The following is a 68,797-nucleotide window of genomic DNA, read 5'->3' on the forward strand; positions in this document are numbered from 1 at the left end:
ATTTTCGTAATGATACTTTATTCCTCTGTTTTAGTCATTTTTCTTCTCTTGCTCTCTGAGGCAGAGAGTTGTCGTAAGGGAGATGGCACCATGTTGCAGAAAAATCTCAGGCCTTGAAATTAGGCAGAGTGGATTTGAATACTGGCTTCACCGCTCCCCCAGACAACCCCAGGCAAATGTCCACACCTCAGGATTCTCCACTGCGGAATAGAGGTAGTAACAGATGTGCCTCATAGGAACGTGAGGAGCAGATGAGATCGTTAATTAGCACAAAGTCTCCTATGTATCCAGGTTTAATCATTATTTGAGAAACAGAACAGACTGGAGAATGGAATGCCCACGTATTACATTGTTTTCAGGGGGCAGCATAAAGAGAAGGTCATGTACTTTGAAGTCAGGCTGACTTAGATACCGTATGAGCTGTGTGGCCCTAGCAAGTGTCTGTGTACCGCTAAGCCTCAGTCTTCCTCATCTGTAAAATGGGCACTCTAATGCACCATAGAAATTGATAGCTTTGAATGATCATATATGTAACAGTCCCCAACATAAATCTTGGCACATAGACCCACAATAAATACTAGCTCTACTTCTCTAAACACATAAAGGTGGGTTTGGACACTCATGAGCCACCACACCAGAAATTCTTCCAGTGGGGTTGCAGGATTGTATTTCAACAATAATCTGTGTGAAGGGCTACACTTAGTATATGAGTGTTTAGGAAGATTCAAATATAACACGAGTCAAATTTGTAAAGCCCCTCCACTTACCCATGGCTTGTTTTCCTTTGTTTATTCGGTGCTACAATAAATAACATATTGACCACGTACTGTGCGCTAGATCTGCCCTGGGCGCTGAGGATACAACTAGCGATGAGACAGTCAATGTCTCTGACATCGTGGAACTTAGGACTCTGGTGGAAGTCAGGCAAGAAAAAAGGAATGATGTTGAGCACGTTGGGGGACATTGGAGCAGGCTAAGGGACCAGAGGGGGTGGGCTGGGGCTAGATTCAATCCCTTAAGGTGGTCAGGGAAGACTCTCCTGAGGAGGCTTTAGAGCAGACCTGAGTAAAGCGAAGTAAGCAGGTGATGATCAGGGGGAAGAGCATTCCAGAAGAGGGAACAGCAAATGCAAAGGCCCAGAGGTGGGGAATCAGGCAGTAAGTCTGCCGCTGAGTGAGTGGGGGGAGACGGGACATAGATGAAGTCAAAGTAGTCAGGGCCCAGATCGTGTGGGGTCCTGTGGTCCCTGTTGGAGACGCCCCCCCCTTTCGACAGATGGGCCACCTTTCAGCTCAGGTGGACGCGAGTGGGCGTGACCGAGCACCAATGGTGCAGGGGAGGCAGGATCCCTACGGAAGTAAAGTCTGTGAGTAGGTGACAAGAGACATCATCTCGGGAACACCTGCAGGGTGGCCCTTACAGGGGTCAGAGAAGGTGACCTTCCGTCACAGGATAGAAGGCGGAGCTCTCTGGTACTGAGGAGGACAGGCTTGTGGATTTGGCAATGAGTTGAGAGAACTTTCTCCTTATTTCCCGATTGTTTCTTTTTCTTTTTTTCCTTTGTTCTTTCTTTTCGTTGTTGTTGTTTTTTGTTTTGTTAGAGAGATAAGAAAGTCATCAGTGACGAGTGAGGAGCTGAAGGCAGGAGAGAGAAGACACAAGAGGGCCTCAGGGGGAGTGGGACTGGGGGCACCAGGGAGATGCAGCGCCGAACGGCTACCGCACAGTGTGGAGGACGCACTTGGGCCACAAAAGGGTCTGTATTTCCTTCTGAGCCCATCCATTGCTGGGCACAGGTGAGAAACGGACGGTGAGCTGAGTTTAAGCAGAGTTGGGACTTTCCGGGTGAGTCAATGGAGAGAGAAGGAAGCATAGGAGGTGAGCGTGGACATAAGGGAGTCATTGTAGGGGAGACCGGGGCTCTAAGCTGGAGAAGGAGGGAAATGAGGCCACAGAGGGGAGGCCAGACTATCTGAACATGGAAGGTCTGTGGGTTAGGGAACCGGGAGGAGTATTTTGAGAACCCTCCAGTTTCAGATGTGGTTTCAGAAGAACTCAAAATATTCTAGGTAATTCCTCACATAACAAATACTTACTGAAGGCCTACCATAGTTTTTAAAACTACCTACAACTTATTGAACACTTGTTCAATAGTTGAACATCGTGCCAAGTGTTGTTCATTTATCGCATCTCATTTAATTCTCAGGACAATCCAGTAAGGTCAGTACTCTTACTATCCCCATTGTACAGATGAGGAGACTGAGGCTCACAGAGATCTAGTAAGTTACACAAGAACGCCCAGCTGGTAAGTAACAGAGAGCTCTGTATGATACAAAGCTCTACCATGTGCCAGATACTGTGTTGGGTTTATGTAATCATGACATTCAACGTCAGGTACTTCTACTTGATCTCATCTCGAAGACAGAGCACCTGGCCTCAACTGCCTAAGGGTAGCAGCTGGGAGTGGAGGTGGAGGAATCTGGAATTCTTCCCTTGTGTACAGCCTGGTGTCAGTGAAGGAGTCTGCTTTCCTTAGCCAAGGGCAAGACGTGCTGCTTGAGCTCAGCCAACCAGACTCTTTCCCAGGGACTTTGGTTCTGATCAAAGAAAGCTCTGTTTGAGAAAGGGGAGAAAAGGATGGAGCTAATTCATTCTGACTACCTCAACACTCACAGCATCTCCAGTCTCTGTCCTTCCCTAACCTGGCTCTCCAGCTTCCTGTCACTTCCGTGAGTTAGCCACCAGCCTGCCGACAAGCTCCTTTTCTGCTGAAGTTAGCTAGAATTATTCCCGAAACTTGCAATGAAAGACCTGCAGTGGCCTATCGGGGAAAAAAGACAAGGTAGTATAAAGCTAGAGTGAGTGACTCGTTCCTGAGACTAATGTGCACTGAGCAGGCCCAGGACTAGGGCAAGGCAAGTGAGGCACCAAGATGCCAACTTAAGGAGATGTCCCCTTCAGGCTGTATAAGTGCAGGGCTCGCTCTAATAGATGACCCTCTCTTTCCGTCCCCCAAAAGTGAATGCCCTAAGGACCAAAGATTAATTCTCTTTTACATAAGAGTAGGAAATGACCTGGAAGTATTTCAGGTCAGCAGGTAGCTTTCTGCTCCATGTGATCATTCGGGGACCCTGGCACCCTCTGTGTTGTGGCATTGTCATCCCCCTGCACGTTATCATCAGGACAAGGTCAAGGCTGGGTCCGCCATGGAGAAGGATGAAGAGCGGGGGGAGGAGGCAGGCCCATTGACTAAAGGCCTTGCCTGAAGTTTCACTTCCACTGGCAAGAACTCAGGTATCTGGCTGTTCTTTTTTTTTTTTTTTTTTAAAGATTTTACTTATTCATTTGAGAGAGAGAGCACAAGCAGGGGGAGTGGCAGAGGGAGAAGACTCCCTGCTCAGCCTCAATTCCCAGGATCTGGAGATCATGACCTGAGCCCCAGGCATATACTTAACCCTCTGAGCCACCCAGGGGCCCCTACCTGGCCTTTCTTAACTGCGAGTGGGAGTAGGCAGTACAGCTCAGCCATGTTACTATGGAAGCCAGGGAGAGGGAGTCTGGCAGACAGCTGGTCGGCCACAACAGTCCCTGACCACATGAAGACCATGTCTCAGTAATAATCAAGGCTGCTGGGTATAAGCACCATAGGGGCTCAGGGAGGGGGAGCTGTTGATAGGCTGGAAAAAACGGGGAAGGCAGGAAGGAGTAGAATATTCCTCAGGAGATTAGTTATAGGAGTTAGCTTTCCCTAGAGCCCGGGAAAGGTAAGGTGAACATTGCTTGCCACCTTGCGATGGGGCGGGAAGAAGAGCGGTAGACAGAGGATGGGATTTGGAGTAAGCAAAAGCTGGATCTGACTTCTAGCTCTTGCACTGACCTCGGGTACATCCTTAACCATGCCACACCTTCAACTCCTCCTTTGTAAAAGGACTGAGATGACAGCGTCATCAACAACAACAGTAACAAACAATAACAGTATGGTCACTAACAAAGTCGCCATGAGGAGCCCACGAAACAATGGTCTATACAAGGCTCTGATATCCAGCAAACGCGTAGACCAGGGGTGGGCAAATTATGGCTCTGGCCACCAGCTAGAACTCAGTCATACTCATCTGTTTATCTGTTGCCTGTGCAGAGTGGAGTAGTTGTCAGAGAGACCATATGGCTGAGTATTTACTAGATGGACTTTTGGGGAAAGTTTGCTGAGGACCTCAGCGTTGGTGGTGGAGCAGGGTTGCCTTGATGTTAGCTATTACTGACCTTCAACTTCTGTGAGCACCAGTTTGTTCACCAGCAAAATAAGACTAACAAAAGTCATCTCTGATGTTTCAGGGATCGAATAAACCAACACAAGTAGGACTGCTTTGTAGTTTGCAAGGTGCCCTATGAATGGTGGTCGTTATTTAATCTTTTCTGGGTAGTATCATTCTCACGCAGCCTCTGCGGAGCATCTGTAAAATGGACAACAAAATCCATACTTCTCGGGATTGTTGTAAGGATCTGTGAGACAAAATGCTGAAACCATAAACTTCAGACTCAAACCAGCACAGTGGGGCGTTTTGCTCTGCGGGCTACTAGCTGTGCGATCTCTGGCCCACTGGGAGCCTCAGTTTTCTTATCCCAAACAAAGGGATCTGCATAATACTTACATTGGAGCTGCTGTGAGTATCTAGGGAGATAGCATGAGTGAGGCCTTGGCTCCGGCCTTGCTCTGATCCCGGTGACAAATGCCACCTCCCACGGGATTCCACTGACAGTACAGCTGAGCCTCAGCCCTCTGCCTCTACTCAGCGCCCACGGTCAGCCCCGGGTGCCGGTATAATTAGCTCCATCTCGGTGGTGAGCAGCCACTGCTGCTCACAGCCTCTGACACGACTGTCACCTCCCACTCAGTTATCCCCACTGTTGAGTGTGCATTACATGCCCGCTGGGCATGGGGCTGAGTGCCACCGGAGAACAGCTCAGCCCTCAAAATCTCCGAGTTGTCACAAGGAACCCAAGCCTTTTCCTTCACTCCCGGTCTGTGCCAAAAGAAAAGTTTGAGGGAGAAAAGGCCGCCTCTTGGATCCGCTGCAAAATCCCGCTCCTTCTGACCCCACAGCACGCGGAGTGGGTGGCGAGGTTGGGTGGGAAGGAAGCTTGTTTCTTTAAGAGGCCTCCGCCAGTGGGGCGGGGACATGCCGGCGCTTCCCCCCCGCCGGCAGTTGGGCCCGCCTTCCTTTGAGTGACAGGCAATCAACCCAATTGAAGAAAGAGGATTCAGCGTGACGGCGAAGCGGAGCAATAGGAACCCGGGTCGGCTTGCGGGGGCGGGGTCCCGGGAAGGCGGGGCGGGCGGAGGCTGGAGGAGCCGCGGAGGCGAGACCCGGGCGCGGGAGCTGGGCCTAGGTCGGCGCCCTGGTGAGTGAAGGGGGCGCCGGGCGCCGGGGCGTGGCGGGCCGCGGAGAGGGCCCTGGCCGGAGGGATGCGGGGAGGAGGGGAGGAAGGGCCGGGCCGGGAAGGGGGCCGGAGGCTGCGGCCTGCATTTGCCCCAGGGGTTGAGGGGCTAGAGGGCGGGCCCCGGCTGCACTGCGCGGGTTCGTCAGGGGGTCGCGGCCCTGCTGGGCGCCGGTTCCCCACCAGGAGTGGCGTCGGGTGGGGAAGAGGGCGGGCCGGGCCTGGAGGAGCCAAGGGAGAAGGGTGGGAGGATGGAGCCTGCGGGCGCGACGAGCAGATGGGGGAGGGACGGGGTGGGAGAGCGCTCGCTGGGAGCCCGGGGAGTGTTTGCGGCTGGGTGGCCCTCGGCCGCGGCCGGGGAGTCTCTCTTGACATCGCCGCCGCCGACGCACACGCTGCCCATCACCCCGCCCGGTGGAGCCGGCCGCTCTGTGGCCCCCAGTCCGTCTACTTCTCATCTCCGCCGCTCCCCTTCCGTTCAGGCGTCTGTCGCCTCCTACCTGGGCGGTTGCATTGTCCTACCTGATGTGCCCCCACGCTCTCCCGCCTCTCTGCTGTGGGCCTCGCACCGTGGCCAGTGGGGTTTTCAAAATGCACATCAGATCCCGACACTCCGCTGCTTAAAACTGGCCAGCCGCCAGGGTCAGCCCGAGATCCTCGCCCAAGCCCTGGAGATCTAGAACCTCCAGCCTCTCCCTCCTGCTCAGTACTCTTCACACTCTCCTTTCCCTGTTCCTTACGCATCCCAAGCCCTAGCTTTCCTCCGGGTCTTTACACTTAGCCTTCTTCTGCGTCGCTCCCTCTTCCCCGCCCATTTTAGTCCAGTAAACTCATCTTCATGCTTCAGATCTGCACTCAGGTGTCACCCTGACTCCTCCTCCAGGTGAATTCCCCACTTTTGTCACCCTGGGTACTTCTTCACCACACTTGAACAACTGCAGTTTTACTTTTATTTGTGAAAGTATTAGAATGTCTGTCCATCCCACCAGATAATAAGGCCTAGAAGATAGTGCCTAGTTTTGCTCCTTTTATCTCGAGCCTCTTGCACAGGACCAGGCACGGTAAACATTTATTAAAGAAGGGGATGGAGGTCTTGGCTTTGACAGGAGGAAGGGGGTGTGAATCGTGGTCGCTGATAGCCTGCCAGTGGGGGAAGGAAACCAACGTGGGAATACTTTCTGTGTGCCAAGTTCTATGCAGAACAATGCCTTGTGTCCAATAGAAGTAGAATGCCCTATGGGTAGTTTAAATTTTTTAGTAGCCGCATTAAAAACTTAAAAGGAAGCAGGTGAAATCAATTTTTGGAACACATTTTACTTAACCTATTATATTCCAAAATAATATTATTTTGACATGTGATCGGTATAAAGACCCTATTAATGGGATAGTTCCCATTTTTGTGGGTGCCCTAAGTCCTTGAAGTCTGGCGTATGTTTTCTACCTATAGCCGGTCTGATTTAGTTTGTGGTAACCACATGCCCCGTGCTCAGTGGCTACACAGGACACAGGTCTGGGGCTGCCCTCTTGGGCTGTGCAGTTCTAGAAGCTTTGTATACTTGTGGCATTTAATCCCCTTTAGAGTCTTTTGGGGTAGTTCTTATTGCCTGCATTTTACTAATAAAAATAAGGAAGCTCTTAAAAGTTATATTGCCTGCTGGTGATCACGCTAGCATTTGTGAGTGGAGGAGGGGACATTAGGACTAGGACCCCATGTGTTCATCTGGAGTCTGGTCTCTCTATACCCTATGCTGCCTCTAGGAGGCGCCAAGGAAGTTTGGGAGTGCAGGAAGTGGGGACTAAACTTGAGAACAGTGGCACCTGTGGCTATACTGCACATTCTGTCTGGTTTCGTGTGGAGTAATATGTCTGGACACATCAGTACCACCTGTCTAGGTGGCTCAGGAACAAGCATATTTAATGCGTCTGGAGGAAAACCCTGCAAGGCAAGTCCTTCTTTGACCCAGTTGCTATACCTCTCAGCACAGTCTACGCGGTGGTCCTGGGAGCTGGGGAGAGAAATACGCACAGCCTGCAGCGTCGTGGTGGTGCTGGGAGCAGCACGTTCGAGTTAACACTCTGGCTGCTCAGTTCCACGATTGCTCACCGAGTGAGGTTCCCCTTACTGCGAGGCCAGCACTGTTCTACTTAGGGTGACTGGGGAGTGTAAGTCACAGCCCTCATTTTCAGGATGCTTACCATGGAAGGACAAGACCAGATCATAGGGTGATTAGGTGACGCCCAAGACAACCACATGGTGTGACGAAGACCCAGAATCAGTGGTCAGTAGAGCCTGCAAAGTTGTTGTCGAGGCCAAGCTGTGAAATGTGTTTGGAAGCGTTGAATTTGAGCTCCTTTAGGTGGGGTGGGAGCTTTGCAGTTTGCCTCAGTGCCTGCATAGATGCTCCTTGGCTTATTTACTTCTCTGCCTGGTTGCTTAAGGCATTTGACTTTGTCACCCCACTAGGCATGGTGGTTTAATGTGAGTCACCAGGAAAGATTGGTTGAGCGCCTGTTATGTGGCTGGCTTTGTAGTGGCCATGGCTCTGAAACTGATTAAAAAGTCTCCAAGGTGCTGCTTCTGGAAGAAAATAATAATAATGATAATAATAATTATTATTATTATAGAAGAACACCATCACCAGTGGTGCTTTGCCTCCTTGATCGCCTTCACATATGCTCTCATTTGTCATCAGTTTCCTGCAGCCGGAGGGTAGGTTTATACGCTAGGAAATGTGGTTACAGTGTTTTTGCAACTTCTTCAAGTTCACACAGCTGGAATTCTGCTTACTCTGTGTCAGAAATCACGCTGAACATAGATTATCTCACTTAATATTCATAACCACTTGAGAGAGGAGGGTTGATTTGAATCCCCATTTTACAGAAACAGAAATTGTTAGAGCTGAGATCCAAATCCAGGTCTGGCCCACTCCAGAACACAAGCTCCTAACCATTAAGTGACACTGGCTCACCAGAAGGTCAAGGTGGGAAGAGACCTCCAAAACATCTAGTCTAACCCCCTCATTAGATCAGGACAAGAGGGCCGGAGTGGATTGTGGTCATGGTAAATCCGGGCAGTCAGGTCCCTTGTGCTATAGAGTGGGAACTAACCCAGACATGGGGAACCAAGACCTTCTTTTGTCCCTAACTGGTGGTTTGGCCTTGCCAGCTTCTCTGGACCTCAGTTCTCTTATTTATAAAGTGAGAGGGCTTGGCCTGATTTTACAGTGAGAACAATGCTGTGTTGTTATGCTTGGTATTGAAAGAGTTGGGCCCACAGCCCGGGACTTCAGCCATGACCCAGGACTCTTCTGGGCTCACCACACCCCCTCCCTACGCAAGCTCTGCCACCCCATTGCAACCATTGTGGTCTGTTGAAGGGGAACAGTTCCTTAAAGTTCATCAGTATTTTCTGTCTCATTGTCTGTTTCACTTCCAAAAACCAAGGCAAGTAGTCTGTAAACCCTGAGCCCTTCTAAATCTGCCGGCTACTATAGTTAGGGATTTGTAAAGTTCTAGGCAACGGACAGTCCTCTGTAGTGTTTTTATTCTTGTTGAAAGGCAGTAGGTCTCAGGACATCCTGGAGGGTATTTTTATTTATTTTTATTTTATTTAATTAATTAATTTATTTATTTTTAGAGAGGTAGTTGGGGAGGGGCAGAAGGAGAAGGAGAGGGAATCTTTTTTTTTTTTTTAAAGATTTTATTTATTTATTTGACATAAAGAGAGAGATCACAAGTAGGCAGAGGCAGGCAGAGAGAGAGGGGGAAGCAGGCTCCCTATCGATGCGGGGCTCGATCCCAGGACCCTAGATCATGACCTGAGTCGAAGGCAGAGGGTTAACCCACTGAGCCACCCAGGCGCCCCTGAAGGAGAGGGAATCTTAAGCAGAGTCCACGCCCAGTGCAGAGCCCAATGCAGGGCTCGATCTCACGACCCTGAGATCATGGCTGGAGCTGACATCAGGAGCCATGCAGGCACCCCATGGAGGGTATTTTTAGAGTGGAATTCTGCAGGTGCTGCGGTGTGCCAGGCATTGTGCTGCAGATGTTGGGGAAGCAGGGGGAAGAGACACAGGCTGGATGTGTCCCTGCTCTCAGATGGCTAATAGTCCTCTTGGCTGTGGCTCTCAGCCCTGACCACCATTAGGATCACTTGGGTGGTGAGGGGGTTCAGAGTGCGGGGTGGGCATTGATGGTGCACAACCGGAGGTGAGGACCGCTGGTCTAGAGTCTGCTTCTCACACTTGAACATGCATGTGACCCCCCCCCGGGGGGGTCTTGTTTGAAGGCGGATTCCCACTGAGTGGGTGATCCTCCATGACTGCCGGCTCCCAGGCACTGCCCATGCTACTGGTGTGCAGCTCACACTTGAGTAGCAAAGAGGCCGCACAGAGAATTTGAAGTCAGGGGGCTGTGAAGGTTTGTGTAAGAAGACTGGGAGCACAGAGGAGGGTGCAGTTAATTGTGCCTGAGGGAAGAAGACGAGGAAAGCCACACCAATGAGGGAATGTGTGAGCTGGGCCTTGAAGGATGAGTAGGAGTTTGCCGGTTGGCTAAGGTGGAAGGCCAGCAGTGCGTATGAAAGTGCAGACTCAGGGGTGCCTGGGTGGCTCAGTGGGTTAGAGCCTCTGCCTTTGGCTCAGGTCATGATCCCAGGGTCCTGGGATCTGGCCCCGCATCGGGCTCTCTGTTCATCAGGGAACCTGCTTCCTCCTCTCTCTCTGCCTGCCTCTCTGCCTACTTGTGATCTTTGTCTGTCAAATAAATAAATAAAATCTTTAAAAAAAAAAAAAGAAAGCGCAGAATCAGAAGAGTGTGATGTTTGAGGGAGCAAGATGGTCTGGGGCGACGTGCTAGCATCTACGCGGCAAAGTCTGGACGGCACTTCCACCCTGAAGAGCCACTGAGTGGAACTGGGGTCAGCCTAGCACTCTGCTAGGGAGTTTGAGCTCTGTTCTGTATGCTTGGGAACCCTGCAGAGGGCTTCTGTGCAGGTTAAGGGGAGACCCAGGTGATCCTTAGGGCAGGTGTTCAGGGGAAGTAGCCCAAACAGTTACCCAGTTCCCATTACCGTCCCCTTCCTCACTGTGCTTTGGCTCCAACTTAGTGGCTTTGGGGTGAGGCTGGTGTTCTGCAAATTTCTACAAAAAGAAATGTCAGCCGCTGTTGTCACGATGGTCCCTCTCAGCCTTTTGAGCAGTGCGTGGCAAAAGTTGAATCTCTGTCAACCCAGTTCCCCTCCTCTGGACCCGAGAGCTCATCCCCATTTAGCGGCCGAACTCAGGGAAGTGGAGTCACTCCTCCGACGAGAAGATTTCAGAGGGAGAAGCCTCTAGTGAGATTGCGGTTTCAATTAGAAAGAGGGTGTGACCTCTAGTTCCCTTTCTGGTGTGGTGGACTCTGTTGCAGGAAACATAAACCAGACTCACCCACACCATCCCCCCCCCCCCAATCAAAAGCAAAAGATGAGAACAAAAAAGCACACGTCAATCCTTATCCTTCAAAGAGTGGGGAGGAGGGCAGGGAGGACGGAGAGCTGGAAGCGGGAATCTTCATTCTGAATTCCTTGCTATTGGGAAGGGATCCTCTTTCACTTGCTTTCTGCACATGAGCTGTGTCACCCGCCGGCAGAGTCCAGCCCTCTGGAGCAGTCACTGCATGGGTGACAGTAGATAAAGCTCCACGGGGCCTTTTGTAACCGTGTTGATTTACAAGCGCACCAGCCAGAGGCCACTTAGGGACTGCTCCCCTGGAGATGCCGATGGTACTATTTCTCTCTGTTTCTCGAGCTTTGCCTTTGAAGACGTGCGCTTTCATTCTCCTGCCTCACAGAATTACCTTCCTCACATCGAGTGCATGCCTCTCTCCTGTTTGTGGCATGTTGAGTTTTGCCAGCCGGCTTGATGTCTGCAGCACTTGCCTTAAAGGGGGTGGGAGGTGAGGGGCGGCAAGCGGATTCATCTGGAAGAGGGCTATCACTTCTTTGCCCCCCTGGGCCTGGATGGAAACCACAGCTCCCTTATCCTGGCTGTTTGCTGTTGAACTCGAGCACTGCTGAGCGGCCGAGCAAGAGGCTATTTATAACCCTGAGAGTTTTGCAATGTTACTGAATTGCCTCGACCTAATTTCCACTTCCTTTCTAAAATGAAAATGAAGAGTTAACAAGCAAGTACTGAAGGAGTTCCCCACAAGGAGACCCTCCATCCGGGAATGGGCTCGGGAGAACACGACCGCTCCTACTCTCCTGCCTCCTGACGCCTCCACAGAGAAGCAGTGGGATACTCGCCCCTTTCTTTGCAGTAGAGTCAGGGGCGCTAAACCTGGTCTTGCATTGAGACACGTCCAGTGAGACGTCAGAGACGACAGCCAGACTCTCAACAGTGGAAATACTGTGTCGTTAGAAAGTGGCAGGACGTGGAGGGAACACCAAACAACCAGAACAATTCACGCCAGTCCCTTTCCCCTTCAAGGCGGCGCTGGTTCACAGGAGTGGAGGAAGTCAGAGGTGAAGGATTTGCGCAGACACTGGTGCTTGCTGAGCCAAGTGCTGTGCTAGGTGAGTGGGTGACAGGGTGTACCTTCCTTGGGGGAGGAGCTAGTGAGGAAGAGAGATGCACAAATACTTCACTATCATAACAGTGTGTACAATAATAATAATACCTGTCACGGAGGAGGACAGGAGCCCTCACAGAGGTCAGAACAGAGTGCTGTGAGAACACAGTGACCCCATCCTATTTCACTTTGCTAGGGAAAGGGTACCACTCAGAAGGGCAGAGGGGCAGTGACATCTGAACTGGACTTGATGTTTAAATAGGAGCTCTTTTGACAGTCCAGGGAAGGAAGAGAACATGTGGATGGACAGAAGAAATGGAAGAACGTGGCCTGCCTCACGGAAACAGCAAGCAGTCTGGGGAGACCTGGCTAGACGGAGAACCGAGTAGCCCATGAGGAAGTGGGGCTGTCCTCTAGACAGTGGGGAGCCACTCCCTGCTGGGCCAGTGAGCTCTCATCATGCAGGTTTCTTCCCTTCAGGGTGCTTTAGCTTCAGGTATGGCAAACCAGAGTCCTCCAGACACCTGCTGCGGGCCACGGACGGCTCCACCCGCTGCTCACATGGCTTTCAAACAACACCAGACTACCCGGAATCTAGTTATTATTATTAGCTGTGTGACACTGAGCATGGTCCTTAATTTCTCCGTGCTTCGCGTTGTGTCATCTGTTAAATGGGCGCAAAAATGTACCATGCACAGTTGCCGTGTGGATTAAATGAATCAATATATGTAAAGTCCTTGAAAAGGACCCCAGTACTATGTAATACAGCATCAAAGAAGTATTACATAGAGGGAGAAGAACTAACTTTGAAGTCACATGACTCAGCCTTGAGATCTGTTCTGATCTGCTTTCTTTCTTTTTTTTGGAGGGAGGGGAGACGTGGGAAGGAGCCCTATGGCAGACAAGCTCAACCCATCTGAACTTCAGTTGTCTCATCTGTACAGTGGGGATAATTTTCAGGGTTCCTTGAGCATTGGCTGTAATAATGCCATAGAAGTGAGCGATCGGGGTGCCTGGGTGGCTCAGTGGGTTAAAGCCTCTGCCTTCGGCTCAGGTCATGATCCCAGGGTCCTGGGATCGAGCCCCGCATCGGGCTCTCTGCTCAGCAGGGAGCCGCTTCCTCCTCTCTGTCTGCCTCTCTGCCTACTTGTGATCTCTGCCTGTCAAATAAATAAATAAATAAATAAATAAATAAATAAATAAATAAAAGAAGTGAGCAATCAGGGCTGCCTGGGTGCCCTGTGGTAAAGCGACTGACTTTTGATTTCAGCTCAGGTCATGATCTCAGGGGTGTGAGCCCCGCACTGGGCTCTGCACTCAGCGGGAAGTCTGCTTGTCCCTCTCTCTCTGTTCTGCCCCCTGTGCTACCCCACCCAGTAAAATACATACATACATAAATGAAATCTTAAAAAAAAAAAAGTGATCAACTGTAAAGAGGCTGTCTACCCGTTACTATTACATACAACATGATTACTATGAAGTCACTTATATAACTGTTTTTTTAAAGATTTTATTTATTTATTTGACAGAGATCACAGGTAGGCAGAGAGGCAGGCAGAGAGAGAGGAGGAAGCAGGTTCCCTGCCAAGCAGAGAGCCCGATGCGGGACTCGATCCAGGACCCTGGGATCATGACCTGAGCTGAAGGCAGAGGCTTTAACTCACTGAGCCACCCAGGCGCCCTAACGGAACTGTTTTTAAACACACCAGACTGAGCCGGTGTCAAGGAAGGTCCTGCTCACTGTCATTACCTTTGCCTGTTACGCTGCTGCTTGCGCAGGCCCCAAATCAGAGTTCCTTCAAAGCCTGAGGTCAAACTTAGTCTTAAGCCTTTTCGTTGCAGTGAACAGAAAAGCAGGCTAGTTCCATTTAAAGAAGGGCTTTTTGGGCAGGATCCAGGGGAATTTCAGGCACCTCAAGTGTAGGAGTTGGAGCCATGGATCTGGGAAGTCATCAGGCTTTTTCATCTGTTTTTGGGACTTTGTGGTTTCTGGTTTCTGGCCTCCACTTATCTACACATCTCTGGATTCTTCCGCAGAACAGCTTCCTCTAAAAGACTCTTGGTTTTTGCTTCTTGGTATCTTTGGCCTGCTGGTGGCTTTATCTTGCCACGGCACCTGCTCGGAGGCTGATGATGACCTTTCTGCCCCAGGGCCCCTTGGCATCCAGCTTCCTTAGCTTGTGTCTGTACATTTAAAAGAAAGAATTGGATTCATCCGGCTAAGGTTCAGTGTTCCCCTAGGTCCCACCAGCTGGGGCAGGGTTGGGGAGAGTGTCATTCAGTTGAAATGGACAGCCTGCCCTGTGTGAGAAAGGGCAGAATCACTGAGAACGGGGGCTCGGAGTCTCTCTCGAATAGTCTTGGCAGTTGCAAATCTCCACGCTTTAAAATGGACGTGAATTTTTGAAACAGCCACGAATCGCTCAGGGCGAGGTTTAATAAAGAAAGAGACAGTCAACCTAGGAAATGCCAAGTTGGGTCCGAGTAATGTGGAATGGCCAAGTCATGAGCTTTAGCTTCCTTGTCTCCAAAGACAGTACCCAGAAAGGAGCTCTAACAAATAGGGTCTCTTAGCGGCGCCATCAGGAAATGAGGGCGTGGTTTCCTTGGGTGTGGACTTTGAAGTGGGCAATCTTCATTTGGACTTGTAAGTTCTACTTTAGAACCACGGGCTTTTAGACTTAGGCGGCACTCTGCGCGTGCTTTAGTTCAACACTCACATCCCACAGTAGAGGCTTGGGTGAAAGGGCCATGTCCACATCACCCGGACACCTAGGGATGGAACTGTGACGGGGTCCTGACTCCACGGCGTCCAAATCCAATTGCTTCTCCAGCAGGACAGTCATCCCAGCTCCTTCTCTTGCACCTGCACCACCTACTTGTTTCAAAGAGAAGAACTAAATGACAAATGGTCTAAGACGCCATCCTGTGTGCTTCCGTGTATACAAAGTGCAAAAACAGGCCACACTCATGTATGGCGAGAGAAGTCAGAAAGGAGTTGCCTCTTGGAGGGCTGGAAGGTGGGGGATTGCCTGGAAGGAGGTAGGAGGGAATTTTCTAGGGTGATGAGAATGTTCGAAGTCCTGTTTTGGGTGGTGGTTACAGAGAGATGTGTGTATTTCTATTCTATATATACACACGTACATGAGCTCTGTGCGTTTCGTATGTAAATTATATCTCTGTTTTAAAAAATGATCTCACAACTGTACAGTCATACCTCCTAATTATGGCACATTTACCGGTAAGGATAAGGATGCCTGCCCTAGGCATCCACAGTCACGGTCCCACCCCTGCTTTGCCATGTGGCCTTTCAGCCAGGAGGTGTTCTAATGGGAACGGTTCATCGTGTTTCTAAGCACACGAACATCACACACGGGAAATTCTGCTTGGAGCCACAGACGTGGCAGAAGCTTTGAGGACCACCAGTCCCGCCCCCTGCAGGCCCTTTAGGCCTGATTTAGTTCCAACGAACAGAAATTCAGGCTAGCTCAGCAGGGAAGGGAAGAGCACCGGCCAAAGTCAGCCCCAAGTTCTGTCCCCTTTCCTACCTATTAGCTGGTGGAACTGGGGCCCTTTAACCATCGTCTGAGCTCCAGCTGTGTTGTCTCAGAACTAACAGTCTGATTCCGCCTACTTCCTGGGGCTGTCGGGAGGGCCCAGCGGAGTCAGTGAGACTTGGAAAACCATCTGTGCATTGTCACGTGCTGGCAATGCCAGGACGGTTGACACTTGCCTTCTGGGGCAACCCAACCTGACCAGGAAACAGTCACGGAAGCGTCCCTGTCCTGGAGACTCACAGGTGTGGAGGGGAAGGGCCTTTTCCCCTTTCACCAGACAGACCTATGCTCACAGGGCTGTGAGAACGGACGTCTGTGTCTGGGCCTAAAAGCTGCAGCACACACCAACACCAGCTTAGCAGCGGCTCTGCCGTGAGTTCAGGAGAGCCAGGCGGTCTCCATTATTGAAGCCTGATGTGCGGGTGAACGGCTGAGCCTGACGGATGCCGAGAAAGTTCTTTTTCATTAAGAGGGAGGCCTCTCCTGAACCTGTCGGCAAGGAATGTAAAATATACATGGAAATACTCCATCAGTCGAGTGACTTGCCTTCATCAGACCTTGGAGAGAGGATGCTTTGGCTGCTGCTTGGAATACCACTAAGCTAGCGGGGTTGCCTAGGAGACCGGTCACATGGGCCTATCTTCCAGACCCGTTCAAAATGATTTATTTTCCTTTATTTTGGAGACAAATGGGGAAGGGGGTCAGAGGTACTTTCGGAGCCTCGTCCTCCTATAGAGGGGCCTTTGTGTGAGCTGTCCTCACCTCCCTACACTTGAGCTCCAGCAGCCCTTGCCCTTGGCAGTAGGGACTAAAATAGCATTTCCTGTCCCAGTTCTCTTCCCCATTTTCTGAACTCTGCGTCATCCCACACAGAGGAGGCTCCACATTGTGTCCTTTGATGGGGAAGGAGTGGCAGCGGTAACTAGGCAGGAGGCGAGAGAGCAAGCGGCCGGGCCCTGCCGACACTGGGATCTTCCTCGGATGAGAGCGGAACAGAAGTGGGCAGGCTCCGTCAGCCAGCCACTCAACCAAGAAAAGGCTCTGCCTATTCTTATCTGTCTCAGCATATGCTTCTCCCTCCCAACGTCCCAAGACAGGAATTTGCAGTAAATTCATTCTTCTACCGCACAGTCCTCCTGACCTTTAGACCGAAGTGTTACGTTGGCAGGCCTTGCTACCGCCTGATCTGCAGTTGATGGATGTGTTTGTCCCATTTCTACTCGCTGACTTAATCTAAAAGAGACAAAAAGCCCAAGGAGAGGGTCTGGTGTGATGTCGAAAAATTCCAACCAAGCAGTTCCATATGTTACTTTGGACACTGTCTTCTGATTCTCAAAAATATCTAACAAGTGAAAAATGAAGGCAAACGCTCTGACTCTTTCCTTCTCTCTGATTCTTTGTCTCCAGGCGGCTGTGTCGGTGTGTGCTTCTTGGAGAAGTAGGGCCTGTTGTGAACAATGCCGCCCCCATCAGACATTGTCAAAGTAGCCATTGAGTGGCCAGGTGCTAACGCTCAGCTCCTTGAAATCGACCAGGTGAGCTCCTGAAAGGAGGACAGAAGCAGTAATGTGGGGTGGGGGGGTGGGGGGGAGGTTGTCAGAGAAGTGCATGGCAGGGTTGTCTTCAGGGATGTGGGCTTTTGGCATCAGGAGTAAGAGCCAGCAACAGGAAGGTCAAGGTCTGTCCCACCCCATGGAGGGTCGGTCCTGTGGCTTGGGAGAGAGGTTTCCTCTCCAACAGAAGCTGTCGGAGAGGCAGTCCCCACTCAGGCCCCTTGTCAGAACCTTGGTGGGAATAGCATGGATTGCTGGTGAAGGATCTCTCCCTCTCTCTCTCTCTCTCTCTCTCTCTCTCTCTCTCGCTGTCTTTCAGAAACGGCCCCTGGCATCCATCATCAAGGAAGTTTGTGATGGGTGAGTAGAAAGTGCCCTCGTTCTGGACAAGGGTAGGCTAACAACTGCAGGAACACCGCCCCACTGTGAGGAATCTCCAGTTAGCCGGGTCCTGGGGGTGGAACTTTGTGGATCGTTGTCTTACAAAGGAGGTGTAGCGGGGGAGGATGTCCCTATGACCTCGTAGAAATCCTTCTTTTTCCTGTGAGCCCAGGAAGGCACTGTCTGAGGCGCTGGTGGGCTGTGAGGCTCGTGCTGAGTCATGTGGACCCCCATGGATGGCGCCGGTTGGTACCCAAACCTGAGCCACTTGTTTTTGGTCAACCTCTCAGCCCGTAGCTTTGGGTCTCCCCACTCCTCCAGGCAGGCCGCCCAAAGCCTGAGGCGACTCTGCTGGAAATGATTAATGCATCTACCGCTTTTAGCTGGGCCTGCGGAAGGCCCGGGTGGCTGTACTGTGGTTTCTCACACAGGTGGTCGCTGCCAAACCCGGAGTATTACACCCTCCGATATGCAGATGGCCCCCAGCTCTACATCACCGAGCAGGTGCGTGCGGAAGCGCAGTCGGCGCGGGAGCCTTGCTGATAGGGGGGCAGCTCCTGTGTCCCAGGGAGGGGCTGCCTCCCGGGCAGATTGGGGCACACCAGCCCTGCCTCCTCTGGTGGCTGGAAAACTGAGGCTTCTCCCTCCTGAGGGCCCGGGGCACATGGAGGGGTTCTGAGAAGTTCTCGGGGAAGACACACGCAGAAGGAGGCCTGACCGAAGAGGTTCAGTTACAACTACTGTAAAATTGAGTCAGCCGGCTTGCTCAGGTCTAATATTGTATCTTAGTTACTCTTTTTCCTCTTTGTTACCCAGACGCGCAGTGACATTAAGAATGGGACCATCTTACAGCTGGCCATCTCCCCGGTAAGTATCTGGTTCTCCTCAGGAGTACATTTATTTAACACACATAGGAGCACCCACCATGGGCCAGACTCCCTTCTAGAAACCAAGACTACAGAGCTTTAAAAGTCAGTCTTTGAGGGGCGCCTGGCTGGCTCGGTCGGTGGAGCATCCAACTCTTGATCTCAGGGTTGTGGGTTCGAGCCCTACGTTGGATGTAGAGATGACTTAGAATAAGTCGATCTGTGCTCTCACAACCTTGTTAGGAGTAAACAAACAAAGGCCTCTCTCAAGCATTTTGACAGAAGGTTGCTTAGGGAGCTATGGGGACTCAGAGAAGGGGCTGCCTGGTTCGACCTGAGGATTCCCAGAAAACCTTCCCAGAGGAAGGCACGCTTAGCGCAGATGTTGAAGGATAAGCAAGAATTAGCCAGAGAAATAAGAAAATGAAAGGTATCCCAAGCAGAGAGACGTGCTTTGTTGGGGGAGGCGGGGCCTATAGCAGCCAGTGGGAAGCCGACCTGGAAGGGCCCCGGACGGCTCACTCATGGGTTTGGACTTGATTCAGAAGGGAATGTGGGGACATTGAAAGATTTTAAGCAGGAAGGTACATTATGTTTAGATTTATATTTTAGGAAGATCACTGTAGTGACAGTGCGGAAGATGGGCTAAAAAAAGAAGGTTGGTGGTAGGAGGAATCTTTAAGAAGCTAATGAGGAATGTTAACAGCCCATGAAGCGAAGGCAAGCGGCAGTGGAGATGAGGGACAGGCATGAGAGATATTTAGAGGTAAACCCGGGGATGGGGTGATGTCCTGGACATGGAAGGAGGCGACTCCCTGATTCCTGCCAGAGCTCCTGAAGGGTAACTAAGAAAGCAACTAGAAAGGCAGAGAGAAAACCAGGAGACCCGGGAGGGAGCGGGCAGGGGCTGTCAAGTTGGAGGAAGGGGCGGCCTACAGTAAGCAGAGATCGAGTCGACTGAGAGCAGAAACCTTGTTCACTGACCCAGGAAGTCCATGGTCCCGGGTGACCTCTGTGAAGACAGTTCTGGTGGGGAGTGACAGCCGGGCTACAGCGGTGGCAAAGTGAGGTCCCCGACTTCACCGCACTATCAGGAAGCTTGGTTATAAAAGGAAGTAGACAGCAGAAGGCAGGAACTCGAGGATGTGGAGCCAAAAAGATAATGCTTTTTAAACAGAGGTAAAACATTCCTGGGTTACAAAAATCAAAAAGTTTGACAAAGATAAAGTAGAAGGTCTCTCTCCCACTCCCGTGCCTCATCTACCCAGTTCCCCACCTCCTCTGACCCTTCAGAGCTGCTAACTTCTGTTGCAGTTTCTTTTGTGTCTTTGAAAAGAAGTTAAGATGAAAGAGAGGAAGGTTGATGGTGCAGGAAAGGGGGTGATTAATGGAACAGGACCTCACTGGGTCAGGACAGGGGGAACCCAAAGCCCTGGTGGAGGGATTTTTGACCGCTTGGTCCCTAAGGAGGATGACCGATATGGGGGGGGGGGTCACTTAGGTGTAGAAGGGCTGCCAGAAAATTAAGGCTGTGATGGCACCTGTTTTCTTGGGGAGGCAAGAGACCAGTCCCTCTGAGCAGCAGGGTGGTGCGCAGTAGTAACAGCTAATAGTTCCAGAACGCCGAGCGAGCGCTTCGCATGCAGCATATCCTCTTATCTTGACAGATACCCAAAGAGATGGGTACTCGTGATAGCCCCGTTTTGCAGATGAGCAAACTGAGACTCAGGTTATGTGACTAGCCACTTGTCACACGATAAAAACATGGCTGAACTGCCTCTCGAACCCCGGGGCTGTCTGACTCCTGGCCGGTATTCTCACCAGTGGGTCCTCCTGCTTTCCCCCTTCTCCGGAGCCTTTCTCACCCTAAGGACTTCATTACCCACCCACCCACCTCCTGCTGACTCCCACTCCCCGCCCCCCACCGGCCAATCAGCTCTGCTAGCTTAATATAACCGCCTGGGAGTTGCTCTCGTGGACGTGCTGAAGCATTTTCCAGACCTCCTGCGCTAAGCAGTTGACTTTCCCAGGAGTACATCTCTCCAGAGCAGAAGGCGGCAGCCCAGAAATGCTGTCTCAGGAGGAAAATTAACATTTGGAGTTGGAAGTTTCCAAGTGTGATGCAGACCAGTGCTCTTCAAATGGTTCTATCCGGTGACCTTTTCTCGAGGTGTGCGTATTCTCCACCGCGGGAGTCTGGAGGATTTCTGTGTCATCCAGAGCCGCGGCCGCTGTAGGCCCATCTCTGTGATAATAAAAGAGGAGAGGCAGAGGGGAGAGAGAGGTGACCAGACCTGACTCCTCGGTCAGCAGCAGGAACCGGGCTGCAGTCACTTGCTGAGCTCTGTAAGAAAAAGACCGTGGGAACATTTTGCTCTCAAGGCTATTCCATTCCAGCTGAGAATATTAATTAACAGACAAAAAATAGAGAGTGACAAATTGCAGGTCAGTCACTTTCGGGGGCCCTGACTGTAAAGCTAGGAAGTCCAGCAGGAGGAAGGGCCAGCAGACGCTCGGGAAGGCTTGTGGCTAGAGCTTGTAGCAAGGAAGCAAGCACTTTTCTGGGGAAAGTTCATGTGCTGGGAGAAGGCTTGGTCACCAGCCATCATTTTGAAAAAGCTATTTTGAAAGCTTCCAGCCCTGCGGTATTCTTAAAATTTCCCCAGGACTGTCAGTTTGAGGGACAATGACACAGGCTTTCAGAGAAAGTTTAAAACAAACCAACAGACTTGTCAGGCTTATCACATTTTGAGATTGAAAGGAACTTTAAAGCTGGTCATCAGATTAAGTCCTCCACCCAATGCAAGAATCCCTTGTGTAGCATCTTTGACAGCTGGTTGTCGAGATTCTCCTTGATTGCTTTTAGTGACTGAGAGCTCATTACATCAAGGGACAACCTGGTCTGCTGTCTGATGGCTTGCATTAATAGAAAACTCCCCTCTGTTGAGCCAATATCTGTGTCCCTGAGACTTGCCAGAGGTGGTAGACTATCTTCTCCCTGGTCTCTTTTGTAGTCCTTCAGTGGGAAGTTCCTGTAATCCATAGACCAGAGTGCTACAGAAAGGATCTACATAGGTCCGGATTGGTCTTGGCATACTGGTAATTCCCTGATTGATCCAATAAGCCTTTATTAAGCAACTCCTAGACAGCATGAACAACTAGTTCTGCCTCGGGCTTGGATGTCCACAGAAAAGCCTTTATGAGCTACTCACAGAGCAATAACCTGCTGCAAGGAGCAGAAGGCATACATCTTGTTCCTGGTCTCATAGTCCCGGGCTGCACGCCAGCTGATGGAGAGGACCCAGTCGTCCAACATGGAGACCCGGCTGGATGCCATGAAGGAGCTGGCCAAGCTCTCTGCTGATGTGACCTTTGCCACTGAGTTCATCAACATGGATGGCATCATTGTGCTGACACGGCTTGTGGAAAGCGGAACCAAGCTCTTGTCCCAGTGAGTATAACTGAGCTCTTCTTGGGGGGTTTCAGAGACTGACTTCAGTCCGCGGGGCGTCCTTTTCCCATCTCCATTGAGTCACTTGAATTTATTGAGCACCTTCTGTGTACAGAGCCGTGTGCCAAGTACTGGGCTCTGCACGGAGGGATTGCTTGTTGTGGTCCTGAATCTCGTACTCTAGGTGGTCTTCACAGATCCAAGCAGTAGTAAAATCAGGGGGTACAGAAGTCAGGAAGAGAGAAGGTAGGTCATGACAGATCTGTTAATTCATGGAAAATGGCTAGTGAGCAGACCGTCCAGAATTGACCAGAACAGGCATCTGTCTGTTCTTAATCTCCACCCCTGCTTCCTCCCTTTCCAGTCATCTCCCCGCTCCCCCCACACACACACGCAAGCACACACACACGCAGGCCTTCTCCCTACCACCCATTTTCACAGGGAAAACAAGCTCCAGAACTTTGCAATAGGCCACAGACATCTCTGTCATACTCCAGTGCCGAGATGAGTGTAGTGGCACTCTGTGCCCGTGGCCAGCCATGAGTGAACACGTTTAGTTAGCCGTCTAGGCCTGTGCTGGCTTTCTGTCCCTCTCAGCTGGCACACAGAGGGCGTCGGAAATCTTTTCAGCTGATGGACCAGCTCTTGAAATTTTCAGCCAAACCAAGCACCTAATCTTGGGTGTTCCTTTTAAATCTCAGATTTTGCAGCAGCATGGACATCCTGAAGCTTTTAGTGGCCCTCAGAGACTTCAGCTGTCTCTGGGGGGTTGGGGTGGAGGGGGTACAGGACTGGACTGGCCTTGGTTTCCTCCTCTTTAAAATGGGGGTGCTGCTTACATTGTAATACTGTCACAAAGATTGTTGTTAACAGGTCCGAACCTGCCTTGCCAATGGGAACAGGGTTTGTTGAATCTAGAGCACTATACAGCTGTGTAAAGGGTGGTGTGTAGAAAGAGGGGGACACAGGAGAGAAGGTTTTGGAACGCTATCAGCATTGCAGCCAGGGGTTTGCACACATTGTCACCTTGCCCATTATGATCTGAACGCTGTGAGATTGACTCAGTTTTACCAAGGAGGAATTTGAAGTTTAAAAGGATAAAATTTGCACAGTTAGTAAATAGTTGAACAGGAATCGAGCCCATGTCTGAAGTTTGTATCTGCACTCTGCTGCCTCTTGGTGTTGGACGTGGGCTGTGAGCTCCTTTGGGTGCCCCTGCCAAATATTGGGGTTGATAAAGGTCTGATACTTTTTTTTGGCTTTGGGAAACAGAGGAGTGATTGTGCTCACTGTGAGGGGGTATAGGGAAGGAAAGCCAGTTCTCCAGCAGCTCTTTTTTTCCCAGAGACAGATGCCTGGACAGAGTCTGCTGCACACCTGGCCAGGTGTGCACGCAGGTGCCTATCACAGCTGTGCTGACCGTCCCTGACACTTACGCTGAAATCCATCCCCATCGTGGCTGCTGTCACACCTGTGTTCCCTGGCTCCGAATCTTTGTGTGATTTTTGTGTGTGTTTGCTTATGTCCCAGCTATAGTGAGATGCTGGCATTCACCTTGACTGCCTTCTTAGAGCTCATGGACCATGGCATTGTCTCCTGGGACATGGTTTCCATCACCTTCATTAAGCAGGTGAGGCCTCCAGCATTCCATCGTCCTCTCCTCCCTCTGTGGCTGGTTGTCCTGTCAGTTTAGGGACAGGTGCAGGCGGCACAGCCATTCTGCCGAGGGTCGGCTTTCTGTCCCCAAGGCCCAGTTTTTCACCCTCACGCTCGGGTCTTCCTAGAGCTCCTGAAATGGTTCCTTCACTGTTCTCTCAGGCCTGCTCTGAGAAGATGGGAACGGGCTCTCAGAACTGAATGTGGCCAAAGTGGGATGGGATTGTCAGTGAGACTTGGGATGACGCCAGCCGGGCCACCAGGAGCAGCCTTGAGTCTTTTGACCTGCTTCCCGAGCACTCCCTTCTCTTTGGTTCTACATGTTCATTTTGTTCGCCTTAGATTTCTGAGTCTGCCTTCTATTGACAGATCTGCAGAGCAGCCTGTTTGGATTGTCAGATCGAGCTCAGCAGGTGGGAGGGGATACGTCTACTTTGGCCCTCCTTTCTTCTGCAGGAAGGGGTGGTGTCAGTTCTCAAAACTGGACTAAAACCAATGAGTCATGTATCCACTGACCTAAAGTCACATCTGCCATTGGCTTGGGACATTGGGAACTTCCTGATGCTGGAGATATTTAGGCAAAAGTGAAAGGCCCATGTATCGGGAACATTATAATGGGGGTTGAGAATAATGGGGAGTTATTAGATTACAAGACTTTGAGCCCCAGGCTTCCTGGCTGACCCGGCCCTCGCTGATTGTAGATTGCAGGGTACGTGGGCCGGCCCATGGTGGACGTGTCCATCCTTCAGAGGTCCCTGGCCATCCTGGAGAGCATGGTCTTGAATAGCCAGAGTCTGTACCAGAAGATCGCGGAGGAAATCACCGTGGGACAGCTCATCTCTCACCTCCAGGTGTGAGTAAGAGATCCTCCCCCAGCCTCCCCTCTCGCCTCTCATCCTCTGGCCACCTCCCAGCCCTCCTCTGTTGCTTGTGTTCCAAGCTGCCGGTCCGCCCGTTCACTCAGCATCAGCACTTCCACACTGCTGTCAGGACACTCCCGGCGTTTGGGTCTGATCATGTCACGCTCCTGCTAAAACCCTCCGTGGTGCTCCTCGTCCCTCAGGATGAAGCCAAGTGCTCCCAGCCTTCCTGTCCTGCCGCGCGCCAGACAGAATCAGATGCTCTCTCTCCTCTCTGGGCCAAATAGTCTCTCTTTACCTATGATAATGATATAAAATCCTTTATTTTTGTTACCTGTCTCCCACTTTAAATTTTGAACTCTCTGGGAAGAAGGACCAATTCTTTTTGGATCCCCTGCTTTGATTTAATAGAAGTCAGCTTAGTGTTTGTGGAATGAACATTTAGCAAACGAATGGTATGCCGTGGGGGGTAGCAAAAAATATCACACTGAGCATGAGTCCAGGCTACCAGTCAGATCCCGGCTCTCCTACACACTGACCAGGTCTCTGCCTGCAAATTACCTGGTCTCGCCTGGTCTCAGTTTCCTCCTCTCTAGACTGGAGTTAGTCCTCCCCACCATTCGGACTTCTGAGGATCAAAGGAGATAAAAGATCTTGCCTGATGGCCAGCACAGGTTAGGTATTCAATTCAGGAGTTGTTTGTTTTTGTTTGTTTTCTAAATAGTTTAACACAAGGGCGCCTGGGTGACTCAGTCAGTTAAGCCTCTGACTCTTGATCTCAGCTCAGGCCTTGATCTCAGGGTCATGGGTTCAAGCCGTGCATTGGGCTCCACACGCAGTGTGGAGCCTACTTAAAAATGGATAAATAAATATGAATAAAAGTAAATTAAAAAAAAAAAAAACCTAAGAGTTTATCACATCCTAAAATGTTTTAAAACCAGTAAAACCAGAAGACAGACGAACCCTTTGGAGCACTGTTCCTCTCCTCTCCATTTCTTTCACTTCACTTTAACCCCTCTAAACAATTTAAGGGGGCTGGACTCCCCCAAACAACATGGTGACAGCATTGACTCCTTTCTGACTCTTGTTCCCTTTTAGCATTTTGGACATGGGCAGATGCCAACAGAATGCCCTGTTAGTTCCCAGTATTGCCTGTTTAGAGCAGCCCTGTCCTGACTCACCTCTGCTCCCAGCCTGGATCCTCCACCCCACAAATAATCCAAGTAAAAAGAAAGCACCATTTGCAGTTCGGATATCTTCCTGGTCACTTCTAAGGAATTCTTCAGCCTCTGTTTTCATACCCCAAAGCCAAAAATGTTGTTTGAAGTGAAGGGAACATCATAAACTCCAGACGGAGAGTTCCGATTTTCCTGACGTCAGACTTACTCCTCAGTTCCTTCGTTTCTGAATCAGGAATGACCCAGTTGTGTTCTCCAAGGGTAATAGAGGAGCATGGCATTTTTTAGGGTTCGGTCCATGACTGTTTTCAGCCTGTAGCTGTTACTAGACATTATGTTCTCTGCTGTTCGGGCTGGGACACCGAGTTCCTTCCATGAGACCTCCAAGATGCCCCGCACCCGACCCGGAGGTCTGCCGGCCTATCTAAAAAGAGAGCCCCACCCCTGCCCCGAGCGTACCCCCCAGTGTGGCAGGTAGAAACATCTTGCCAAGGGCCAGGATTATAAGATTCCAGAGAACAGTTCTAGCAAATCTGTTCATAAAATGAAGTAAGTTTGTAGTTGAAGACTCTGAAAATACAGAAAAGCACAAAGAGTAAATCCTTCGCCCACTTTCCCACCTCCAGACAGAACCACTGTTCACATTAAACTGACTCGCCCTGCTAGCCGTTTTCTCCTTGTATATTTTTAACAGAACCAAGATCTTACTCTGTATACTCTGTGTACCTTGACTTTTTTACAGAGTAATAGCCCTTGAACATTTCCCCATGTTAAAGATTCTTCTAAAAGGGTAGTTCTACATCTTTTTTGCATCCCATATGCCTTTGAAAATCCAGTAACAGTTATAGACTCTCACTTTCTTGGAGAAAATAACACAGTCAACCAACTGCGTGGAATGATTTCTGCACCATTTCTTGGGTTTACAGACACTCCAAACCCATCCTGAACCCTGGGTGGAGAACCTTTACTCTACAACGTGATTTTCAGTGACAACTTAGTCCTGTAATGTGATAAAGAGAGTTGCGATTGTGGGCATTTAAATTATTTACTGTTCTTTCTTTTCTTTCTTTTTTTTGACAGTACTCGAATGAAATGCTTTGCCAGTACATCTTGCGCAGCTCTCTGATTACCGTCTTTGAATAAATTGCTATTAGTAGAGTTGCCGGGTTGCAGAGTATGCCCATTTTTAAGGCTTTTGAGATATCACCCTGGATGATTATTTGATTACCGTCTGAGCGACCGTTGCAAATGCACCCGCGTGTCCTCTCGCTGGTCAGTCTTCTAATCTCCCTCTGCCTTCTTTCTCCACTGGCACAGCTCCAACCAGGAGATTCAGACCTACGCCATTGCACTGATTAACGCGCTTTTCCTGAAGGCTCCTGAGGACAAGCGACAGGTCTGTGGCTGCCTTTTCAAGCTTTTCATCTGGGCTCTTCCAGGAGAAGAATTGGCTCCCATCTGCCCTTCGTTGTGCAGACAGCAGACATGCAGCCATTTCCCCAAGAGTCCTTCCTCCCCTCCCTCTGTGGCAGGGGCCCTCCAAGCAGCCTTGCTAAGCGAGGCCCAGGTCTCAGGTCAGAGCAGGGCCTGCAGACTTTTTCCTCCGAAGGGCCTGAGAGTAAATATTTTTTGCTCTGTGAGCTTATGGCCTGTGTGGCAGCCGACTTTGTCATTATAGCCCAAAGAGCCTCCGTAAACAAGCCAGGGTGGCTGTCTTCCAAGAAGACCTCATATACAACAAGCCCAGGCTGGTCTTCATTGCAGACCCAGGCTAGAGGATCGAGAAGGGAGAGGAGGCCCTCTAGGCATCACCATCCAGTCCAAGGAAACAGGGACAAATGAGATCTTGGCATGAAGTTTCATGTGTAAAGACCCTCAGGCCCAGATTCGAAGCTGCTTTCTCCCCCGGCCCGTTAGCCGTGCAACGTGATGCACCGAGCTCTGCTGCTCAGAGGCCCAGGGTCCTCCCCTGTGATAGGGGAGCAGCAGACTGTGTCCTGTGTACTTCCCAGGGGCGTCATGAGGAAAAACAAGCTCCCTGTTTTATGAGTGAGGAAACCAAGGATTGGCTGGGCCGGGGAGCAAGCACTGACCTAAGCCCGGGGTCCAGAGGCTGAGTGCATTTCTGGCCTGGGCAGGTGTTTTAACCTCTCAGGTCTCTATTTCTCTTTCTATAAATGAAAAGGCCAGATTAAATGATCTCTAAGTGCTCTTCCAACTCTGACACTCCAGATATCTCTGGCTAAAAAAAAAAAAAAAGCCCAAGTGGCATACAGAAGAAAGACTATTAAATTCTCTGGCCATAGCCTGGTCTCTGGAAGTTGAAATTTGGGTGGGATCATGAACCAAGCTTTTGGTGGCTTCCCATGGGAGGACCAGGAGCATCTATGGTTCTGTGTGTCCTTGTCTTTTCTTGGATGGCTTTGTTCTGTTAATCTCTCCCTTCATAGTCCTGTTTTGAATGTAAGCTGAAAGCTCATTCTTCCATCTGCTTCTCTCTGTGCTTTTTGCTTTCTGCCGGCAGGACAAGCACCTTAACCCTCTAGACCTGCCTATCACTGTAAGTAGCGCTGCCGTGTGGAAAGGGCCCAGCTCTCTTCCAGGTGGGGAGGTCAGAGCTGGGCGAGACCCTCTTGTTCTGATCAAGGGGTTCACGGAACTCCAAGACCCAGGGAAAGGTTGTGTGCTGTAAAAGTCATTGGTCAGAACACTCAGGGAATGTGCTGGAGACTAGCGTTACATGCAGGATTAAGGGGGTGCCTCCCCCAGGTGATCCTCTCAGTCTTTCCTTTGTAACCTGCCTTTACATAAGCTCATGGTTCAGCCAGGGGAGGTCAGATTCTGAAACAGCCTGAGACTTTCACCCAGCTGATACCACGGATGCATCAGCTTCCAGCTTGGTATGGTGGAGAGTAAAGATAAATCCGTGTTGCTTTGAGTGCATATTGGGCCGTCGGAATGTGAAGAAGTTTAGACAGTTGTCAGGAGGGAATTTGCATGCTTGTTCCTTAGAGGGAGCTTTAGAGGTCGGCTTTACGAGGCTAGGAAGGAAGATGAGCGCTTCTCCCAGCACCCCAGAGAAGCTTCTAGTCTAAGGCCGTCACATTCTAGCAGTAGGCCAATGTCAATTACCCACTTTGTGAGTTGTCCACAGCAAGGTTTAATCTCAAGCTGACCTCCTGTGGCTACCAAAGAAGTTTCTAGGCCACCTTCCTCCTCTGCCAGCCAGCGTGTGTGCTCAGGGGATGCAAAGTAAAACTTAATGTTCCTGGCGGTGTCAGCCATTTGGGATATAAGTAGAGACGTAGAAGGGAGAGGGAAAGGCCTTTTAGCTCTGAGAAAGATGAGTGTGCTCACAGATACTGCTCCGTGGGAGAGGTGTGACAGCTCCCTCAGGCCCATTGATTTAGAATTACCCATAAAATTAAATTAAGGCAGCCGTTTAGAAAGTGAAGTCTTACTAATTAACGTGGTAAGGAGCAATGGCCGCGATTGGAAGGAGGAGACAGAAGAATTATGAAAAGCTGTCACAAAGATTAAAAGCACAGGAACCTTTGGGACCATTTTGTTGAGGGAAAATAGCCACACGTTTTGGAGCTCCTCGGGCCGTCCACATGTCTGAGGCCCCGCTCTTCTGGTGAAGCCGAGCCCTCGGCCGTGCTGAGGTTGTAATCCTTGTCGTCCCTTCAAAAATCACAGAGTGTCTGTATCATCCATTTTTACAGAATTTGTGTAAGAACAGCCAAAACAAGGTCCTAAAAGGACCCTGGAAGCTTGGCTCCCTGGAAGGCTGCTTTATGCGGGATCCTTTATTTCCCGTGTGTGCCAAATAAATAAAGCATTACTGTCAGAATCTGAAAGAAATACAGTAAAAACGATGCCCCTTATTATGAGAAATTACCCCAAAGCACTAATGTGCTGTTCTCCAAACCGGTCAGAAGTGAATCACGGCTACTTACTGTGGCAGGAGCCCCTGTGCCCCAGCCCTGCCAGTCCGAGTGGCGCTGGGGGGCCCAGAGGGGGCGCTGGGGCCCTAGCCCTGTCCGCCCTTCCAGCCTTGGGGGTGGGTGTCTGTCTGGAACGGTGCATGGGACCCATCTCGCTGCTCTGTGCTCCGTATGCATTGTCCATTGCCTGTTGCCCGGTGTCCTTGTGACTCAAGTGTCTCGTCTTGAAGCCGTCTCTGTTCCCCGTGGAAGATGGTGTGGTTGACTGTGCCACGGGGGAGGGAATGTCCTATTTGAGTCAGTTTGCCCTCCCAGAAAAAAAGCGTGCGGGAGGTTTTCAGAGTATAGAATATGTTTGATGGTCCATGGGGTTTTTTTTTTTTTTTCCATTCGCCCACTTTTTATTTGAAAGGAGAAAAAATTTTAGAGAAAAAGCCCTGGAGAGCCACGATTCCACTTTTCACTTGACAGTTGTCACAGCAGGGGGCCTGCCACCTTGCCTTACATTGGCTTGTTTTTCTCAACAGGATATGGCCAATGCCTTTGCACAGAAGCACCTTCGGTCCATAATCCTGAACGTAAGTTCCCAGAGCAAGCTGTGTTTTGTTATTTGTTACTGGTGATAGCAACTGTTACTGTTACTGTGGTTGTATTGTTATTACTGAGATTACTGTTGAGTGGATAGATAGGTGCTAATAAACCCTTGTTAAGCAGGAAGCTTTTTCCTGTAATCCTCTGTAAATGGAGCTGTCTCTAGGAGGCCGTCTGGCCAGGAATCGCTGGGCCTCTGAGGAGGTACAGAGGCCAGCCAGTTGTCTATTTGTGGCCCTGCAGCTCCAGCAGTTTTTATCCGGAAGGAACATGTTAAAATTGGCCCCAAAGAGAAAAGTAATCCGTTCCGCTAACAGTGATCAGAACTGAGTTGCGTGGGGGCATGAGCAGACGGTGTGTTTGCTCTCAAAGATCTTCCAGTCCCATGGGATGGCGCCAGAGCACCGTGGGGTCTGTGGTTCCATCGAGCTTCAGGGTTGGGGGAGGATTTCAGGAGGAGGGGCTGCTGTCAGGAAACCTCTAGAGGAAGGATGGCTGGTGAGGCGGAGGCTCCCACAGCAGACCTAGAAGGAGTGTGTGACCACACAGAGGGTGGCTCAAGGAGCAGGTGTGCGCAGGGGCTGGAGGCTGGAGAGCAGCGAAGACCAGGTCAGGTAGGGCCTTAGTCTCTCTCCCAGGCGCAGTGGCGGGGATGCCATCAGGCTGGTGACATGACCAGGCTGGCATTTAGAAACCTCCCACTAGCAGGTGTGTGTGTTTCCTGGGGGTGTATGAGGGAGGAAAGTAGAGGGAGAGGTGGCGAGGAGGGAGGCATCTGGGAAGGGGGCTGACTCCCTGTCCCCACACGGGGCTGTGGGTGGGAGAGAGCTGGCTGGGGTGGGAGGGAGGGGAAGGGTGAGAGCTGGGGAAGAGAGCTGGGGATCTGGGTGAAAGGGGGGCTGTTTTATCAGTTGTCAAAACCAAGGGAAAACCAGGAGGCCCCAGTGAAAGGAATCAAATGAGAAATGAGAAGTCAGGTGTGAAAGGCTTGAGAATTCTGAGCACAAACTTCAGAGTACCCAGCCTCCACTCTGCCATTAACCAATCTTTGATCTTGAGCAATTCACTTAACTTCGATTTGCTTTGATTTGCTCATCTGGATGGGAGGCCTGACCAACCTCTTATGTATACAGAGCTTAGTGGGGTGCCTGGCCCTTGGTAAGCACCCCACTCACATCAGCAGGCCTCTTACTGTGAACAGGAGACAGAGGTGGTAGCATTCAAGAAGTGAGCTCTGGGCACTTGCAAAGCCAAGCAACAGGCTGCCTTGAACACAAACAGCCCACCTCTTCACCTTGCGGAACCAGCTCCTGCCCGCTGGCCATTTCCCTGGTCAGAGCCCCACCACCAGCCAGGCAGGAGGGCCGTGGCCGGAGGGCCATCTCCCGTGAGGGATGGGGAGTGCAGAGGTCCCGCAGGTGCCTGTCCAGATTCCTGAGCAGCCCTCTTAGGCTCCATGCTCCGCATGCATGGGAGGGAGGGTACCCTTCTGAGGGAAATGTAATGAACTTCGAGGCTTAATATGTACCTCAGTGGGATTAGTTCAGCTCATTTCTGGACAGAACTGGGAACAAGCCAAGATTCTACCATAGAAGACAATTCAGGGTCAGGACTCATGACTTAAATAGTCTGCTACAAAATGGTTAATGTTTGCTCACTGAAGCCCTAGGAGTTCACATCAGGCCAAGGAGTGTAGGCCTTGAATTACTCAAGAGTCAAATAAGACTTGAGGTGAAAGCTCTGGAACGATGACTTCTCTCGGACGGGCTGTGCTCCTAGAAGCCGTTGTTGGCAGAGTGATTACCTCCTGGCTGTGACATCTCTTAAGTTTGAGAAAGCGGGATTCAGGTGAACGAAAACCGTATCACATTAACTTTAACCTCTTCTCAAAGTGGTTCAATGAATTATGGAGAAGAGGGGAGGAAGGCTCAGAGGGAGGGAAAAGGAGGTGTGGGGGGATGCTGAGGAGACCCCGGAGTGAGAGGCTGGGTGTGGGGTAACTTGCTAAGGTAGGGGGAGGAGGAGCAGAGCAGTCAGCCTGGGCTAGAGACCAGCACCTGCACGGAGCAGAGAGCCGCAGATAGCTGCCACGAGGAGGAGGAGGAGGAGGAGGGCCTAAGCTCACACTGGTGAGCAGTTAGGAGCAGCACTGTCCTTGGAACCTTCTGCAGTATGGAGGTGTTGTCCAGCATGGTGCCCGCTGGCCACGCAGGGCTGCCGAGCACCTGACGTGTGTAGTGTGACGGGGGAGCTACGTTTGTAATTTTTTAATATTTCAGTTAAAATACCCACATGTGGCTTGTGGCTGCCATTAAGCTGTTCAGATCTACAGAAATGAAGAATGCTCTCCAGTCAGATGTCGGGGCGAGGAGGGCTAGAACAGCACTGGCAAGTGGAAATACAGCGTGAGCCACGTTCTTCATTTTAAATGTTAGAGTAGCAACAGTAAAAAAGGAATACGGGAAACCAGTTTCAATGATACATTTACTTTAACTCACTCTATCCCATATACTGTAATTTCAGTGCGTAATCAATAGGGGAAAATGGGTCATGACATATTTTACATTTTCTTTGTTTCGCGCTAAGGCTCCGAGATCTGGCGCACATTTGACATTTGCAGCACATCTCGGTTTGGACCAGCCACGTTTCATGTGTTCGACAACCACCTGTGGCTGGTGGCTGCCAAATTGGGCTGCGCAGGTCTAAAGACACTGATCTCGAGCCAGAGCAAACTCTAGCATTACGGAGCTGTAGAGTGGGGCTGTCTGGTAGAACTTTCTGTGACAGTGGAAATGTTTTATATCTACTCTATCATTGGGTGGGAGCCACTGGCCACATATACCTGTTGAGCTTAAAATGTAGCTAGTGTGACCAAAGACCTCAATTTTTAACTTCAGTGAATTCTAACATATGCTGAATGGCCACCATATCAGATAGCACAGCTCCGGAGGCATAGAGTTGACTGAGTGAGAGAACATGAAGGACACGGAGGGAGTGTGTGTGGAAAAGTGGGCAAGAGTCTCATTTGGGTGAGAAGAGACCAAGAATGATTCAAGATGGAGGGTAAGACAGAGAAAAAGCAAGAAGTACAAGGGAGGGGCGCCTGGGTGGCTCAGTGGGTTAAAGCCTCTGCCTTCTGCTCAGGTCATGATCCCAGGGTCCTGGGATCGAAACCCACATCAGGCTCTCTGCTCAGCAGGGAGCCTGCTTCCTCCTCTCTCTGCCTGCTTCTCTGCCTACCTGTGATCTCTGTCAAATAAATAAATAAATAATCGTTAAAAAAAAAGAAAAATACAAGGGAACAAGCCAGGAAGTGCAGCCATTGTGGGAGTGAGAGGAGGACAGTAGGAGGCAAGAACATCCCCAGACGCTGATCAACCCAAGAGACACGGAGAGGTAGTGTGTGGGAAAAAGACAGAGGTGAGGCATGAGGGAAGGAGGGAGCCTGAAGTGGAGTGGGCATCAGAGGGATGGAGATGAGAACTGAGAGGGTGTGGTGGGGGGCATGCAAGAGGGGGGTGGGATAGAGTGTAGGGGATGCAGGGAGGGGAGCACATGCAGAGTGATAAGGATAGACCGTGGCGGGGGTGGGGAGCACTGGGGGCTGGACAGGGAGCATTAAGTACCCTCCATTGTGTAAGTGTCTCTACACCATTTCAAGAAAATGGCCTTTCCTAAAGCCTCTACTTGGTGAGGCCATCCACGACATTGTATTTTTCTAAGGGAGGACAGAGCGGAGTCCTCCTCACACACTGTCTGATGTCTTGGATTGAGTGCCCACCTGGAGGAAGGTCCAGCACTGAGCCCGGGATCCTAATCATAGCGGGTAGCCTTCCTCATCTTTGGCGTGACCGGACCTAGCCCCTCCCTTGGTTCCACTTCCCCTGCCCAAGGGGAGTGTGGAGAAAGGGACTGTGCCCTTGGGGCCTGCAGTGAATCATCTCAGCCTGAATTGAGCCCTTTCATGCTCTATCCCTTCTAGAACATGAAGCCTCCCAAGTTCCGTGTGTGGGAGGGAAGCCCTGTTCCCTGCCCAGCATAATTTCTTTTTTACCAGCATGGATGTAAGTCTTCAGCAGAAGAAAACCCGCTCAGCCCTCTGCCCCCTGCCTTTGCTTTTTCCAGCATGTGATTCGAGGGAACCGCCCAATCAAAACTGAGATGGCCCATCAGCTGTACGTCCTGCAAGTCCTGACCTTTAACCTTCTGGAAGAAAGGATGATGACCAAGATGGACCCCAATGACCAGGTAGGTGCTCAGTGGGACAGACGGCTCCTGGCTTAAGTCCTATGCCGTTTGATGTGGTGCATTCCACCATTAGGCTGCACACAGGGCACCCGCTGTGCGCCAGAGAGCATGCCTGATTGTGTCTGCAGAAAGGGTCTGTGTTGCCCTGGGAAACCTAGCTCTGCCTGTCTGCCATCTCTTCCTGCTGCATGACTCTGTGGGCCAAGCCCACCTCTGTCCTAGGAAGGCAGAGGTGATGCTTCTTGGAGACTGATCGGGCCCAGTGTCCCGCCCAGGAAAGCCCGACCTGCTCACTCTTTTCCTTGCCTCCCTGGGCTAGCTGATTTGCCCCCTGGCTTAGCTGATTTGCCCCCTGCCTTAGCTGATTTGCCCCCTGGCTGGCTGTTTCACTTCTCAGGCTCAAAGGGACATTATATTTGAACTGAGAAGAATTGCATTCGATGCCGAGTCTGACGCTACCAGTGTCCCCGGGAGTGGGACTGAGAAGCGCAAAGCCATGTATACCAAGGACTACAAAATGCTGGGATTTACTGTAAGTTCCCCAAAGTACGGATCTTGGAAGCCTGATACCCTGACAGGAGGTCAGAGGTCACACTCACACAGAGCCCCGAGAACCCCCCGCCCTGCATCGTGGTGGTCCTGGAATAGAGGACACTAAGAAGCTGGAGGGGCCCTACCACCTGGTTGGCCTTGGTGCTGGGAGGTCACACATTTCCCTGTAGCCTTTGGCCCTGTGGAACAAATCCATATGTTGGAGGGCCCAGGAGGTCAGTCACGTGGGTAAAGAGAGGATCTCTCCCGAAAGGGCGAGGTGATTTGAAAAGCAGAAGTGGGCATCTTGTGAGAGGACACACTGGAGGATGGTGTTAATTCAGTTGAACACTGAATGTGCACCTACCCACTCAGCGTACAGTATGCGGGGCACTGGGGTGACAGAGTGAGTCAGCACCATCCAGAGTCAGGAGCTCCCAGTCTCTCAGACATGGCAGGCAGGGAGGAGGTAACACGAGAGCCAGTGGCACAGAGAGGGCAGTAGGCCATCCCCTCAGGTGGCACTGCACACAGGTGGCTACCGAGTCTCAAATCCGGTTCCTATATTTCCCCAGAACCATATCAACCCAGCGATGGACTTTACCCAGACTCCTCCTGGAATGCTGGCCTTGGACAACATGCTGTACTTGGCAAAAGTCCATCAGGACACCTACATCCGGGTAATGGCTCAGGGACAGTGGGCTCCGCCCTGCTGCCACATCTCTTGCCTCCCTAACCCCCTGCCGCCACCCACCCCCACAGATCGTCCTGGAGAACAGCAGCCGGGAGGACAAACACGAGTGCCCCTTCGGCCGCAGCGCCATCGAGCTCACCAAAATGCTCTGTGAAATCCTGCAGGTTGGGGAACTGCGTAAGTCCCCGCCACCCGCCTCTTCCTTCAGCCGCTCCGTAATCCGGAGCCTGGGGGACTGGAGGTTACAAAGCTGGGGGTCAGTGGGACTGGGCGACTGCTGTGCTTGGTGAGCCGTCTCATCCTTGTGTATGGGACTCCTGGCTGCTGCTTGGTTCGAGCGGGTCATTTGGTGTGTTCAGGAGCCGCGCCTCCGCCGGTTCACCCCCATGAGTCAGGAGAGACGAGCCAGAGAGAGGGCAGGGGCAGAGCCAGGCCGGCAGAAGAAAGCTGAGGAAGTAGAGGCGGGCCCACCCCACGCTTTTCACGCACTCTGGCTTTGCTCTGCTTCTTTTCCTCGGGACGTGGGTGCCCGTGAGCGCCCCGCCTCACGCGCCCCGCTTCTCCTGCTCCGCAGCCAATGAGGGCCGCAACGACTACCACCCGATGTTCTTCACCCACGACCGCGCCTTCGAGGAGCTCTTCGGGATCTGCATCCAGCTGCTGAACAAGACCTGGAAGGAGATGAGGGCGACAGCCGAGGACTTCAACAAGGTGCGTGTCTGCAAGCTCTGACGCCTATGGGCAGAGGCTGTCATGTGACAGTGTGGGGCCACTGGCTCGAGCCTGGGGAGCCTCTGAGCTGGGAAACCAGTGTGGTCGGCCGCGCTGGGTCACGAGGTGCAGCCCTGGAGAACCTGGGGCCCCTCTGCCTGTGCTTCCCCCGTAGCCTGGAGCCGGGGTCTGCCCCTCGGTGCCCTGGGCCTGTCGCGGACCCAGCAGAGCCAGTACCTGCCATGGCCGCCTGTCTCCCATAGAGGGCAGGAGGCTGAGCCTGACCATAAGGGCGCTGGCTGACCGAGCGCTTTACTGTGTCAGGCCCCGGTGTGGTCCCGGGACTGGGCAACACGAGGGAGAGGAGGGGGCTGGCAGGATAGGCACATCCTGGCTATCCGCTCGGTAGTCATTCCCAGCACACCCACGTCCCCACGCTTTGCAGGGTACTGCAGGGCCCTCAGAAGCTGACAGTCTAAAAGCCACGCATCTCATTGTAAACAATTTGCCAAGTATAAAGAGGAGAAAGTTCTCTGTAGTTCCACCACCCAGTGATGATCTCACGTCTCCCTCTAGTCTTTTCTCCTGTAGACTTTGCCTTGCGTGGGCGCAGAGCTGCCGGACAGGCCGTGGGATGGCCCGTTTTCTCTTTCACTGTTGTTTGAGAGGAAGTAGCACGTCTCTTGAACCCACTCCCGCGCGTCAGGCACTGTGCACCCACATAGCACCTCCCCGTCCCGCAGGCAGCGTGTATCCAAAAACGAGTCTTCCTGTCTCTTGCTCCAGAGACAAGCCGAGGAAGGTCTGCACATGGCGAGTGGCTTGCTCAAGGCACAGATTAAGAGATGGGGTCAGGATCTGAGCTCCTTTCTCTCCGACTCCCGAACCCGTGCTCATTCCACCACACTGCCGACTAGTTGAAATTCGTGGGAAAGAAAGCACTTGTTCCTATCAGGCATTTGTCCTTGAGAACCACCTAAGAGGTGTGCCTTTGAGAGTGCATACTCTCGCTTACCCAGCAGGTGTCTGGGGTCCCTTCAAGGCCAGGGCAGGGCCGGGCTGCCTGGAACTGGCCTGGCTCGTCCGCAGAGGCACTGAGGCAGCCGGCTTCCTTCCCTCCCGCTCAGGTCATGCAGGTGGTCCGAGAGCAGATCACTCGAGCTTTGCCCTCCAAACCCAGCTCTTTGGATCAGTTCAAGAGCAAACTGCGTAGCTTGAGCTACTCTGAGATCCTGCGGTTGCGCCAGTCCGAGCGGATGAGTCAGGATGACTTCCAGTCCCCGCCAATTGTGTAAGTGCCGCGTGTGGGCAGGGGGACAGCACCGCCAGCCCTGCCGTGTCCTCACCTCCCCTTTGCTCCCGTACGCGTCCACCCAGGGAGCTGAGGGAGAAGATCCAGCCTGAGATCCTGGAGCTGATCAAGCAGCAGCGGCTGAACCGGCTCTGTGAGGGCAGCAGCTTCCGGAAGATCGGGAACCGCAGGAGGCAAGGTGAGGGCGCCTGGGCCACTAGGCTGGTCCGAGTCACCCCACTGGGGAGGGACCCTGCCGGACAGAGCCGTGCGGGGAGCAGCCTGGGAACATGTCATCCTTTTGCCCTTCGTGTGCCCAGGCCTTTCCCAGAACTGTCCCTGGTCACCTGCTTGTCTGGCCTTGTGTTCCAGAACGTTTCTGGTACTGCCGCTTGGCCCTGAACCACAAGGTCCTGCACTATGGTGACTTGGATGACAACCCGCAAGGGGAGGTGACGTTTGAATCCCTGCAGGAGAAAAGTAGGTTCATTCTCCATTGCTGTATCATAGTAGCTGGACTCGATGTCAGGAGGCCTGAGTTTCCGTCCTGGTGCTCTCAAGCCGATTATCTGGTCTCGGACCGCTTGTCTCCCTGGACCTGTCTGCTCAGTGCATCCGAGGTCATCTCTACCTGGCCTACCCCACGGGGCTGCTCGGGAAAGTCAGTGGGATCCCCGACGGATATGGGGGTGTAGATTGTCAGGGGGGCTGCAACGCTGTCTTGAAGGGCAGTGGTACAAGCGGGGGCTCTGGAGCCGGACTGCCTGGATGCGAACCCTCGCTCTGCTATTCTAATTAATGCAAGTTAATTCTTACCTCTGCCTTGGTTTCTCGTGAAAGATGGGAGTAGTAGGCACATCTCCTTCGTCAGAATTGAATGAGTCATGTATGTAAAGCCCTTAGGATGGGGGCTGGCTGTTTGCGCTCATGGCATCGTCACCTTCATCACGGTGCCGTGGAAGTGATGTGAGCATCTGAGGCCCTAGTCCTCGGGGAGATGATCCCAAATCCCTGAACTGACCCCCAGTGAGACTGGACACAGCCCAGCAGGCCAGGCCCCCAGGAAGGGACTATGGAGGAGAAACTAGCACAAGGCCACTCTCTGTGAGCTGACACAGCCCTTTGGTCTGGGGGTTGGAGCTCCCCTCCCAGCACTGATGCAAAGACCCTCTCACAGCATGAATCTTACAGAGACTAATTCCCTTCTTTCCCAGTTCCTGTTGCAGACATTAAGGCCATTGTCACTGGGAAGGATTGCCCCCACATGAAAGAGAAGAGTGCTCTGAAACAGAACAAGGTGAGTGGAGCGGCAGGTCTGCCACAGTCAGGGTCACTATCATGGTCATGGTGATGCCCAGAGGGTTCAGTCGGTGGTGGCTGCTGTTTAAGTGTGTGCTCTCCCGCCCCCACTCTCTCTCTCTCTCTCTAAACTATTCCTGTGGGTCTTACTAAGAACAGTTTTGAACATACACAGAAACAGAAGCCCCACATACACATCACCCAGCCTCAACAACCATGGCACATCCTACCCATCCACTTATTATTACTCCGAAGAAAATCTCAAGTATGATATCATTTCCTCTTAAATATTTAGAATGTATCTGTAAATGATAAGGACTCTTAACATAATCCCAATACCATACCACACCTAAAAAGAAATTTAAAAAGTTGTTATTTAATATCAAATATCCCATAGATGTTTGCATTCTTATAAATAACTTAACTTCTCTGTATAAAAATATATAAATGTTGGGGTGCCTGGGTGGCTCAGTAGGTTAAGCCTCTGCCTTCAGCTCTGGTCATGATTGCAGGGTCCTGGGATCGAGCCCCGCATCGGGCTCTCTGCTCAGAGGGAGGCCTGCTTCTTCCTCTCTCTCTGCCTACTTGTGATCTCTGTCAAATAAATAAATAACATCTTTTAAATAAATAAATAAATATAAATAAAAATATATAAATGTTTATGTGTATACACACACGTAAACATATGCACACATACACACACTCATACCCGTTTTGTTCACTGAATCAGAATCCAAACAGGATATGCACATTGTGATTAGTTTTTAGTTCCCCTCTCTCTTTTCCGTCTTTGTTTTCCTCTTTGCAGTTTATTAGTTGGCGAAACCAGGTTGCTTGTTTGGTGGTTTCTCAGAGTCTGAAATGTGCTGATTGTCTCCCCTGGTACAGTTTAACTTGTTCCTCTGTCCCAGATCTGTACGTTGGTGGAGAGATTTAAGGGGAGGCTGGATCCCAGCTCAGGGTTGACCCCCTTTTTGGGGGTGGGCAGGACAACTTCCTAGGTGGCATTATGTTCTATCAAGAGACACATGATGTGATCGTCTCTGTTTTTGCGAGGTTAGCAGACTCTCGGTGCTAAGGGTTTCTTCCACAAGTAAATTAAGATTTGCAAACTAGTGGTGTTCTAATGCAGTCATTCCTTTTCATTTATGAGCTGAACTGCTTATCTAAACAGAAGCCTACCATCCTCTACTCTTGGCTTCCCAGTGGTCCAGTTTATATAAGAAAGGAGAACAAGTGCTTGATTCTTTCCTTTTATAAAAGTACTTTCAGAATAGTGAGTTGGTTCTGTGGTATCATCCAGCAGTGACCGATTTGGGTATGTGTTTTGTTTTGTTTCGTTTAGTATTACCACGAACTTGTGCATTTAAGCAAACTGCTATTTGTCCCAGCCCATTACAGTTACGTTGTTGATGCCCAAACTCTCTCAGCTTGGGTCACAATTTGTTACTGTTGTCATGGTTCCTGAACCGTTAAGGCTTTCAGTCTGATCACCAACATACGAGCCGAAGGTCATCTATAGTCACGGACTCTGAGATACGAGGTTTTGAGTGTTGAGAAACGACTTTTTTCCAGTGTTAGGAGCGTCCACATCTTGGGCGTGACTCGGGTGGGGAACGGGTGAGTTAACGCTCGCTAACACTGCACCTTGTCTCCAGCCATACTTGTGCACGTGCCCGGGGTCCTGATGATACCACATCTGAGCCAGCTCCTTCGGTGACGGTGCCACGTGACCAGGAATTTGGCCAAACTCTTGGTGCGCAGAGCCCAGGCCACCCCACTGCTCCACGGAACTGAAACCCTTTCTCTTTCAGGAGGTGTTGGAGTTGGCATTCTCCATCCTCTATGACCCTGATGAGACCTTAAACTTCATCGCACCCAACAAGTATGAGGTGAGCAGTGGGGTACCGCTTTGGACAGCCGAGCCCCTACTGTGACTCTTCAGCTAGAGGGCAGGAGTGGGCAGGACAGGGACATCGCCCTAAAGGCAGGGGACCACAGTGTGTCACGAAGGCTTTCTGGCACCGAGGATCGGCCAGACTGGGGTCCATCCCCCCTGAGTTGGGCTCCCCAGGTTACTCTTCAGCAGCAGCCGTAAGTTGCCATTAGAAAAACAGGTTCACCACGGGGTAGCCTAACTTGTCTGGACTGGGAAAATGCTCCCCCCTTTTCAGTCTCCAGCACGGCCACCTTCCTGAGTGAACCCGGCAGATGCTTCCTCCTCGGGGCTCCTGGGCACAGGCAGTGGAGGGTCGGGCCTGGGCTCTGAGGCTGCTGGGTCTGGTCCTCCTGACATGGGGCCCACAGTTGTACCTGCAGCCCTAGAGGTTATTCTGGGTCACGTGAGTAACTGTGCTTGAGTCCCACGTGGCTGCTGAGCTCGGGGAGCGTCAGAGGGGACTGGAGATGGGGCTTCTGGAAGAGGAGATGCTTCGCAGGCCCCGAGCCGCCGGTGGAGGTCTGTTGGGAAGAAATGAGGAGCTAGCAGGTGGGGAGACAGGTGAGCAAAGGCAGGGAAAAAGATCGAACAGGAGTGAGACAGGGATAGGCCGACAATTCTCGGTTATTCTTCCTTATCATGAGACCCTCTAGCACTTATTTTAACATTTGTTGGCTGGGCTTCTCTTTTTTAAAACTTTTTCTGAATCAAAATTGAGATCCCATAGTGATTCCTCTTGGGTCCTGCTTTTATCACCTGGTATGTATCCCTCCCACCATTGCTCATTTCCGGGGCAGTTTTGGGTAGTTGATACCCCAGTACTCAGGTGTCGTTTTGCTGTATTTATTAGTTGCATTTTAAAAAATCTGATTAAAAAAAAATAAAAATAGGGTGCCTGGGTGGCTCAGTGGGTTAGGCCTCTGTCTTAGGCTCTGGTCATGACCTGAGGGTCCTGGAATCAAGCCTTGCATTGGGCTCTTTGCTCAGCGGGGAGCCTGCTCCCCCCCACCCCTCTCTCTCTACCTACCCCTCTGCCTACTTGTGATCTCTCTCTCTGTCAAATAAGTAAACAAAAAATCTTTTTAAAAAATCATATTTTAGCTTATCATAGGAAGCTTTAAATGTAAATCCCTCATAAAAGCCCAAAGGTGGTTGTTTTGGGGGGGGCTTTTATTGGAAAGTGAATGGTCACCTCCCATTTTATCTTTGCCATTATCCCCAGTCAGCTTTGCCTCTACTCAGTGGTGTCAAAAGAGACTTAGGGTGAGTTCTCTCAGCAAGGGGACCTTGGTAGGCCCTCTTGCTGACCGGGGGCCACCACGTGACATTTTGCAACTTGCTCCCACAGTACTGCATCTGGATTGACGGCCTCAGTGCCCTTCTGGGGAAGGACATGTCCAGTGAGCTGACCAAGAGCGACCTGGACACCCTGCTGAGCATGGAGATGAAGCTGCGGCTCCTGGATCTGGAGAACATCCAGATTCCCGAAGCCCCACCGCCAGTGCCCAAGGAGCCCAGCAGCTATGACTTTGTCTATCACTATGGCTGAGCCTGGAGCCAGACTCCACGGTGCCCAGGAAGGGATTTGGGGCCCAGAAGAAACACCCACAGACTGGTGCCTTGTCTTTTGCTTGTACAGAATCTGTAGTGACCACGGTGGCCAGTAAATGCCAGCCATTCCTCAGACTCCCCTCAGACCACCCAGAGCTTCCTCTTGGTCCCCACCCGCCGCCACAAGTCACCAAGGCAGGGTGCTCGGCCCTCCCTGTCACCGCGGAGCCTGGGATCAGCGCATGAGGAATGAACAGCAAGCACCCCTGCTTTCCGGGCCAGGGACTGCTTGGGCTGGAGTTAACATGTCACTCACCTTTTCTTCCTGAGTCTGCTCTCTGGTCAGCTGGATCCCCGGGTAGGCAAGCACGAGCCCAGCAAAGGCTGCCTGCAGAGGACAGACGTTCTGGGCGTATCGAGAGCCTCAGAGAGACTGCCTTTGGGTGACCCGTGCCTGTGTCTCACATCCAAGCAGAGGCCTTGGCCTTTGCTTGGTAGATGCCTTGCCCTTGCTTTCATCGTCTTCGTGAGGGCTCACTCCGGCCTCATTCGGTGCCAACAGGCTGCTGCCACTGAGGCTCGGCTCTAACATCTCTGGTCTCCGGAGCCACTAGATCTCTCTTGCCCATGCACTTGTCTGGGCGGATGGAAAGTTCTCCCTACCAAGCTCTCAGGCTCTCATCCTGGCAAGTCAAAGACGTGTGAGCTAAGTCCTCCCCTCTAGTCTCAAAGAACTCTGCCGGGAGAGCCCAGACAAGGCCTGGGCGAAACTGGTGAGGCCACTAGAGTCCACTCCCTCCTCCCCGCAACATTTTTATCTTTTCCTTCCTTAGAGAGAAATCTCTCACCTAACCTGAATGGCAGCCCCCTCCTCTTTGCTTTCCTTTGGCCTCCCTGACCTCAGGAAGTTTGGCCTTCCCTTCCCCCCATCCCAGTGCTGTGGTTTCTGCCATTGGCCATGATTTCAGGGAGCTAGCTGAGGCCACAGCAGTGCCAACAGGGTTTCCCTGGTGCTGCGGCACATGTCAACCACGCACCCAGCCTCTCTCCTTGGACATGTGAACACAGTGGCAATCAGTATCGTAGTAGCCCGGCATGGTAGGTACTGCCCGATGAAGAGTGTACTATATATTTTCTTTACTAGAGGCCATACTTATACAAACGTGTATATATATTTATATAAGATCTACCTATCCTAGGACGGAATGTTTGAAGGAAAATAAAATTGGAAGCTCCCTCTAAAAAAAACAAAACAAAACAAAAAATCCTCCACTTCCAGTTGTGAGCCAAGAGAGTAACCCGAGAGCAGCCAGGAGCTTCCTGCCAGTAACCATGTTTTCAATAAATACTCTTTCATGTACAAACTGTGGTACTTATAAACAGCTGTTTCTCTGTACTCGCTCTCTGCCCAAGGGAGCGTTCACCTTGATAAGACTTCATTTCATCGGGTCTGGGAGACTTCCTCCTTTCAACCACTTTGCCCTCCCTGGGTGTGTGCGTGTGTGTGTGCGCGCGCATGTACACACACACACACACCTGGACAGTTAAGGATGCTCACAGACTGTTGCACCGGGACAAAGTGTCTTCTGCTCCGGCTTGCTGGGCACAGCAGGGAATGGCATACTGTACACCCCCGTGAATGTATCCTCCCTCTTCTCCCTGCCAGGGACGCAGCCAGGGAACAGCTCACATTCTTGTGACTTACAAAGAAGACATGTTCTTCACCCTGTGTGTCGCTGGTGCTTAGTGCCCAGCCTTCCAGCTGGTGTTTTAGGCTCTTGCTCCAAAACTCAGCCTTGGTAGCTGGGAGGCTTGAATGAGGGTGGTGATGAAAATAGATACTTTCTTTTCCCTCTGAGAGAGAAGGGGGGTGAGGACAAGCTCTTTCAAAAAGCATAGCAAGTGCAGGCAGTACAGGCCTTGAGGACTGAGGACAGCCAAGACCTCAGGCAGTGATGGGTGCCATTGTAGGTGCTTGGTAAGTGCTGAATGAATGAACTAATGCCTGCATCACGCCAGAGGGCAGGGGTGGAGGCAGCAGTGGTTTGCTTCAGGCACTGCTTACACTCTGGGCTCGAACTTTCTGTTGAGAGTGGCCAGGGAGCCCAGCTGAGTCACTTGCAAGGATCCACGTTTGCAGCCAGTGTTAGAAGAGAGCACAGGAGGCCCCAGGAAGAGAGAGCAAGAAAAACCCTAATGGCCTCCTGCAACCCTAGCCAGCTCTGCCCTCCTGGGGGCTCATGTGCCAGGCTCTGTCTCTTTTAATCCTGCAACAGGAGTGAGATCTGAATTTGAGACCACTGCAACCTGCCCCATAGCTACTTTTCCAACCACAGCTTTCGCTAACTCCCCTTACAACTGGGCTTTAAGCCAGGCCCCAGTCTTTCCTTCTCATTTCCTCTGCCCGGACATTCCCCCAACTCCCCCATTCAACCTACTGAAATTAATTCTTAGAAAGTTTCAGGCACACAAAATCTTTCACAAATGTGTATTATTTATCTCTCATGGATCTTCTAAATTTTAATGCCCCTGACTTATCATTCCCCAGCTGGCTTAAGATCTCAGTAGAGAAAGGCCATGAAAGTTTTTATCTTTATGGTTCCATGGTTGTCCAGCAGTAGGTTGGAATAAGGTTAATTAATCTGTTCAATAGAAGTAAACATGTGGCTATTTTCTGGCTGCCCCGGGTGCGCATGCCTCCGCAACACGCACTGGGCGCCAGAGCGAGGCGGATGGAGCGCGGGTGACCCAAGCAAAGACCGCACGAGAAGCGGCACAGGGTCTCCGAGAACGGTGCGGGCGGGCCGACCTCTGTAGCCCCGCCCCGCCCCTCGGCGTCTTCGGGCGGAAGTGCCCCCACCCGCGGCGGCGCTCGGTCTCGCACTTCCGGCGGGAGGATCCGGCCCGGCGCGCCCGCGACCGAGGTGAGTGGGCGCGCCGCGGGATTTGCGCGCGCTCCCGCGGTCTGGGGAGGGCCAGCCCAGGCGGGAAAGTGGGGTCCCGGCCGGGCTCTGCGCGCCGGGGCCCGCTCGGGCTCCTGTCCCTCTCGGGCCTTCGTGTCCGCGCTGTGGAGGGGCCGGGGCCTCCACTCGCCCTCCCCAGCCGCCTGCCGCGCGTGCTTCCTCGGCGCTGCCTGCGCGCGCGGCGACGGGCCGGGTGCTGAGCCGGGCGGAACTGCGCGGACGCGGCCCGGGCGGCGGAGAGGCCGCATCCCGCGGTGGGGTGGGAGTGCGGGGCGCGCAGTAAGACACGTGGGCATACTGGGCATCGTCAGGTGGTAGGAGGTGCCAAGAAGACGAGGAGCGGGCCCTCGAGGAGGGTGCAGCCGAGCAAAGGTCCGCGGAAGAGGGAACGGCCGGTGCAAAGAAGGACGCAGGCTCGATGGCCCTGGCAAACGGCCAGGGGCCAGCGTGGCGGGCTCCGGGGCAGTGTCGGGAGAACAGGGTTGCAGACACGGGCAGAGGCTAGATGGTGGAAGGCCCTCCTCCCTCCTCTCGGGCCCGCTCAGGTGTTGGGATTCGCCCTATGAGGGCGTGGTCTGCTTTCCGGTGCGTGAGCCTTCTCTCCGGCTGCTGTGTGCACTCCGGGCTGTCGGGGAAAGAGGAAGCAGGGACACCAGTTAGGAGACCACCGCAGCCCCGAGGTGAGATCACCATGGCTTAGACGATGGCCGAGAGCAGGTGAAGACAGGCAGCTGGTCCACAGGGGATCTGTGAGAAGGAACTGATCTAGGATAGGATTGGAGGAAGGAAGGAAAGAGTGGTCAGGGATGAGTTCATCATTCATTTGGGGGCTTAGGCTTAAGTAACCGGGTGTATTGTGCTGGCATTTACTAATGACTTTGGAATAGGTTGGGGGCACCTTCAGTTTGAGGTATCTTGGGTGGAGCTACCAGGTAGACTCTTGGAGGTTCCAGCCGGGAGCTGGCAGAAAAGGGTGGGGCAAATGGAAAGAATTTAGAAATCACTGGAATGTCTCTCAGATGGGATGAGATTACTCAAGGGAAAATGAAGAAAATCCAGGGACCATCCCTCAGGGGGTCAACTTTTTACAGGTTGGTTGACAAGGAGGAGCCATTGAAGAAGGCCAGGAGTCCAGAAAAGCAGAAGAAACAGCAGGAGAGTGTGGTGTGGCATCCAGGAGGCTTTACCAGTAGGAGGAAGTGGTCAGTTTTGTAAGGTGCTGATGAAAACAGAGACTTGCTCCTCAGAGGGGAACAAAGGGGAAGGTGTAGGGACTCAGTGGAGCAGTGGGGCAGGCTGAAGTGAGTTTGGGCTGCAAACGAGTAGGGATGGTAGTGCAGAGGACCCTGGGGGAGTTCTGCTGTAAGGGGGCCAGGAAGGACGTAAGCCCTGCCACAGGCCACCATCAGGCACTGTACCGGATGCCACTGACTCGCCTCCCAAGAGGCAGATGATGAAGTCCAGAGTTCAGGACATGCAAGAGTCCCCATGTTCATACAGGAGCCAGGAATGGATCCCAGGTCTTTCTCATCCCAAGCTCACACTTGTAGCACTAAATAGCACTGCCCATGTTAAAGTCACGGAGATTGAGGGGGGCCAGGTGCTATGGGAGGCTATGCACCAACTCCATCCTGATGTGGCTGCTACTCCCAGCTAGGCTGCCCTCTGGGGAAACTAATGCAGAATATGGAATTCCTTTCTTGTTAAGTGGGATTTGAAAAAAAGAGCATTTGCCTCTTTAAGCCTGGTTTCCCTTACCATAAAAGTAGGGTGGGGACCGTATCAGTTACATATCTCTATTTCCCATGCTAGGTATACAGTGGTGCTTAATAAATGGCCATTGAGTAAATGGCTAGATGATTTCCAAGAGTCCTTCTAGCTGAGGTCTGATTTTGTGTTTGGGGTTAGGTGACAATAGGAGAATGAGTGTTGTTAATTTGGAGACAGTGCTCCCTGTGGGCTGAGGTAATCAGAGGGACTTTCTGGAGGTAGGGGACCTAGACTGACTGAAGGAAGGGTGGGATTTGAACAGGAGGTTTTGCGGGGGGGCGGGGATTGGCACAGATTGCCATGTTGGAGCAGAAACTGCACCAAAGGCAGAGTATGTGACGAGTTGACTCACAGAAAAGTACAGACTGCCCTGCCTTGGGTGGGAACCACGGGGATCAGGTGCTGGCAGGTGGAAGGCCCTGTGGTTGCCTCTGTGGTGTAGGCAGTCATTCTTAGCAGGGAGCGCTTTTGCCCCCCATGACATTTGGCCATGTCTGGGGACATTTTTGTTTGTCCTAACTTGGGATTAGGAGCAGGGGCTGCTCTCGGCATCTCTAATAGGTAGAGATCAGTTCGCTCCTAGACATCCCACGACGCACGAAGAATGATCTGGCCCCGAGTATCAATAATGCCAAGATTGAAAAACCCGGGTATAGGGAAAGGCAAGGATGCTAGAAGCCACAGTGAAGCAGCCCGTGCTTCCCCCACCTGCGGGGCCACAGGGATCGCGCTAGCCACAGTGCAAGCACCACAGCCGTGCTGCTGGGCCACTGCTGCAGATGGTGTGGTTTCTCCAAACTCATTCTCAAAACCAGTTCTATGAAAAACATGTCCATGGCAGACATACTCTTGGAAATTGCAGTGCATGATAGAACCATGGAAAAACTTCATCAGGTAAAACAGCTGGGTTCTTGGGGCGCCTGGCTGGCTCAGTCCATAGAGCACACGACTCTTGGTCTCAGGGTTGTGAGTTCGAGCCCCATGCTGGGGACAGAATCTACTTAAAAAAAAAAAAATTGGGTCCAGGGTTCAGGTAATTATAAGTAAGTCTTATATCTACGTGGATTATCAAAGTTACAAAGGATGTGGTGCAATTCTCAGTTTTGTGGACTGTCACTCTCTTAGACCCCCCCCCATATCACTAAAAGCTAGGAGAGTTCCCCTAAAAACACCCCCACAGGTTTCCAAAATTCCCCTCAAGAGAATCATAGCCCTACCATATCCCTTCAACAAAACCTTATGCTAGCTCCCAGTTTGCCTCTGGGAAGGGCAGTGATAACCCAGCTTCCAGTGTACAGAGCTGGATGAAAGACTCCCTTCAGAAAGGACTGGGGGTGGGGAAAGTAGGGTATGCCTGGTCAGATGGTTCTCGGAAGGCTTCCAGGAGGTGGCATCGCAACAGGTTGCTTACGTCACAGAGGAGGAGACAGAGACGGAAGGGACACACACGTGAAGTGGCAGGTGGGATAACTGTGCACCTGGGTCAGCCCAGTCTCAGAGCCTGTGTGCTCTAGACCCTAATTAGGGCTGCCTAGATGGATGGGCCAGGAGCAGGTTAGTTAGGTAAGACAGTAAAGCAGGCCCCGCCTCTGGGGGAGCAGTCCTTAGAGCCTAAGGGAAGGGGAGGTATTGGTTTCCTGGTCCATTTTTAATGCCTTAAAGATCAGATCAGTTCCCTGAAAACCAAGTGCCCCTCCCTTGCACTGAGTCATAGACCCAGATGGCCAACTCAGTGTGCCCAGTGAGCGCAAGACTGCCGGGAGCACCGCGCTCCCGTCTTCCTGGGGCTCAGCCTCCCAGGGGACAGACACCACTCAGAGCAGCCTGCCCTGCGCACGTCCACCGCAGGGAAGGTGGGGAGCCTGGGAGCAGCCCATCGAGGTGGGGTAGTCCCTGAGGAGACGACCGTAGAGCTGAAGTTGAGCAGCGTCAGCTGAGAGGAAATGGGGGGTGGGCGGCACATCCCTTCCTTCGGGCTGGAGGAGAGAGCCTGTGTGTCTGGGGGGCCCAGGCAGCCGGTGGGATGGGCACGGAGAGCCCGGAGCCGAGGCTGGAGAGGCCAGCTGGGGGACGGGTCAGGATGGCGGAGCTGACAAGAAGGCTTTTGGTCTTTATCAGAGGAGCCCGGGGAGCACTGTAGGGCTGACATCTGATCTGACATGATCAGATTTACGTTTTTAAAAGTTCACTTTGGCGGCAATTCATGGAGAACAGCTTGAGGCAACAGAGTGAACGCGACTAGAGCTCTGTGAGCCCACGCTGGGCCCGCACCCCTTCCTGGCCCCCACTGGGTCCACTTTGGCCCCCTCTCTGCAGGCAGGGGTGGGGTGGACCCTCGCTCTGCCCAGCCACCCAAGCTTCCTGTCCATTCCTCTAGCCTCCGACCTGGGGACACGTGAGCCCTGAGGCCACTCAGTCATGGAGAGCGTTGGCTCAGGCCACCAGCCCCTCGGATGAGGCCTCTGCCTGGGGCTCCGCAGATGATTCTGAATCATGGAGGTGAAGAGGACACCTCCAGCCAGGAGCCCTTGTTGACAGTCGCGGCCCAGCTTGGCCAGCTCTTCCCGCGGTGTTCCAGAGGGGCGCCTGCCCCCCCCAGCCCGGAGCCTGGGAGCTGCAGCTTCCCCGGATGGGGCGGTGGGGCCTCGACGTGGCCTTTGTGTGGAAAGCGCTCTTGACTCTGGGGCTGGTCCTCCTCTACTACTGCTTCTCCATCGGCATCACCTTCTACAACAAGTGGCTGACGAAGGTAATGGGAGGCCTCGCAGCACAGGGGCCCGGCTGGGAGGGGGCTGCAGTTAGCACAGGCTGGCACAGGCTTCAGCTGATGAGACTGGAAGCCAGTCACCCTCGTGATGGGACGGGGCCCTAGAGCCCTGCCATGCCAGGGGTTCCCCTCAGATGGGTGGGTCGAAGGGAAATTGGGAAAGGGGGAGACACCAAGGAGGAGCTAGGGTCACTTGGGATGAATGCAGCAACTGGTTATCGACTGGTAGAGAAGGACTTCGGGGTTTGAATAACCGGTCCAGCCGCACTGGCCAACGCTGGCTATGACCCGGGGGCTGGAGCGGGAGGCTGATGGGCCCCGGGAAGTGGTGGAGACAGCACCGGGGCACAGTGGACCCCTGGTCTGCCACTGGCTCTCAGCATGATCTCCAGTATTGGAACTATGAGTCTCTCATCCCAAGTGATTGCTGATCGGGGGGGCCGGGGGGGGAGCCCTTTGGCTGCTGTAGAGCCCTAGTGAACCCCGCGGCCGGCGCCACTGCTGCTGGCCTGGCCGAGTGGGGTGGGGGGCTGTAAACCACGCCGGGCTGTCTGTGCTTTGGGCTCCTAGAGCTTCCACTTCCCACTCTTCATGACGATGCTGCACCTGGCCGTGATCTTCCTGTTCTCCGCCCTGTCCAGGGCCCTGGTTCAGTGCTCCAGCCACAGGGCCCGTGTGGTGCTGAGCTGGACAGACTACCTCAGGAGAGTGGCTCCCACAGGTTCGTGGCCCTGGGGCGGTCCTGGGTGCATGGAGGCTGGGGGCAGTGTCGTTTGGAAAGCTGTGGGCTGAGAACAAACAGAGCCTTGGTGGCATGGAGAGAAGGCCCTCTCCACCCACCCCCTTCACTCCTCTCAGCCTGCCTCCCCCCAGCCCTACTTCTGCCTCTCATGTCCTCCCCAGGCCCCCCTACACATACACACCACACGCATGCTCACACACACCGGGAGAAGCCCCGGATGCAGAACTGGCCTTGACCAGGCGCTCCAAGCCCACATCTGCCCTCACCTTGCTCGTGGGACGATGAGGGGCGCCTTGGAGTGCAGAGGAGGGGAACGAACCCGGGCCCAGGTGGGGAGGGCTTCCCAGAGCATGGGCTGAAATGGCCGAGGGTTTAGTGCCTGTGCAGGTCTGCAGGGGGACCGAAGGCATCTTGGGATGCCAGGAACTGCCGTGCTGGTGAGAAGTGGGAGGCAAGAGAGGGTGGCAGGGACAGATCCTGGAGGGCCAGGTCCTCCATGAGGAGTGTGCCTTCCACCGGGTGGAGGAGAAGCTGCTCTGACCAGTTGCGCAGAAGGGATGACAAGACTTGAGGGATTAATACCCTTCCTCTGGGGACAGTCACAGCACTTAGCAGGCCCCGCCCTGCCCTGCCCATCAGCCCTATTGCTGGAGCAGCACCCCTCCCTCTTTTTGGCCAGGAGTTAAGCCTTCAGTTGCTGTGAAAGGAATGCCCAAGGGCCCCAGAGAAAGCCAGGGTGTTCAGGGCAGAGCAGGGGGCACTTGGGGGCGCCGTGGAAGTGTCTAACAACTGTCTTGCCCTTGCCGGCCCGCCCTGGCTACATGTCCGGTGGGCACCCGTGTCTCCACAGCACTGGCAACGGCGCTTGACGTGGGCTTGTCCAACTGGAGCTTCCTCTACATCACCGTCTCGCTGTGAGTCCCAGCACGCCTTCCCAGCCCCCTGCCCCCACTGCCAGGCTCAGGCGCCCTGTCTGACCCTGTCCACACCCCCTACCCCGGCCTGTGGGGCCTGTGGGCTGGCTATGCCACCACCCCCAGAAGCAGCCCCTGCTCAGCTCCGCACTGGTAGCCCGCAGCCCTCGCAGCAGTCGATGGGCTCCGAGGGTTGCTGTGCCTGCGTGCCAGGTGGCTGTGGGGTGCCAGGCGCTCAGAGCGGTGCCGGTCATGCGGGGGAGGAAGGGCACTGACCCCCACAGAGGGGCAGGTGTAACAGCTGTTTCTCATCGCAGACCTTAGTTCAGGGTGCACAGTCCCGCCTTCTCTTTTCCTCCTTCCTGATCCCAGTCCCCACAGAGGAGCAGGTAAGTAAGAGGACGTGGTGAGCTCAGGGTTGACCTGGAGCCTCTTCTCTCTGGCGACAGTCAGAGGCCCCTTCATCAGACATTGCTGCCAATGAAAGGTCACATATCAGCCGGATGACTCATGCCTTCGGTCTTTTGTACTCAGATTGCTCAGCTGCCCTGAGCAGAGCCAGTTGCTCTCAGGGAAGTCAGGGGTCCCCACAGCCTCCCACCTTTCCAGCACAGTTCGTGGGCTCCTGTCCTGGTGGCAGCTCTGGGCCCTGGGCCCTGGGCCCTGGCAGTGCATCGTGGGTAATTTGTCCTCGCAGGTACACCATGACCAAGTCTTCCGCCGTCCTCTTCATCTTGATCTTCTCCCTGATCTTCAAGCTGGAGGAGCTGGTGAGGCCCCAGCTCCCCTGGTCCCTCCTACCTCCACAGATGCTAAGACTAAAAGGGGTGTCTGAGCAGTGGCTTGTCAACTGTATGTGACAGAGGAGACGAGGCCAGCCCAGCTGGCAATAACTCCTGTCGCTGAGGAAGGACCTAGGACAGGCCACTGCTGAGAATACTTAGCAGCTGGCATGGCAGGTGTAATGACCAAAAGAATGACAGAAAGAGAAAGGGTTCAAGGATAGGGGTCAGGCGCAGGCAGGTCCTGGAGGCAGTTGCCCCTTATTTGCCAGGGCCAGAGTACGGGGGGACCTCCTGGGGGCCTAGAACAGCTGTAGGAAATTACTCCGGAAGTTTAAGTAGGGATGCTGGGTACATGTCCACGGAATGTCAGTCCTGCCTACATGAATGGGAGGGTGCTGGCTGGGACCCCAGAGGTCACGGGGGAGAAGGGTTTCTTGTCCCAGATCAGCCAGCATAGCCCCTGGGCCCAGGCTCCAGGGTTGAGAAACTCAGGACCCTGCAGTCAGTGGCCGCTGCTCCCCGCCCTGCTAGCGTGCGGCCCTGGTCCTGGTGGTCCTCCTCATCGCCGGGGGCCTCTTCATGTTCACCTACAAGTCCACGCAATTCAACGTGGAGGGCTTTGCCTTGGTGCTGGGGGCCTCATTCATTGGTGGCATCCGCTGGACCCTCACCCAGATGCTCCTGCAGAAGGCGGAACTCGGTGAGAGCGGGCTGCGGGCCCCAGGCAGGGTGGAGGCAGGCCAGGTCGGGCCTGACGACTCACGCCCATCCTTATCCCACAGGGCTCCAGAACCCCATTGACACCATGTTCCACCTGCAGCCACTCATGTTTCTGGGGCTCTTCCCTCTCTTTGCCATATTTGAAGGTACGTTGGGTTGTCCATCTTGGGGGCCCCTCGGTGCAACGGATCCCCCTCCCTGCTCTGAGGCCAGCTCTGTGGTAGCTGCAGAGGTTACAAAGATCAAAGGTGCTGTCCGTCCATTGGCAGAGCCTGGTCGAAGGGCTGGACAGACATTAAACCAGATGGCTGGAATTCAGCATGATAAATGCTTACACAGAAAGTGTACGTAAGGGGCGCCTGGGCGGCTCAGTTGGTGGAATGTCTGCCTTCGGCTCAAGTTATGATCCCAGGGTCCTGGAATTGGGCCCTGCATCAGGCTCCTTGCTCGGCAGAAAGCGTGCTTCTCCCTCTCCCTCAGTCTGTTGTTCCCCTGCTTGTGCTGTCTTTCTCTTTCTCTCTCTTTCTGTTAAATAAATCAAATCTTTATTAAAAAAAAAAAAGTATATAAAAGACAACAGACGATAACGATAGTGGACGTGATACAGCCAGACCGCTATGCCAGGGTGGTTCTGATCTTTTTTTTTTTTTAAGATTATTTATTTGAGAGAGAACACGAGCAGAGGGAGAGGGAGAAGCAGACTGCACTGAGCAGGGAGCCCGACTCGGGGCTCCATCCCGGGTCGCCGAGATGATGACCTGAGTGGAAGGCAGACACTGAACCGCCTGAGCCACCCGGGCGCCCCTGTTCTGATCATTTTACACGTGCTCCCCCAAGCCCCCACGTGGCAGTATGAGCGTTATGTCCATCGTGCAGGTCAAAGAAACGGTGGAGACAAGTGAAGATAACCGCCCAACGAGCCAGAATTCAGTTCCAGCTGCTGGTTCCAGAGCCCTTCCTCTTAACCATGACATGTTCTGTCTCTTAGAAGGAGCAGAGGGCCAGGAATTCTTTCAGGATCCTAGCGTGGAAAGCCAAGTCAAAAAGACTTCCCAGGCACAGGCAGACAGGCAGGGTCTCCCAGGAAGTGGGACCAGTAGGTTCAGAGGGTGGCAGCATGGGGGATGGAGTGTGTGGCCGAGGGGCAGGAGGCTGGGTAGGGTACCCTCCCCGCCCACCTTCACTTCCCAGACAAGAGGAGGGGGGTATGGGGAACCGTCCCGGCTGCAAGTGCAGGCCTCCTTCCTTCCTTCCTCCTGGCTTTCAAGATTAGTCTTTGTCCCTGTTTATCCTTCTCCCAGTCCCTTCCTTCTGTCCTCAGGGTCCTTACAGAGACTTCTGCCCCACATCCATTTTAGTTTCAAGCAGTGAAGCGTCTCGAACTCTCCAGCTGGTTCCGTTGTCCAGGAAGCTTCTGCTCTGCAGCCTCCTTTTTCTCCCAGTTACCGTCTCCCCCACCCTCGCCTTCTGCCCCCTGTGCCACCCGGCACGCCCCCTCCCGTCCTGGCCACGGACACCTTTCCCCATCCCTGCACCCCCTCCGCCTAAAGCCCTGGGAGTTGTCACTTAGCAAAGCTGCATAGATTTAGCTCCTTTAATCTTTTCTGGTAAATTAATCCCCCAAGCACCTTCAGCACTTATGTTGCTCTTTCCCGAATTTCCTTCAATTTGCCGCCGCCTTTGCAGTGCTGCTGAGCCCGGCACCAGACAGGGCGCCCTACGTCGGGCACCTCCTTGCCCGGGAGGGACTGTCACTCCACACTTCTTAGGTGCTTCCCTCCAAAAATCTCAGTGCTCGGCCTGCCCCCAGCCCCCACAGGTGCCTGCTGTGTGCCTCTCTCGGGGCCTTTACTGCACAGACCTATGGAGGGACAGTATTGGAGGGCCAGGAACCCTCTAGAAGCCACACCAAACTTGGTGTGTGGGGGTCCATGGGCGTGTCTCAAGAACAAGGCTTTGTCCTGTATTTATGTGTGTGTGTTTACTTCTTGAGAACTATTCCCCACGTTATACTGCCTGAGAAACGCAGGTCTGGCTGAAATGCTCTCATTTCATCACTGAGGGGACGGTCCCGAGAGGGGGCATGTCTCAGCCACGTCCCACGGCTGAGTGATGGCGAAGACCCAGATTAAAGTGGGGAAGGTTTGGGAAGATGAAATGAGGTCCTGTTGCTAGGTGGCCCACCTAACATTGAGAGGGAGGGTTCGCCTCAGGGCCCAGGGCGCTAACAGTTGTCACTTGATGGGCCGCCCTGCCTCTCTTTGGTCCCCTATTTACCACAGCTGCAGAGGCCACTTGAAGTTGCGCTCCTTCCCAAAGACAGGCAGGTCAGCACCGAGGGAGGGGACAGGCCTTCCACCCTAGCACGGGGACACTTGGGGGACCATCGCTGCTTCCCTGGGTCCCCAGGTGTAAGGCTGTCTGCACAGTGTTCTCTTCCACCTGCCGTCCCCCTCCTCAGGGCTGCAGCGAGTGGGGCCGGGGTGGGGAGTGACTGCCCCATGCTGGGTCTCCCACTCCCTGGGGACACCAGCACGTGGCCTCCCACTCTCTCCCTTTGCTTTCAGGTCTCCATTTGTCCACATCGGAGAAGATCTTCCGTTTCCAGGACACTGGGCTGCTCCTGCGGGTGCTGGGGAGCCTCTTCCTTGGAGGGATCCTCGCCTTTGGTCTGGGCTTCTCTGAGTTCCTCCTGGTCTCCAGAACCTCCAGCCTCACCCTCTCCATTGCTGGCATTTTTAAGGTGCAGACGTGGGGGTGGCCCCAGTCCTGTCTTACAGCACAGACCCCAGGCTCAGTAGCAGCTTCTGTCCCAGCTCCTGCGCCCCAGATCCCAGCAGAGACGAAACAGCCCGCTTAGGGTGCTCTCGTCTGAAACTCCCTCCCGTCCTGGCCGCAGTCCTGCAGGGTGGTTCCCAGATGGAGGACACACACCCGCAGGTGGCTGAGCTGGGATTCTGACTCCACTGGGCCTGGGGTGCATTCTCTTGTTACCATGAATGCCCACTCTGGTCTCTGGTCATTTGGCAGTGCCTGGAGCTGTGGGTTGAGAAGCCCCATCCAGACTCATTGGGAGAGGGGGGGGGGGTCTGTGATTGATTGGTGATGTCTGCCATGGTCACAGCAAGGGACACTGCTTTGTTTGCCTGTTTTGCCTTTACTGCTGCCCAGCAGCACATGTGCCTCTGCTCTCAGGCATCCCCCTCCCCTGCCACCCCTCACACCGCCCTGCTCGGCCCATGGGGGCGGGGTACGGTTTCTCCTTGATGAGACAGACACTGGCGCCAGAGCAGTGTTGCCTAAACCCAGAACTATACGTCTCCCCAAGGGGCTTAGGAAGAGGCGTGAGCTGCGGTTCTCAGAATTAGTCATGTCACCAGTCCTACCAGCAATCACCGTGTCTGCAGAGCCTTGTGGCCATTGTGTGTCCTGTGGAGCCCAGGGTGACGCGGCATTCTCCGGGCAGCATCGCACCCTCCATGTCTGGGTGCCTTCTGGAAGCACAGCTGTCCTTCCCTCCTATGCACATGGCCGCAGGCTGGACACTCTGCTCCCAGCCTTGGGTCTGGTTTGCCTCTTCTAACCCTGACAGAATGCTGTGCAGAGCACCTCCCTTGTTGCCTCTTAGTAGCACCCAGGGAGGAAAGCACTGCTGGCAGGCCTGGTGCTCTGAGCTCAGGGAAGCCCCCATTTTGCCCTGCTGGCCAGGCCGCCCCCATCCCCAGGAGCCCTGGCAGGCCGGGCTCTGCCCTGCGGTTGTGCCCGGTGTCCCCACCGTCTGCCTTCCTTGCAAAGGAGCCAACTCCTGATCGCTTCCCCTTCCTGCCCCTCTGCCTTTTAGGAAGTCTGCACTCTGCTGCTGGCAGCCCACCTGCTGGGGGATCAGATCAGCCTCCTGAACTGGCTGGGCTTCGCACTCTGCCTCTCGGGCATCTCCCTGCATGTGGCTCTCAAAGCCCTCCACGCCAGAGGTAACCCAAGCCCCACTCAGAAGCCGCTTTTCTGGTGCTCCCCCCTCATGACTCAGCCCCTCTGATCTCCCCTTGACCCAGCCCTAGGGCCCCAGCCACCCAGCCAGGAGAGGCAGGTGGCTCCACTCACCCAGGGCCGCAGCCATCTCCACATGGGCTCCCCCCCGCCCCCCCACTCAGAAGCTGGTCATCTCCAAGGGGTGGGGTGGAGTAGGTGGGACCTGGGCAACTCTACACGCACATCGGGGGACACCAAGAAAACTGTGGTTGGGTCTACAGCTGGTTTCTCTCTGTCCCCAGGTGACGGTGGCCCTAAACCCTTGAAGGGGCTGGGCTCCCACCCCGACCTGGAGCTGCTGCTCCGGAGTAGCCGGCCAGAGGAGGATGACAACGAGGAGGAGGGGGAGTACTTTGTGGCCCAGGGGCAGCAGTGACAAGCCAGGGGACTGGCGGGGAACCAGGCTGCTCCCAGGCCTCACACCTCACTGCAGCCCGGGAGCAGGGGCCTGGGACTCTCCCAGGCTGGGCCTTGGGGAGCACGTGACCACGCGGCGGGGCTCCCGCAGGTCGCTGGTGCAACAGAGAGGGGAGCGTCAGGCCACAGCAGGGCCCAGATGTGCCCCGCTGGCCAAGGGAGCGGGCTGGTCTCCGCGGCTTGCTGGGCGCTGACAGCCCAGGTGGTGATTTCCAGGGGCAGAGCGGGTTTCTAAGGGGCCGGGTTTAGACTGCGGAGCAGTTGGGAAGGGGAGATGCCAAGGCTGCAGCCTGGCATCTCCCCTCGGGTCTGGGGTGTGTCTTTTCTCAGTACAGGTCTATTTATAGTTTGGAAATAAAGGATTTACAGTCCACTGGCCACTTGGCTGTTGCCTGGAAGAATGGGGGCTGGGGGGTGGTGGATGTGGACCTTGCTCTCCCCTTCTTTCCCTGCCCGGGGCCGCCTTCAGATGACCGGTCAGACTGCTGGCAGTGAAAAAGTATGAACAGAGCACCATTCTGGGGCTGTTAGGGCTTTCACAGCCTAGATTTGAGTCCTGTCACTTACTAGCTGTGTGACCTTCAGCAGATTGCTTAACTTCTCTGTACCCCAGTGTTTTTCTCTGTGGAATGGGAATAATTTTCTCGGTTATTCGGAAGATGGAGTCAATATTGATAGTAGATTAAATGTATATAAGTGTTGGTTTTGCAAATTCTTTCAACAACCATGGAATCAGGACCCTACACGAGTGACAACTAGGATTCACAGCCAGGTCCTGTGCCAAGCACATGCCCGTGGAAGAGACGAAGATGGACTGGCTTAGGGGCCTCGGGGATCTGAGCAGAATTTCTGTTCACCTGACTTGGACCGGTCACACCCCCCCTCTGCACTGCAGCCTTTATAAAACGAGAGGGCTGGGCGAGATCCTGCTCTCATGTGCCAGGGTTTTGAAAACGCCTCTGCTTCAAAGGCCGGCTCCCCCCTACCCCCGCCGCCCCCTCCCCAAGGCCCAGCACTTCCAGACAGAAGTGCTTCGAGGCACCCACAGCAGGTGGCGCCGTTGCACCACGCGGTTCCCCGGGCGCCACCCCGCCGGCCGCCGCGCTCAGAATCCAGGCTGGGGTCCTGGGAAGAGGACAGTGGTGTCTTCGGACGGGGACCAGGACGGGGCTTGTCACCGACTGCTCTAATCACATCGGAGCCACAAAAGCACACTCCGTTAAGCCTAGGAAGACAGTTACACTTTAGAAGCAGGTCAGCAAACTTCCGTAAAACGGGCCAGATAGTCCGGGGCTGTCTGCTCCCGTCTTCCGTCGCCCTCTGCCCTCATAGCAGGAAGGCGGACAGACACAAAAGGGTGTGGCTCTGTCGAGGGACACCTCACTTCCCAATCCAGGAGTCTGCTCGAGGCGCTGGGTTACCAGCTCCTGCTGTAGAAAATCCCCGAGAAGGCTGGGGACCCGCGGGCAGGGAGCCAGCGGGGAAGCCGAGGCCGCGGAGGGGGCGGGACTTAGCCTGAGGTCCTGAGAGCCTCGGAGCTCAGGAGGAATTGGGAGGAGATCTACGCCCGCCCCCGCAGTCCCAAGGCAGACAGACTTCCCTCAGAGAGTGGAGGTCGCCCTCCGAGAGCTCCCCTGCTGTGGGGCCTTACCTGGGCCGACCCCTCCGCCGCCCTCCCCGCCCCCCCACCGCCCCCCCGGATTCTGCGGGCTCCGAGGCCAGGACGAGAGCAGCTCACACTCCACACCGCATGATGGATGACGTGGGGCCAGCCAGCCGAGAGGAGGGGCCGAGGGCCTCCCGCCTCTGTCGGAGAGGCTGCTCCTGGGCGGGAGAGCCTGCCACAGCCCCGCGCCGGCTCAGGTGGATGAGAGCTTCCTGTCTGCTCCCCCCACCGTCCGCCCTCTCCCCACCCGGGGAGTAAGCGCTGCTGTCTAGTGCAGTAATTACAGGGTGCAGAGCGGGGCCCGCGCCGCCCGCGTATTGGGTTCAATGACAGCCCCTCACTTAGCAGCAATTACCAGCTGAGCCTGGAGGAGGCCTCCCTCTCCTCCCCCACCCGGCCCACCCGATCGCCTGGCCTTCTGGGCCAGACAGCGTCCACCCGGGCCCCGAGCCCTGGAAGCACCCATGCCGTCTGCAGCCATTGCATCTTGGGGCTGCAGCGTCGCCATGGCAACTCGGTGCTTGCACAGGTCGAGGGAAGCTGAGGATGTGACTTGTCTCTCTAAGGCTGTGGCGTCTGTCCCCACGCGGCCTCCAACTCTGGGGCTTTGGCAGAGGAGGGCGGAAGGAGGGCTGACCTGCGGGTTCAAGTTTTAAATGCTTACATGCCCATCGTCTCTCCCCCGGGCCGGGAGAAGGAAGGTTAACGCCCCTACTACACGAGGATGTCTGCAGTCGGGGTCGTGGTGGGAGGAGAAGAGGCTGGGTTCGCCCATGGGGCCAGACCCCAGACAGGAGCAGGACCTGAAATGCCTTCATCTTCATCCTGGCACCCTTCTCTGCTTGGGTTTGGGGAGGCCACCCGGGTCTGGTTCTGCTCCTGCTATTGAGAGAAACCCGAAAACCCAGTGGCTGGAGAGCGGAGTCCCTTGGTACAGATAGAATTGTTTCCGCAGTACTTGCCACAGCTCTCTGCATCCTGCAGTAATGTTGGACTGAGGGGGGGGGTCCCCAATTTGCAATCCAGAGGACAGGGTGGGGACTCCTCACCCATTTGGGTCGACCACACTCAGCGAGCACTGGCCACATCCGGGGCGCTGTGCAGGACTTGGGTTAGGGATGAGTGTTCTTGGAGAGACAGCAAGTGGGGCCCCCCTTCCTCCCAGGCCCAGGGAAGTGTGGAGGCAGGGGACAAGGGATCTGGGGAGGAGAACAGGATATCCGCTGGGTACCCTCTAGGCCTTTCCCAGGGGTGACTTGTCCCTAACAACCATGGCAGTAGGGATGAATTATCCCTATTTCAGAGCTGTGGAAACGAAGCTCATGGAGGTTAAGCTCCACTGTGACAGAGCAGCCTCGGGACCCCACCAGACTTGGAGTTTGCCCTCCTTTCCTCCTCTCGCTCTGTGACGAGGTATGTACCTTGGGGACATTGCTGATCCCCTCTGGGCCTGCCTCCTTGTTTGTAAAGAAGGAAAAATGATAGCCAAAGCTATTGTGTAGATGAAATCGAATCATCTGTGTCAAACAGCACAGCGCTGGGCACGTGCTAGGGGCCGCTCAGCACATGCCAGCGGCCAGGGTGTCCCATCACTTGCCAGGAGACAAAGCCAGGGAAAGGCACAAGCATGGCGGCCCCGGGCCTACAAAGGAGCCATCCTGCCTGCCATGCCTGGGTCCATGGTGACACTTAATAGATATTTGTTCTGTGAAGGAGTTCCCAACAGTGGAAACTGAAGTGGGGATTTTCCAGGTTCCGGGGACCTCAGTCTAACTTCTAAATGATTCCTTCTGCCAGAAAAGGCTGCCCCACCCATTCCTGCCATCCTTTGGCCTCCCAGCCATCCCCTTGAGACTTCGCCCCTAACCACACAGCCCTGACAGCAGCCAAGCCCCTTTGCCCCTGCTTTGTAACAACCAATTAGCTTGACTTCTGTTCCCATGGTTATTTACAGCTTCGTTGGCAACTAGTGCATTTCCCAGAAACAGGCCCACTGCTCTGGTCCCACCGGCATCCTACAGGCAGGGCTGTCCCTTTCTCCTGGGTGTCTGATGAGAACTCTCCTGCTGGGACAACGGAGGGACAGAGCAGAGAACCAAGAGAAAATGCACAAAGATACATTGAATAACTGTTTCCGGAGTGTCCACCGTGCACCCAGGCCAGTAAGACCTGCTAGAGATACAGAAGTCATGACGACACGCTTGCTGTCCTCAGTGAACTTCCACGGGGCTTTTTAATCCACTGGGTTTCCTGGGAGGTAGATGCACAACCGGAGATCGGTGTGGAGGACCTTATTTAGAAAGTGCTCTTGAGGGGCGCCTGGGTGGCTCAGTCGTTAAGCATCTGCCTTCGGCTCAGGTCCTGATCCAGGGTCCTGGGATTGAGCCCCACATCAGGCTCTCTGCTCAGCGGGGAGCCTGCTTCCTCCTCTCTCTCTCTCTGCCTGCCTCTCTGCCTCCTTGTGATCTCTGTCAAATAAATAAATAAAATCTTTAAAAAAAAAAGTGCTCTTGGGGAAAACACCTGTGGAAGGGAGGGTAAGGACATAAGTTTGGGCAGGGGGAGAAGTCCTGCTTTGAGGCAGTCCTGACAGAGAGACCTGGAAAGGAGCTAACCCTTCAGACTTACCCCATGTTGGGAAAAGCCTTTGCTCTTCCACACTGATCTGTCACAGGAAGCGAGCCTACCCTGGATGAAGGCTTCTGAGCAGCCCTTCACAGCATCCTCCACTCCCAGGGTCCACAGCCTGACTTCAGGGATGACCAGAAATCTTTGAAGAGGGAGGCGACATGACATGTATGTGCATATATGCATTTTTCTGGGGAAGAGTCCTTGATCCCCAAAAGATTAAGAATCACTAGTCTTGGGAAAGACAAGCTTATCCAAAACTTCAGAACAACATGATCAGACATGCAAACTATAGGTAATCAATAAATATGAATGAGTGGATGGGTGGATGGATGGTTAGATGATGGATGGGTAGATGGATGGATGGATGGATGGATGAATGGATGGACAATGGATGGGTGGATGAATGGATGGATGATGGATAGATGATGGATGGGTGGATGGACAATGGATGGATGATGAATGGATGGATAATGTATAGATAATGGATGGGTGGATGGATGATGGATGGGTGGACAATGGATGGTTGGATGAATGGATGGATGATGGATAGATGAAGGATGGGTGGATGGATGGATGGATGGATGGGTGGATGAATTGATGGACAATGGATAGATGATGGATGGGGGGATGGATGGATAGATAGATGGACGATGGATAGATGATGGATGATGGATGGGTGGATGGATGGATAAATGGATGGATGAATGGATGGATAATGGATGGATGGGTGGATGATGGATGGGTGGTTGGATAAATGGATGAATGATGGATGGATAGATGGGAAGATGGATGGATGGATGGGTGAGTGTATAATAGAAGAATGTATGGGAAGGACAGAAAGGGGACCAACCAATTTTGCCTGGGGCAGGAGGAGATGACCCTTTTGAACAGTCTTGAAGACGAAATAAGAGTTGCCAAGCAGACAAAAGGAGAAAGGCATACCAGGCAGGAGGAAGAGCAGATGCAAAGACAAAGAGGTATGAGTGATCACCTTCCCTCTTGGAGTCCACCCCTACAGGTTCTGTGTTATTAGTCACCCCACTTTCCAGATGGGAAACAGGCTCTAAAAGGCCAGGGGACTTGCCCAAGTTCACTCACCTTGCTCCCTCATCACAGCAAGGAGCCAACTCCACTGGGACTCACACCTACCAGAGCTGGATGTCCACTGGGTGGCCCTCTGGTTGGGACGCCAGCAGTCTCACTGTCCTCCAGGGACTAGACCCCTCTGGCTAGGGCTATCAAGAATGGCCCAGGGCTGTTGGTGGGGCAGCTTCCCGCTGGCAATATTTGGCTCTGGGAGGAATCCCCCACTGAGCCAAAGCCTCCCGTCCTGTTCCAGGGCTGCCCCATGAATTAAACATGCCCCCGTGGTTAACTCGGTAATGCTTTTATTAATAGTTAATTACTCAACGCGCACTGGGGAAATGAGAGCCGCTCAGGCCTCGTAAATTAAGGCAGTGATCTCCTGAAGGAAGCCAATAGGAGTTCATTACCCGGTCCCTCCCGCGGCAGCCCCTCCGGGCTTGCCACTTAGCGGTGCTAAACGATCTGCCCCAGGCTGTTGGGGGACAGGGCTTCTGGGTGGGGGAGGAGGCGGAGAGGGATCTCCCCCGCCTGCCCTGATGTCCACGGAGGGAGCCATCTGCGGGCTGAGGTGTCTGCCCGGCAATGTCGCCTTGTCCTGGGCCTGTGCTCCCTGTCACTGGGGGGGGGGAACCCCAAGGCAGGTCAAGGCCACCTGGGCCAGCTGTGGGCTCCCTCACTCGGCCCTCGCAGACAGCAGCCACAGACGGCAGCGGAGCCCAGCCGCCCCGCCTCGCAGCCGCCCTCCCCCACCACGGCCTCTTTCACAAGCGCCCAGACTTCGAGGTTTTTGTTGTGGCTGAAGCCAATTTCCCAGCCTGATTTCGCGGCTGAGCTTGGATCAGGGGCCTGTTCTAACCTGGTTTGGCTCTTCTAAATTTAACTTCGTCCCATGTTTTGTTTCCCAGGAGACCAAGCCCCTGTTTCTCTTCCCAGGAGCCTGGAGCCCGCCCCTGCTCTGAACCTCTATATACCGGGACCTGTCCCCCAGCTTTATCTCCTTGCGCACTCGCGTTCAGCCCTGACTTGGGCCCTGAGACCCCGCCCCCCTGGGTCTCCATTTCTTCTTCTGAAAACTGAACGATAATACCTGTGTCCCGAGTTGCTGGATGATTAAATGCGAGAATAGGAGAGTGCCCAGCGCGGGGCCTCCAGCAGCCTCCCACGGGGACAGCTCTCTCCAAGTGGCCACCAGGCCCCTTTCCAACCAGGCTGCCATCTTATAGACAAGCATGGGAGGGTTTAAAGACTCTCCTTGACCTTGCCTGAGGATCCAGAATGTCATAAAGCCAAAGCTCACCATTTTGCTTCCGCAGAGGCCACCTGGGGAGCCCGGTCGCCCCTCTAGAAGATGGGCCAAGTCCCAGGAGCAGGAAAGCTCCGCCCTTCTGTCCCCACGTCACAGAACCTCACCAAGGCAGCCTGGTGTGGGACACAGGAGCACAGGCTCTGCGGTGGGGCCGGCCCCGGTCCAAATCTTGCCATGCCAGCTAGTTGTCCTGTGGACCCTTTGAGCCTCAGTTTCCCCATCTGACAAAATGGGTTCATGGTAGCACCTGCCTCCTTGCAGGGTCCTAAGGATTTCTGTCTGAAAGTGCAGCCTTCTTTCAGAGCTCCCCACCCCTGCGTTTCCTTATATGTAACCTGGGGAGAGCAGAAGCCTCCCTCACTGGGTTGGAGGCCCCACAGAGATAATGGGCATCAGCCTGCCTGGCCAGCAGGAAAATGCAAAATCGGTGAGCTGCTGGGGTGAATGGCCAAGGCCCCACAGAGTCAGGGTTTTCCAGACTGGAGAGGGGAGCCATAAACACTGCCCCAGGAGGTTGCAAGGACCTCTGGCCCATGAGGACTCTCCTGGGTCAGGTGCTTCGGAGGATGGGGACACATTGCCTTCCCACACCCACGCTGCCACCAGCAGCTTTGCAGGCAGAGATCGGCCTCTGCAGTGACCCCCCAAACTGTCAGAGCCACAAGCAGGCAGTTTGGGGCGGGGGATGGAAGCCTCCCCCGGTCAGAGAGCGCGAGTCACTGAGGAGTGCGCTCCAGGTTCATATATAATATGTAGCGTCAGATTTAAATGTCACTGCCGCAGGCGGCTGACCCCAGTCCCCACACAATGGGCCGCCAGGGGCGCCTACGCTGCCGCCTCTTCATCTTCCTGGCGGTAGCTGACCAAAGGGAGGGGGATTTGGTTTCTTAAAAAACTAAACAGTTGTTGCGCACTGGCGTTGCCTGGGCAACAGCCAAGGGGGAGAGAGAAGCATCTTATTGTTTAAAGTTATTCTTGCTCGATTTCAAAGGGCTGCTCGGAAAAGGCCGCATTCTCCAAGCAGCCTGGCTAGTCCTCTCTTTCTTCCCCCTGCCCGGCTCCTGCCCTCCCTCAGCCCTGGCGCCCCCCACCCCCTCGATGCTTCCCAGCCGGAGGTCATGGCCAGGCTGGACATCAGGGCCCCAGAGGCAAGTTCCCTCCTCTACTCCGTGCATTTATACCCAGGCCCAGCGGGGCATGTGCAGAGTAAACACACCAGCCACGGGCTGCCGTTCCAGCTCTCCCTGCCCTGGACAGACAGATGGACATGTGGCTCACTGACTTAGGGACCAGCTCCCCAGAGTGCCTGAACTTGCGGGGGGAGAGTATCTTGACCATGCATCTGAGTTCCAGAGGTGGGCGTCTTGGTGTTCAGGCCCAGACAGGGTCATGATAAAGGTGGCTGTGCTAGGTCATTGCTTGGAGGCCGCGGCCCGGTGTCACCACCAGGATCATGTGAGACCAGCCCAAGTGGCCTCCCACGGCCCTCTGCCCCCCATGTGACACTCCACAGACATTGTTTACTCTTCTCTCTTCCCCATGAGACTGTCAACTTCCTGACAGCAGGGCAGCCTCTGTTCATCTCTGTGTATGCTTGGAAGTGCCTCCAATCCTTTCAGGAGCAAAGCAAATTCTGAAAATCCAGATGAGATGTACATATATTTTTAATTTAAAAATGTTTACATAGTGAGTACATACGCATGAGGCAAAACTCAAAGGGTTCGAAAGGAATAAATGCCCGTGTTTCCGGATGCCTAATCTCCCTCTGTGGGGACAGTCATTGTTTCCAGCTTCTGAATATTCTGCTCATCTAGAAGCAAATGGGCATGAAATAAAATATATTATTAACATCTCTAGCTCCCGTGTCTAGTGGAGGGCCCGGTACTCAGAAGATGCTTGATTAAAGTCTGTCGGATACATGCGTGTGCACAAACGGATAGATGGATGGATGGATGGACGGACAGACGGATACAGGGGTGGCTGGGCAAATAGAAAGGTGGTAGGTGCGTGAGCAGGTGCAGCTCTGGTACTGTTAGTTCTCTTTCCCCCGGATGTGTGGGTTCCCCAGTAAGAAGTTCGTTGACAGAAAGGTGGTAGGGCCCAGCACCAGATGCAGTGAGCCTGAGGGACTCGTATTATTCAGCTGGATACACCCCGCAGGCCATCGTGTTCTGGTTATACCAGGCGGGAATTTTATTCTACTGCTAATAACAGAGAGCCAGCTACAGTGGCTCGAATCCACAAAGGTTTTCTTTTTCTCATGAAGAGAAGTTCTGATGGAGGTTCAGTCCTTGGGGATATTGGAGCTGAGGTTGTCCTTGATCTCTCCTTCATGGTCTCTAAGAAGCTGTTGGGGGAAGGGGCTCCAGCCATCACATCCTGTTCCAGGGAGGAAGTAAGAGGAAGAAGAGAGGCCAAAGGTCGAGTCCACCTCCCGTTAAAAAGCCTGTTCGTGGAGGCCCCAGCCAACGACTTCCTATCATATCTCCGTGGCAAGGCCTTGCTGCAAAGGAGGCTGGGAGATGTGGCTTTTAAGGTGGGCACATTACTCCCCTAAATAATCCTAGGGATCTGTTAGTAAGGAAGAAGGGGGAACTGGATAAAGAGTGGATAGCTAGCTCCCTGCCACATGGTGGAGAATCCGAGGGTTCTGGGCCTGGGGATTGACGCCACAGGAAGGCGCAGCCCGGGAGCGCGAGTGTCAGCTCACTCTGTCTGAGTCCTGCTCCTTCTCGCCTCCCAGTGTCTCTAGGATGAGGCTGCCTTTCCCCCTCCTCACTCCCATCCTCCCCACTCCCCCCCCCCTGTTTCAAGACATGCCCATCTTCCCCCTGGAAGCTTCCCTCTGACCCACGGCTCTGTTCTCCCTCATCACCCAAAGTCGCCTCCCCCCATCAGTACACTGGAATGCACCAGACCCTGCAGTAGCTCCTCACACCACTAGGAATGAAACCCCAGGGCTTACTAATGCCCAGGAGCCCTTGCTTGATGTGGCCCCTTCCCTCCCTCCCCAGCCATCCTCCCTCCCCCTCACTTAGCTCCCGCCAGCAGCTCCCCTGCAGCTCTCCTGCCTTTCCGGTCACTGCTCACATATCACCTCCCAGAGAGGCCCTCCTGACCCTTTTACCTACACTGTGCCCCTCTGCATCCTCCTTCTATTTTTTTTTTAAGATTTTTTATTTATTTATTTGACAGACAGAGATCACAAGTGGACAGAGAGGCAGGCAGAGAGAGAGGAAGAAGCAGGTCCCCGGGATCATGACCTGAGCCAAAGGCAGAGGCTTTAACCCACTGAGCCCCCCAGAGCCCCCCACCCCTGCAACCTTCTTAACTCGGAGAGGTAACCCATTTGGGAACATGAACCCTTTGGCACCCGGGGAAGCCTACGGACCCGTCCCAGAATGTTTCTAAATGTGTCACGGAAAATACGTAGAATCACCAAAGAAGCCAGTGATATTGAAATGGAGTTCTCAAAATATTTACCAAACACATGTGAGGTCGAGTGCTATGTGGGCTTCTCTTTGAAAGCCTCGGGGAACAAGGGCTAGCGGCAGTTTTCAGAACTATCACGAGTTTTTGCAGTGAGGAGTATCGATGACGTTTTAAACTGCTGACAACTGTAATATGATAGGAAATACCGATTTCTGCAGGTGACAAAGTCACAGGCATCGCTAATAGTTCTGTGCCATGTTGCCAACATTTGTAATTGAAGAGAAACAAATGCTCTATTTCAGTTAGAGGGTAGTGAAATGAAAAATGTCATTCCCTCCCCCCCCTTTCACTTCACTGACCCCCTGAATTCTGTCTATAGATTCCTCAGAGGAGAGTCTGGTTTGGTTTGGTTTTTCTTTCCTTTTTTTTTTTTAAGTTTTTATTTATTTATTTGACAGAGAGAGAGAGAGAGAGAGCACAAGTAGGCAGAGAGGCAGGCAGAGAGAGAGAGAGGGGTGAAGCAGGCTCCCAGCGGAGCAGAGAGTCCAATGCAGGGCTCGATCCCAGGACCCTGAGATCATGACCTGAGCCGAGGGTAGAGGCTTAACCCACTGAGCCACCCAGGAGCCCCTTGTTTGGTTTTTCTTAAAAGCGCCTCTCTCTGTCCGACATCATACATTTGTCTGTTACCTTGCTCACTGTCAGTCCCTCCCAGGAGGGCAGGAACTGTTGTGTTCTCTGCTGTATCTTTGGTACCTAGAACACTGCCAGGCACAGAAGGGATCAAGAAATATATATATATTGGGGCGCCTGGGTGGCTCAGTGGGTTAAGCCGCTGCCTTCGGCTCAGGTCATGATCTCAGAGTCCTGGAATCGAGCCCCGCATCGGGCTCTCTGCTCTCTAGGGGAGCCTGCTTCCTCTTCTCTCTCTGCCTGCCTCTCTGCCTGCTTGTGATCTCTCTGTCAAATAAATAAATAAAAAATCTTAAAATATATATATATATATATATATATATATATATTTTTTTTTTTTAATAAATGAGCAAGTAAGGGATGAGGCTGGAGAGCCGGGGAGGCTGGGGCCAGATGCAAGGAGCCTTGAATGCCCCACTCAGGAGTGTGGCTGTGACTGGTGGCGAGGGCGTCACCTGTCACCCTGGCCGGGGAGATAGGATGGGGAGAGGAACAGGCTGGCTGAGGCAGCCTTCCAGAGGCCGTCTGCTGAGGGAAGCTTGGGTGTAAACAGCTGTGCATCAATCCCGAATGTCAGCACTCAC

General features: G+C 53.4%; 2 protein-coding genes across 8 annotated transcripts; both read left to right on the forward strand.

Moving 5' to 3' along the window:
* The first annotated feature begins 5,346 nt into the window (after positions 1 to 5,346).
* On the forward strand, positions 5,347 to 43,666 carry LOC111141444 (engulfment and cell motility 2). Of its 3 annotated transcripts, XM_022494006.1 has the most exons (22): positions 5,347 to 5,400; positions 16,953 to 17,080; positions 17,418 to 17,458; positions 17,911 to 17,983; positions 18,296 to 18,346; positions 21,615 to 21,796; positions 23,327 to 23,426; positions 24,154 to 24,305; positions 26,808 to 26,886; positions 28,015 to 28,050; positions 29,965 to 30,015; positions 34,154 to 34,276; positions 34,674 to 34,808; positions 35,383 to 35,487; positions 35,570 to 35,678; positions 36,076 to 36,212; positions 37,340 to 37,503; positions 37,590 to 37,702; positions 37,876 to 37,983; positions 38,718 to 38,800; positions 40,617 to 40,694; positions 42,090 to 43,666. In XM_022494006.1, the coding sequence occupies exons 2-22, from the start codon at positions 17,003 to 17,005 to the stop codon at positions 42,288 to 42,290; spliced, it is 2,199 nt and encodes a 732-aa protein (XP_022349714.1). In that variant the 5' UTR covers positions 5,347 to 5,400; positions 16,953 to 17,002; the 3' UTR covers positions 42,291 to 43,666. The 3 variants fall into 3 exon arrangements, with proteins under 3 accessions (XP_022349714.1, XP_022349713.1, XP_022349715.1); XM_022494005.1 differs by lacking the exon at positions 28,015 to 28,050 and having other exon boundaries at positions 5,348 to 5,400; XM_022494007.1 differs by lacking the exons at positions 5,347 to 5,400; positions 16,953 to 17,080; positions 17,418 to 17,458; ... (4 more) ...; positions 26,808 to 26,886; positions 28,015 to 28,050 and having other exon boundaries at positions 24,250 to 24,305.
* A 1,505-nt stretch (positions 43,667 to 45,171) lies between these two features.
* LOC111141453 (solute carrier family 35 member C2) lies at positions 45,172 to 57,772 on the forward strand. Of its 5 annotated transcripts, XM_022494025.1 has the most exons (11): positions 45,185 to 45,216; positions 46,347 to 46,471; positions 49,403 to 49,774; positions 50,363 to 50,513; positions 51,385 to 51,448; positions 52,146 to 52,218; positions 52,765 to 52,933; positions 53,016 to 53,099; positions 55,521 to 55,696; positions 56,795 to 56,924; positions 57,225 to 57,772. In XM_022494025.1, the coding sequence occupies exons 3-11, from the start codon at positions 49,655 to 49,657 to the stop codon at positions 57,356 to 57,358; spliced, it is 1,101 nt and encodes a 366-aa protein (XP_022349733.1). In that variant the 5' UTR covers positions 45,185 to 45,216; positions 46,347 to 46,471; positions 49,403 to 49,654; the 3' UTR covers positions 57,359 to 57,772. The 5 variants fall into 5 exon arrangements, with proteins under 5 accessions (XP_022349734.1, XP_022349733.1, XP_022349729.1 ...); XM_022494026.1 differs by lacking the exon at positions 46,347 to 46,471 and having other exon boundaries at positions 45,172 to 45,216; XM_022494021.1 differs by lacking the exon at positions 45,185 to 45,216 and having other exon boundaries at positions 45,342 to 46,471.
* The last annotated feature ends 11,025 nt before the right edge of the window (positions 57,773 to 68,797 follow it).

Source organism: Enhydra lutris, unplaced genomic scaffold (genome assembly GCF_002288905.1).
Source record: "Enhydra lutris kenyoni isolate GAN:26980312 unplaced genomic scaffold, ASM228890v2 scaffoldscaffold6, whole genome shotgun sequence".
In the NCBI taxonomy this organism is placed as follows: domain Eukaryota; kingdom Metazoa; phylum Chordata; class Mammalia; order Carnivora; family Mustelidae; genus Enhydra; species Enhydra lutris.

Bases quoted from the DNA above. Each gene is read 5' to 3' on its own strand.
- LOC111141444 (XM_022494006.1), top strand. From the start codon at position 17,003: ATGCCGCCCCCATCAGACATTGTCAAAGTAGCCATTGAGTGGCCAGGT. The intron at 17,984-18,295 runs GTGCGTGCGGAA...TTTGTTACCCAG, and splicing joins AGCTCTACATCACCGAGCAG to ACGCGCAGTGACATTAAGAA. The intron at 23,427-24,153 runs GTGAGGCCTCCA...CGCTGATTGTAG, and splicing joins CCATCACCTTCATTAAGCAG to ATTGCAGGGTACGTGGGCCG.
- LOC111141453 (XM_022494026.1), top strand. From the start codon at position 49,655: ATGGGGCGGTGGGGCCTCGACGTGGCCTTTGTGTGGAAAGCGCTCTTG. The intron at 50,514-51,384 runs GTTCGTGGCCCT...GTGTCTCCACAG, and splicing joins CAGGAGAGTGGCTCCCACAG to CACTGGCAACGGCGCTTGAC. The intron at 55,697-56,794 runs GTGCAGACGTGG...TCTGCCTTTTAG, and splicing joins CCATTGCTGGCATTTTTAAG to GAAGTCTGCACTCTGCTGCT.